We start from the raw sequence: 71,822 nt of genomic DNA, 5'->3' as shown, positions 1-71,822 counted from the left end.
TCCTTGTGACAAAACCAAAGTTTACACTTCTAATGGAAACACGAATAAGCATGTTATAATTTTAAAACATTGATCTCAATCTAGTGCCCTTCATGAAGTAAAAATAGAGAATAAAAAAGACAAAACAGCACCCCGATCAATAAGAAGAGAAGAAAATGGAGCTCTTCACTTTCAAGTTTGTGCCACTCTCTGTTCCCATAAGGACTAAGCTCAATCGTAGAGCTATAGAGAAGTAGCTTACATTCCAATTACCACGCAAACCAGCAGTGAACACTGAGTCCTGAACCTTGACATCAGCCCCAATTGAGAGAGGCACCAGAACACTGCCAGGACATCACACATTTTCACCCATTATGGGGCCATTGTGCTGCACTGACCTGCAATCTTGACCTCGAGTTGTGTTTCTCTCCATCACAAAACACTTCACTGCAAATAAACGAGGGCTGTTGATACCTCTCCACATCTGAGTCCGTATAGACCCAAGTACTAATAATAACATTATTTCCGATGTATATTAAAAAAACAACAAAAAACAACGCTTCACCCAAGTTGAATGCTGATTATTCAAAGTGATAAATCTGATCATTTTGCATTCTTTTAAAGGATGTTCACAATGGTAGTTCACACTGTACTCTGTCTTAAGGTTTTGACTTACAGTGGAAACACACGGAATATATTCGACAGATAAAGGAGTGTAGAAAATGTAGTTGCCATGGAAATCTACTTATATTTGATTGGCGGCCTTTCCTGCGGTGTAACAATGCCCCCTAGTGATACCTTAGATGGCTCTGCACACCAGGGAAGCAGAGGCACAATCCGAAGTCGTCTTATTCAGTAAGTTCGGAAAGCTTTGAAATCGTTTAACCAGACCTCTTTGTGCATGCGTGTTTCTGTGTGTCTGTGTGCGGGATACAAGCATTACTCCTTGATGCCATCTGCGGCAACGGGCAGGGAGACGCAAACTGGTTAATTAAGCTGAAATCTGAATGATATCTAAATGAGATTTAACGCTCTTTCACAGGCTCGCTGCACCTCACTGGGTGGACTTTATGTTAGTAGAAAACCATGTTTTCCAGAAGCTGCAAAAGCCCTTCCGTTCCCGCTGTTTTAGCCTTTGATAGCTGGGAAATTCTGGGTTTCGTTCTGTTTCCACTGGTCTGCTATGGAAATATTTTATGTATTAACACCAGAGGGAGCTCCTGAGTTCTTTTTTCTTTGCCACACTGCTCTGTGTGTAGTCACAGCACAGACATCCAGGTGTTAAAGCAGCTCTCCAAACTACTCTTCTTATCATTAATTACTAATAAGGAAGATATTTTGCTGCTCATCCATCTATTTAAAGAGGTGGACTCAAAGATAAGGAATTTAGAGATATATAAAATATATACAATGTTATCAAAAAGCAAAAAATAAACAAATAATAAAATAAAAAAAAGATGTTGGTGCAGTAAAATCACAGACACTACAGCTGCAAACACACTGGCTAGTCCTTTGGGCAGGCTGTCATACAGACTGGGAATAATAACAGTGTTTCAGTGGTTATTCAAACCAAAGCGGTATTGTTGCATACATTATAAACTCTTCAGGTTATTAATTTCTTTGTGTTGCAGATCACGCTGACCTGCAGATGTCAGGGATTTTTCTGATATACTATAATGCAGAAGCCGAGGGGTTCCAACGTGTCAGGTGACTGAGAAAAGAGAGCCACAGTGGAAGACAAAGGTGTCGGAAAAAAGAGAGATGTGTCTCATACCTACAAAGAATGCCTGCGCTGTGTGGGTATTTTAATGACTGCTCCTTTTGTATACTACACTGTGAGCATCATGCACAGAAAAAAAGAAAGAAATTGAGATAACAACCATGCAGTGGGAGCTACATGGAGACGGACCGGGAATAAATGTTGACTGATAAGTGCAGTCAGAGGCAGCTGCCTTCATTTATTGACTCAATACCCAGGAGTGTGAATGTGTGCGAGAGTGCTGTAATATCAGTGTTGCTGTGCAATACGAGAACTTACATCATCACCACTTAACAATATTACAGGCAGTTCATAAGATTATTGGTCCCCAGGGGAAAAATTAAATTTGATACGTTTATCAATATGAACTAATACAACAGAACGGCATTTATACGTTGTTTTCATATATATTTATAACTAGCGTGTTGTCAGTGCACCAGAGTTTAATCCTAATACTCGTTCAGCACAGACCTTACACTTATTATCCAGCATGTTAGCATCATCGTACCCTTTATGTTAATTAAGACGCTTGAATAATTCATGGGTTTGACACCAAGATGTCAAGCTAGACAAAAGCATCAGGAAACAGATGTGTTCACCCTTAACCGGCTAATGGCTGTCCATAAAAATTGGAGAGCCAAGCAGAAATGCCATTCACAGTGGCTGTAATGATCAAACTTTGCAAGTTTTTTTTAACCTATTTCTGGCTCATTTGTCTCCAATGTGCAACTTAACACTTGAGAATTGCATCGTAGTCACTTGTTACCAGCTGTTTGAGGTTAATTGTAACTCCTCATTTTCTCGAGCATGCTGAAGAGACTGTTTCGAGCGCCACATGTTGTGTGTCGATGTTGGTGTTTAATTGCGACCAAAGTACATCTCTGAAAAACTTGGTTTTATGCTCAAGCTGTTAATGCTCCCAGCTTCTTAAATGTGCTAAATGCAGGGGATCATCGTGTCGCTGGGAAGTACCGAGTGAAAACACGCGCTGAGAAGAGACTATTGAAAATCCATGAAGCTGCCTGCTGCATGGATCTTTACATATCTGAATCTCAGTCACCCGGGGTAGATCTTTTCATTGAACACTTGAGAGCAATGTGTGAAGGCAAACAGCGGGAGCGTATGGGTGTGTGTTAGGTGAACACTCGTGATGTGTGTTTCTGTGTCGGAGATCTCTCCAAAGAGGAAATGGATGGTATAGATACCTCGCTTCCCACTGTTTGCTCCATTATATAGCGGGGTTCACATACATATAAGCCCGTAATGCTCTCAAAATGAAAGCAAACACAACTCCAAACTGCCTTGTTTTCTCATGAAGGAGGCAAACATTTCATTTAAGGAGGCACGCTACGGGACCAAGGCAGCACATGCTCGGTTAAGCAAGTTGGATGAAGCTGGAGACAAAAATCTTGTAACATTACATTGCCTGCAAATAGGTCTTGCTTCATTTTCATAGCACTGAGCCTTCTTCTCTGTGGATCCAAAAATAAACAATTTGCTTGTAAGTTTTATGTAAGTACAAAACAATAAATATTAATGCATCAATTTGCTCTTTTCATTGACCTCGTTGCATGAGCGAAGTAAATATTGACTCTCTACATAAATGTAAACATGCACACAACCAAAGAACGTGTAATTGTGCGCAATTTTTTTTCTTTGTGAGAGGAAACCTGACAGCATCATGTGAGGAAGCCTTACTTTACTGATTGCAGATATCAGGCAGCACAAAGTGAACACTGAAAACATCATCTTCATAGGTATTAACACATACACGCATGCGAACACACCCATATAAGATGAGTCAATGGAAAGCTGGTGAAATGAGAGCTAAAATATTTATAGGTCATGAATATTCAGCTGAGACTGCTTGCGTATAATGCCTTCACAACAGAATACATTTTAAAATATTTATGGCTGCCTAAATAAATGGGACTGCCGTACAACCTAAGCGCTGAGGATGTATACATGAGTATATACATGCGGTTTATGAGACTTGTCAATCGCTATGGATACAAAGAGTTTCATTGTCTTAAAAAAATTTGTTAGATCTGTATATCCCATTCTTAATGTCACATAAAGTCGGAAAGTAGAACAGACTGCCTCTCTGAAAATTCCTAACACGTGGCGAGTTGTCCCATTTAACAATTTTCTCTTCTCACCCGTTACCACACTTAACACCTCCCTTCTCGTCCCCTCCCCTCTCTCAACTGAAACGAAAGCATTAAGGCAATTTTGACACGGCTATCACTTCATGTGTTGCCATTGGCAGAGTTTATATCTAAATCAGCTGCACTGGAAATGCCTGTTCAGACTAGCATGAGGACGTGGGCAGTGATGTCTCCTGCCACCTGCTCTTTTCCCAGTGTTGCTGCACAGCAGTGAGAGGCTACAGGCGTTAAGTCTAACTCCGTCTGCACCATGAGTTTAGGATTTAGGGACCTCTTACCAGGATCGTAAAGATACCAAGAGATGACGATAATGATGTCAGTGCAGTTTAATCTTGTCAAAACTTCAAGGTTGGCGTAGAGATAGAGATACTGACTATCAATAAACTACTGTAAGATACTGTGCTGGCTTCATCTCTGGCACTGGGAAAGGAGTGTAGGCTATTAACTGTGCAAGCTATCAACTGCAAGGTGTCAGTTGTTACAGACCACAAACACTGCGAAAGGGCCCTTGAGTAAGGCACTAAACCCCAAATTACTGCAGGGGTAATGTACTGCTTAAGAGACTTTTCGGCGTCTTTGTGCCTCTTTAAGCTGCCTTATGCTGATTGAAAACTTACTATAAAAACTGAGATTATCAGAACACTGTTACACTACACCAGGCAACACTCTTGCTTGGTTGGTATTCAGCTTAAAAATGACTCACTTGTGTGAAGCTGGCTTTTTTTTTTTTGTTTTGTTTTAGCAGTTGTCACTGCTAAAATTTCTGGGGCATCATTCGAGCCGTGAAATTATATAATACACCAAATGGAACGTCACAATAAACATATTGAACGCTATAGTAAGGTGCACCAGCAGTCACAAGTACACCCTCAGCAACAACCGACTGAAAACACTTAACAGGACAGTTGCTTAATGACACTACAAACCGTATCCTCTGAATGACCATTGAGCTGAAACAACACCTCCCATGGTCTCTGGCACATCTAATCATTATGAATTTTCCCAAATTTGTCTTTACTCTGCCTTTGGTGTGTAAAAGGAAAATAAATGTCATCTAGAGCTGCAACTAAACAGCAGTGGTATCGATATTGAATATAGTTATACTTCATACACTTACCTTGACATCTTTAACGAGGCAGTGTTATGTACAATAGTAGCAATTTATGGTACAAAACAGTATCTCTTCTAAGTGGTGCAAAATGTCTGTCTATGTGATTATCCCTTTTCTATAAGCCGTATTTCTTCTTGCTGTTTACCATAAGATATTAAATTTATTTCTGCTGCCTTGTAATAAATGAATTGCCTTCATATGCATTTCCATAGATAAACAGATGCATTGCCTTTTTTTCTCGGTACACCCCGTGTCAGACCTCACAAGCTGGTTTCTAATTGCAGGTGTCTTCTGTAGGCAAGTGAATTTCTTATTGAATAAAAGGCGGATTTATCTCAAAGTGGATCTTTCCCTTCTTGATCCTCCACAGCCGTGGAACTGCTGTATGCAATAAAAGGTATGCTGGCCAATTAGTCTTCTATGTAAGGCTCTTGAAAGGAGCCTAGCTAGCTAATGAACTAAAGCTACCAGAAATGCTAAAAAAAAGAAAGAAAAAAAATCTTGTGTTAGTTGATAGCAGAGAGAGAAAGAGCGAGCCCTCCCTCCCACAAAGTGGCTGTGTGATATACGTTTAAGTGATGTGAAGAAAACACCCAAGTTGCTTTAGATTGACTGCTGTAAAGGCGAGAGATGTTTTTTGTGTCTGGATGTATTACCACACAGAACAAATGGATGAAAAAAAAAGAAAACAGGAGAGGATTTATGTTTTTTGTGAAAAATGATTACATAAAAAAGGTGAAGATGATATAGGTTTACATATTTGCAGCAATAGCTGTTAAATTTTTCATGAAATAATAAAGTATGCTATAGTGTTGCCTCCACTCCCGACAAATGACAAATTGTCCATTTACGAGTGACAAATTGCCTTCCTTTCTACCTCTATCTATGTGTGTGTGTGTGTGTGTGTGTGTGTGTCCCATTCATGCAAGAGCCTTTACTTCCCAATCTTTGAATGCATGCATTTTCCCCCTCACTGCCTTAAGAGATTCTGTCAGGTGTGCAGTCAGGATTTGAGCAATGTTCTATGATCAAGAAACATCATAATTAACATCTTAAATCCCATTTCAAGTGTGTGCGTGCATGCGCCGGTGTGTGTGTGTGCATTTGAGATTTCCTGCTCTACTTTGTGGGAAATTGCTGTGTTTCGCTGTCTGTTAACCAACCTGCAGAGTGAGCAAATTAAGCAGTGATGTTTTTCCTCCGCAAAAACTGGGTTAAACATGGGGGTCGCTGCATTGTGCGATAAGCGCACATCTTGCAACCGTTTGCTCTTTTCTTTATGCTCTCGCGCAAAATTAGACAAGACAGGAGTTATAAGAGAGAATTTACTGAGTCTCCTGAATGGTTGAGAAATAAGACCTAATGACTTTTTGCAGCTTAACATACGCATTCAAGGCACAATCCTCATTGCCATCATACGCACACACACACACGCACGCATACAGACAGAGAAGAAAGTAATACCTTTAGGGGTTTGCTATTAAGATGGTTAATCCACGAGCCTCCAGAGGAGCAGGATAAAATATTCCTCAAGGAAGCTTTTCACAACAAGCTCCTAGGATCAAGTGCATGAATAAATTACAGGCCTAATTAAAGGAAATGTCAAATGGCTGCTGTATGGAACATTATTAACGATGTTCTGGACATGTTAAAGAAACCTGGGCCTGGAATGAGGATGATCAATGTAAGTTTAATGGGGTTCCTATTAGACTGAGGGTCTATGAGACTTAAATAATATAGTTAGACTTCACTGAAGTTCAGCGAAGATATTGACCCATGTGTTTGTGTTTTGGAGGAAGATTGGTAACGTCCAAAAGGGTAACCTGATTACAGTAGTATAAGGAAGAGGGCGTTCAGTGTTTTTGTCTGAGAGAAAGACACAGACAGATAGAAAAGAAGAGACTGACAGAGGCAGGGAAGTTGTTTATCTGTAAGAGCGGGAGAATGTGACTAGAAAGAGAAGCCGAGAGAGCTGGAACTGGAAGAGAAAGCAGTTTTCCTGCAGTCTTTGTCATGGGAAATGCATCCTTTCACAATGAACCAAAGCTGTCAGCGGATGCTTATCAAGAACACTCAAACATCAGCCTTCTGCAACTCAGTACCTACAACAGGCCTTTTCAGTCGGTGAAACAAACTTGAATCATAGTCTAATAAGTTTTCTTTCTGCAGCTCGAAATTTCTTTCAGACGACTTTAGAATCAGTGCAGTTTAAACTTTCATTTTATCCATAGATTTGGATAAAGCAAAGAGAAAAAATAATGAGTGGAAAAAGTAAAACCTACTAAGGAGCAGTGAGCAATAAATCCTGTTTTAGAGGTTGGCCAGTTTTAAAACTAGTAGCAAAGGCTGCTGGGAGTTAACCAGTGCCTGAGTGCAATTATATGTTAAAACCTACAGACTGTTTAAATCAGCAGAGCTGCAATTGAATTTTGTATTCTCTACCACGAACTATGAATTATCTCTGTTTTTCTGTGTTCTGTTATATTAAATTTATATATGCAGGTCAGAGTTTAACTCTCTGTGGGTCGGCACTTGTGAGAGTTGGGCAGTGAGAGCACAGGTTTTTCCTGGTGCTAGAATTCAGTGAGAAAGACAATAAACCGCTAAGTCACAATGACAGTATTAAGTAAATTAAGTAAAATAAACATGAGTAAATTTTTTTTGTCCCATGTGACCATAATGTCTTTTATTCGTGGGTGAAAGGATCGGTTGAGTTTTTCCTCCTGTGTGTCTGAGGAATAGACTATATTTAAAGGATAGACATAGCCTTGGGCGCTGTTGAAAGATAAATAAATAAGTCAATGCAGTCCATGAACAAGTGCCAGCAGGGGATGACTCCTATGATTGCAAAATCAAGTGTGATCGTATAGAGGTCTATGAGGCCATTTATTCTACTTTTTAGTTGATTTTAATGCCTCATTTAACATCTTACTAAGAAGCTTATAGTCTGAGTTGATACGTTCAAGTACTCTTCAATACAGCATGATGTTCATCCTGGAAATTATGTTCATATTTACAGTATGAACAGGGTTGGTTTTCTTTGGTAGGGTGACCATATTTTGATTTCCAGAAAAGAGGACACTTGCCCCAGTCATGAAGAACTTTAATAATACTGTTTGCTTAAAGAAAATTTTAACATATTTAAACGCTGCCTTCTCTGTGCGGTTAACGAATGGTGAAATACAAAATGTCATAAAGGCTTTTACAAGTTAACAAGTGCAAAAAATAACTTATAACCCTCTGGAATTAAATAATGATACAGAAATAATGCCTCATCTGTATTAAAAAAATTACCAGTACTGGGATGGTACGAGGGAAATTTCTTTTGTAGTTCATCTGAAAAGATGTACTTGCGCTTTGGCATCTTTTAAACATCATCAGGCGCGTTGCTTCATGCTGTCTGTCCCATCTGTGAGCACAGAACCACTCACAAAGCAGCAACTACGGGATAACGCCTTCGACGCTTATTCCCTTCCGATGCTGACGGTGGATCAAGGAGACCAGCGCACAGGCTGCAGGCCCGGATGTATTGTCTAAATCGGCTGTCTCTCACCCTTTACCCACCCCTGTTGCTTGTCATGTGTTTCTTTGGTGTATTAAGAGTTTTTTCATGTGCTATGTGCAGAGGTGTTTTTTTTCTCCTTATCTTTCCTCATGTGGTGCATTTTCCATTGTTATACCTGTCTGACCTGTCTTCCCCATGTGATGTTTTGTGTAATGTATGTATGGTCGGAGGGTAAGATGGCGCCGCCATTGCGTGCAATAGATCGGCAGCCTTATGAAATTTCCCCTTGTGGGACTAATAAAGGTATATCAAATCAAATCAAATAACGTCACACATATAGGTCCTCTTTAGGCCTATAGGAAAACCCAGACATTTCCATCAATCTTGAAAATCCCCCTGGACACACGGACAGAATGTTTTTAGACATACTTTGAAACACATTTAGTTGTCGACCTTCTCCTCCGGAGAAAAGAGGACGGTTAGTCACCCTATCTTTGCGTCATACTCAGCATGTCTCTTCCTCCAAACACAGTGGTTCAAGTTGATGCCAAAGAGCATTTTTTTGTTTCATCTGACACTGAGCACTGTCTCTGAGGCCTTCTCTGAATCATTTAGATGTTCACTGGGAAACCTAAAAGAGATCTGTACGTGTGCCATCTTGAGCAGGGGGACTTTGTGGATGTTGTACGATTACTGCCCACTACAGCATAGTGTGCTACCAGTGCTGTTGTTAGTGACTTTGGTAGTTTTGAACAAATCCACAACCTTTCTCATGATCATCATCATTACCCCATTGGGCAAGATGCTGTATAGAGCTCCAGACCGAAGGTCAAGGTCAATTTATGTTTCTTCCACCAACAGTTAGCAGGTTCTCACCAAGCTTCTTGCTGCTAATCTTTTAGCCCATTCCACCATTGTGCAAGTCTACAGTCTTGTCCCTGACGTCCTTTGACAGCTCTTAGGTGGTGAATATTAAAATGGAAATTGATTACATGGAGAGGTGTGTAGTTTAGTCAATATCTATAATTGATTGATTGATTGATTGATTGGAATCTCTGTGCCACATGGGCACACAGCCAATCTGCCAGAGCCAGAATTCTGGCTGGGTTGCAGTGAACCAAAAGCTTATTTCATTCAATGAGATGCAAATCAATTTATAACTTTTGTCGTGTGTTTTTTCTCTATTTTTGGTTGATATTATGTCTCTCTGCATTAAAATAAAACTACCATAAATAGAGAGCTCATTTCTTGAGCAAACTTTAAAAAGTCAGCAGGGGATCAAATAATTACTTTGGCCAACTTTGCAGCTTTTAGTTTATGGAGTCTGTCTTCCATCCAGATCTTCAGAGTGTAGTGGAAGTTGCATGTCTGAGGGTGTGGAAGATTCGCTGTCTCTATATTTTATCTATGCTGTCCATACTGTATCTCCACAAAAGCTCAGGTGAACTATCATATTGTTTTTAATAGCTTTTAACCACGGGTTAGGGCTCCATTACATTTCCATGACAACCAGGTGCTTTTTCTGTACCGTGATTGGTACTGTGGGAAAAAGAGAGGTTCAGTTGTACCCACACCACTCCAATCTCATCCCATCAGAAACTAGTTTGAGGGATGTCACTCGGCCTCCATGCATGCCCCAACTGCACACAAAGGAGAAGCCACATCGACATATTTTGGAGTAATTTGAACACCCCACTCTGCCATGTTTTCAGCCACTTACAGCTCATTACATTGGTTTTCTGGTACATGTATACTTGAGTCCTAATGGCTCTCACCAACCCCACATATTATGACAGGTAGCCACTCCTATCTCAAAAGCTTGCACAAGTCCACCCACCTTTATGCCGCCTGTTTAGCGTAAAATGGAGGCTTGTTGAAATAAACAAGTAAATGATAAAGAAAGTTAAAAACAAGGCAGAGCAGAACTAATTTTCTTTTTCTTCTTTAACACTTTGTGACCCCTGGTGGTAGAAAATCTGTTCTTCCTTAAAGAAAATAAATATCAAGAACAAAGAAAAACAAATAAGTCATAAATAGAAGTAATAAATAGCATAAGTTTGGTCCTATTAGGGTCTTTGAACATTTGAAGTTTGCTGAAAATAGGACAAGTAAAGTCAATTATTAGGCAGGCTAATAGCACAAATTTGCTTGAAAGACATTTAATTCACTGTCTTCTCCCTGCAGACCTTGATTTGGAAGTGAAATCGCTCCTCCTCAGAGAAAGAAAGGAAACAGACCCGAGGAAAGGCAACTGACGAGTAATTCCTATTAGACAAACACGCAATGTTACAGAGCAAAAGAGCAAAATTGCAGATTATCCCCTGATGTTTGACAAAGTAATTATTCTCTTTAACAGAGGGTCTCTGGGGTATTATATACTGTTTCTATATTTAGATGCATTAAGCTTTTCTTTTTATATTAACCTATAAAAATCAAATGACAGAGAGAGCACAGGTGGAACTAATAACATTACCAAGTGCTACTGCAATAAATCACTCCAACATGATGCAAAGTAACTACACAAATGAAATCAACCATTTTTTTTATAACTGCACCTGTGCGCTACCTATTACAACATGTCAAAATATCTGTTCTGAGACAAAGGTGGACATATATTTTCACTACTGGTGTGAGAACAAAAATTCTGTTTTGGACATTGTTAAGTGAATAGTTCGGCACGGTTTTCAAAAACTCTTTCAGAAAAGATGTGAATACTGGATGAATGAGTAGAGAGAGCCAGCAGCTTTTAAGCTCGTTTAACACAAAAACAGAAGTGACATGTTTAAAGCTCAGTAATTAACACTTTGTCGTCTCCTTTGTTTAATCTGCACAAAAACGGCAGTGTAAAAAAACACAAGTTGCTGCTCCTGCCTCGTTTCAATCTCATTGTGGTTTAGGAGGTTTGGTGCACTGTGTTACCCCGAACCAGAGGCTCTCTGCCTCCTCACTGTAGCTTCATTGTTAATGGATAGATATGTTTCAGAACCTTCTTATCTATCTATCTATCTATCTATCTATCTATCTATCTATCTATCTATCTATCTATCTATCTATCTATCTATCTATCATTTTTGGCTTTTTGTATTTGTACACTTTTACACATTTTTTCCTTATTTATTTGTCTAATATGTCTCTAATTCACTCTTTCTTGCAGACCCCTGTGCTTCTGTAACATGTGAATTTCTCCCATTGGAATTAATAACGTCTGTTTTGTGTCTTTATCTATCATTCTCAAATTAAAGTTTTCCTATGCAGCGGTATAAATTAAAGAAGTCTGGCCCAAAATAAAATAAACTTCCTGATACTTGTACAAAGCTACTTGTCATTTTAACTGTTTATCCAAGTTTTGTGTTTGTTTTCTGATTAATGTTTTCTGTCATTTCTAAACACTACACAAACAGGCACTGTGGGAGAATTAGCTTAATTTAAACTAATGTCTGTAGGCTGCACGTGTGCCAGGAGGACTGTACCAAATGAAGACGCAGGGGGGCGCAGTTCCCCGCCAGGTGCGCCTTCTTCCCTGCCTCCCTCCCCGCACCACCTTCCCATCCCATCGCTGCACGTTCTGGCTGCTTTATCGACCTTCTCCCCGCCGTGCAGCCCACTCCTCCTTCCTTCGCGGGGAGAGCGGGACTCTGACGCGCACAATAAATCATCCTCGCGAGGTTCCTTTTTCAAGCCCCATTTCATACTTACTCGCACTGGAGCGCAGACACGGGCGAGAGTCAAGCCTCGTAACTGTGGATGTAGCAAATGTGATTCAGCACAGCAAACAACGTGGGTGTTGTGCGTGCGAGCGCGCGCGCGCGCGTGTGTGCTTTTTCTTTTTTTCTTTTCTTTTCTTTTTTTGGTGGGGAGTGGAGGAAACGGAGGAGGAGGTGGGTGAGAGGGGCGATATGAAACGCGTGTGTTTATGTCTCCTTCGTTACCCGTTATCTGTGACTGACCACCGGCTCAGTTTCACCTGTACGAACGACCTTGCAATTGCGACCGAAATTCTTCTAACGAGGTTTCCATGGAGGAGCAGTTTGTCGTTTTATCCGTGAGGGCTGAATTTGGTTCCTATTGGTGTCAAGATATTTCGGGATAACAGGTAAGACTGTGTAATTTATATAAATAGCGACGGGCATGCTGTTGCCACCACGTCGGCCTGTTTTTATGCTGTTCCCGACAGCACCGTCCGCTCCTAATGCCTTTTATTTGAGAATAATTGTTTGTTTTAGACTCGAGCAACGTGACGTGACCTCCCAACTGCGGCCAATTCCTGCACACTGAGCAGGCTGATTTTTTTTTTTTTTTTTTTAAAGAGGCAATCTAGAAAGAGGAGACTTCTTTTTCTTTTCTTTTTTTTTTTATTAAGGAGTTGGCTCCAACATGCCTGCCTTTCTTTGTCAAAGTGATGTAAGGGGTGCAGTTAGTCACAGCCTGGCATTTCAGCCCCCTAACTGCTCCTGTGGTACTTACCTGGTGTGGTGCCACACTGCAGCTCACCCCGTGAAATAGAGCTAACCTACAGGCCAAAGACCAGTACATTTTTTAAGGGCTGAATGGGGCTTGGGTGGACTTGCATGCACTAAAACATAGAAGAAAGAAAAGTAAGAAACGTGTAATTACGGTTCTTTTGGCTGTATTTTAAGTAAAAAAAAACAAACAGAAAAACTTCAGAAGTAGCAGTAATTATGGGCTTTATCCTTTATGCGATCCACTGAGTGCAAAGGTGTACACACACACACACACACACAGTTTCTACCTTGCAGCGTTCACAAGGTAATTGCATACTTTAATGCCACAATGTCAGCTGAACAATCTGTGATGAATGCAGCTCAGGCCTTCAAACTAAGTACACTCCTACTCTTTCCAGCTGGGCTGTTTGTTCAGTCAGCATGTTACTTGGATGCAGGCAGAGTGTGATGTAGGTGGTAGATATGTGTTTATACATTTATTCTTTTTTTAAGTGTCAGTTAAGCCAGTGGTGTATTGGTTCCAGAAAGTACCCTTCTTGATTGAGACCGATCCCCCCCCAAAGCTTTCTCACCACCTTCTGTCACCATCCTGTTAGCACCATTATTGCAAGCAGTGTGAATGTGTGCTTATGTGTGTGTGTGTGTGTGTGTGTGTGTGTGTGTGTGTGTGTGTGTCTGTGTGAGTGGGTGGGTCAGCTTGCATCTGTGTGTGGACAGCTCTATACAGCATGTGTTACGCTGGTGTAATTCTCTAATCCTCCAATTTGCATTTTTAAACGATTTATTGGATGTGTAGGGGGAAAAAAGGAACACATGTAACTCAGAGCCATCCCTGTAAAACCCCGCTGCAAATGCAAACCATGCAACATGCGAAGTTGACTGTACTGTAATACCCTCCATACCTTTTACACACACCAATTTTCAGTCTTGAGATGCCAGCACTTTACACTGTGGGCCTATTACTGAGGTAAGGCATGCAGGAGTCTTCTAGAGAGGAGGCATACCAATCCAATTTAGCAGACTTTGGGAAGGGGGGGGGGGGACATGAAAGGTAGGAAATAAAATCTTGGCTGAGACCCCAACGTGTCTGATTTGACATCCAGGCAGCTAACAAACAATTAGACCCTCCATAAGTAGCACTCTGAACCAGACTCGCCTTGGGATTAGACCACAAATGAGCCGCACGTCACAGTTTATGTCTTCTAAATGGAAAGTGAGGGTGTGTGTGTGTGTGTGTGTGTGTGTGTGTGTGTGTGTGTGTGTGTGTGTGTGTGTGTGTGTGTGTGTAAGCTGGCTGGCTGTTACATGTGTTTCGTACATGGTGAGAAAGCAACTTCAGTGTGTAGGTGTGTGTGGGCTGTGTGACATTTAGCAGATTGATGTTATTATCTGCCCCTGCCCTTAATACGGCCGCAACACCTCTTGAAGAAACTTGTATTTTCAGACCCGACTTATTCATATACGCTTCCCTTTTATGCGTGCGCAGAGTAATGTACACAAATCTTCGTAATATGTGTATGTGTGTGTGTATGAGACCGTTCCCTTATTTGCTGTGTTATTGCCTGCTCTTCATTGTGTGCATGTTTGACATTTTGTAATTGCATCATTACGCGCTCAGTCCCCTCCTGCAAGAAGCGCGCGCATCGCAATTTGCAACACATGCTACAAGCAGTCAGACTCTTGCCCTTGATTACGGACCTGGGTGGAATGGCTTCCTCATCAGGCTGTCTTGATTCACCCCAGCATGTGGGAAGACACATGCTGCTGTGGGTGAATCTAATTGATTGGATGGCACCCAATTCCCAGGTCCAAGTCTCCTCAGGCAGCCAGAGAGTGAATCTGTCCAAGTGAAGGATGAGCCTAGGCGTTGGTTGCTCCCCTAATAGATTGGCATGGACTTCCTCCCATATGCCTCTGGTATCACCCTCAGACATCTCCGGGTTCAAGTTGGCCACACTACAGGGCGCAAAGTGACATTGCCTGGATCATTGCTGATTAGAGATGTGAGGGCTATCCGGCACCAAACTGTTCCTCCAGTTTTACAGTGATTATGTTTCCGCTGACAGAAAAATTCTGACACTTCCCCTGTCTTAGCTTGATAGGTGATTAAAAGATGTTACGCTGTCAGTGGTGGAGTTTTTGGTATTTTACAAGGAGATTCTCGTTTCAACAGGTCAAGCTCCTCTCTCTCTCGGAGAACACAAGTGCCATTTCAAAGCTTATTGGATGAAAGTCTCATTTATCCCTGGCCAAATATGACGTTGCCATGGAAACAGCTTCTACTGTTATCAATCATCGACTGTTTGACAGGTAAACTACCTTTTTTTTTTTTTTTACGAGTGATGGATTTTTGGGGGGGTTTCTGGTGCGTGCGCACGTGTGTGTGTGTGTGTGTGTGTGTGTGTGTGTGTGTGTGTGTGTGTGTGTGTGTGTGTGTGCGTGTGTGTCTTCACGTTTGGACATTTACAGCTGTGGAATGAGACAAAAATAGTGTCAGAGAGGATGATGGCTCAGGTTTATAGGAGCACTCTGCAGTATTGGCTTCCACTCACAATCCAGACACAATACTCTCAATCTTCGTCATCACTTTCACCTGATGATGAGGCGTTTTACTTTTCTTTTCCTTTTTCACTTAGACAAAAACACTTAAGTAACATAAAAAGAGAGTAAAGATTTCCCCTTCTGCTGGGAATGATTTTCTTTGAATAATAATCATGTAATGTTTGTATTTACCAAGCATAGACAAAAAGTTTGCTAGTAAATGATTAAAAAAGTTTTCTTGTGAATTTGTTAAACTAGAGGTGTGTATTTTATTTTTTTTAATGCTGGAGCAGTGACACTTTTAAAATGACAGAAATGGCTTCCTGGTACCGGGGAACGCTGTGAGAAGTTCATTTTTTAAAAATCTATTTGTTTGCAAGAACACTTTGCAACACCCGCAAAGATATGAGACTCGCTTCCCTGTTTTAAAAGCCTCTTTATGACACTTTTCCATCTAAGAAAAATCAGGTAATAATGGAGTCCCGACTCCATTACAGTGATTTCTATTCTGTCTTCATGCTCACGCTGGAACTGTGTCTCTGTCAGATTGCCTGGACAGTGGATCATTCCATGGTCCGAGATGGAGAATGGAGCCGGGTGATTTGTTCATTCCCATTGACTCCATAGAAGAGGAAGCTACTCTGACTTGTGACGCAAAGGGAACACCATCTCCTCAGTACAGGTAGGAGCACATTCACGTTTAGGTTTTTATTCTTCAGGTTTTCAAAAATGTTAGTTTGGGGTTATTAAAATGGGTGAAAGACTGATTTAGAAATCATTATTTGCAAGATTTCGTTGGGTTTAACGTAGCAGTCATTTATAAGAAGTCGAGCTCAGCAGAATCCCAGCAGCTCAGCTGATCTCAACGTTCGCCAACATCAGCTGACAGCCTTGCCGATGCTCTTCCATACATTTAACTGGCAAATCTCACTTAGGACACACTATTAAAGCTGCTTTAGCCAGCCCACGTTTGCCTCATTCCCCAATGTTTGCACCTGCAAGGCGCTTTGCAACCCACCTGCACCCCATCACTTCGTCTTGTGCTGTACCTGACTTATTAAATGTCCCATCTATAGTCACTGATGCATGACTCTGTGTTGGGTCCCGCTTGTGCTCACTTCCAGATTAGTACATTCATTCACTCATGGGAGTGAGATGCCAGAACACAGCTTTCAAATATAAACGTTCATCACCGACGGTATTTTCTCAACTGTCAACGTCAAAAGAGGAGCTTGTTTAAAGTAAATGATTAGTTGAGCAAACATAAAAGCTGCATTGAGACATGATCGCAATCTAAATGGGAAAAGAAGATGAGGGAAAGGAAGAAGTGATGTACTCATCTGGATATTCTCAGTGACTTTTTACCCCAGAAAAGAAAAGTAATACAGATGCAGACACCTTTTTATACTCCTGGCTGCTCCCAGCTTGCCATTCTTGCAAAGCCAATTTAGATTATAGTTTTCATGTGGAAAAGCAAGCCGCTTTCCTTTCTATTAATTTTCTTCAAATTAGACTGAAATGCACATAGACACTCTGTGCAGCAGTGTCATTATGGCTTTACTAATTCATATTGACTAACACACCACCAACCTGCCTCTTGTCTTACCAGATAGTATCTTAGTGACACATGTGTAGCATCTTAATGATCGTCTCCTCTTATAAAACACAATGAGGCCGATGCAGGTTGCTAGACACCAACAGACATTGATTACAAGTGTCTTTGGCGTTCGACGTTGGAATTACTGCAGCACAGCCGGCGCAGATGAAATGAATGACAGTGGTGTGGAGTATGTACATTCATTATTTCAGGCTCTTCACATTCCCCATCTAAGACCAGGTATTTCCATGTACTGATTAAAGGTGAGATGAGCATGTTTAACGGGGTGTCTTGTCACGCTGGCTGTGCTAGGCTCTGTATGCCCTCAGCACCTCTCTGGCTCCTCTCTTGAAGTGTAAATGGGCTCACACTGCTCTCTCCCATCCCCCTTCTTCTCTTTTCCCCCTTTTCCCTTTCCTCTGCCACTCCTGTCACTCACAGAGATATGAGACTTTCATACTATGCGCACAGCACTGATTTAAAAACTCGTGGGAGAAAATCAGATCTTCTATAGAAAAGCATCGTTGCTGCTGCAGGCTATAAAAGTTACACTGTGTGAGTGTCTTAAACGTAAACAGAAGGTGACTTGTCTACCCTTTACTTGACCTGAGGTTTGAAGTCTGTGGCTCTAGACCGGTAGATCATCCAGAATACTCGGATTTCTCTGTGGTCAGACAACATGTGTTCACAAAATGAGTTTCAAGCGGAGTAATTCAGTTTTCCAGTTGCCATTCAATCACCTGCCCTATGTTCGTGGCACCACTGAACAGCAGAGGCACTTCAGAGCAGGTCAAAAAGAGGTGAAAACGGTGGCTAAGGGATTAAGAGCTGAATGCAAGAGTGGACATGGACACCTACACAAACATGCAGGCATGTACTAGTCATTCCAGCCCTTTAGGTGTTCATCGTAAGCCACAAGAGTAATAGGGTTAACCTCATTGCATACAGTGACCAAGCTGCATGTGTATTGATCGGCCACAACATTAAAACCACCTGCCTGATCTTGTGTAGGTCTGCCTCGTGGCGTCAAAGCAACACGGTCCCCTCAGAGCATGGACGTGGGATTTCTGGGGAAGTCCTGGCATCAGGACGTTTGTAGTCGAGTCTTTCTTCGCCTTTCCGTCTCCAGCGACTTCATCATCTTGTTTATGTCTGTCTTTTCGCACAAATGTTTCTGTTATGCTTCCCTTTCTTGGCAAAGGAGATATTTTGCTTTATTTTTCAAAGTTATTTGATGTTTCTGAAACCAGTGGGCAGTTTTGCCTGCCACTTCAAGTTTCTGCCCTTTTTATTGCTTTGTTTCTGCAGCACAGACGGTTCATGAAGAGTCATATTTCATTAGTTTAAAAAACAAAGGTGTTATCGAGCTTTTTTTTTGCTCAAGTTGGTGGGAAAGCTGTCAATCAGGCTGTGGTGTCAAATAAACAACCACTCTCTCCTTTCCAGGATGTCCACATACACATATACCATAGATGTGAGAGCAAATTGATCTGCCAGTCTGCATTCTGTGTAAGCAATCTATGTGCAGCGCTGTGGAAAGATTTCAGGCAGAGAGGCATTGGTTAAGTCACAAACTCCTTGTGCAGCATGATAAACGTGCACTGATCAGCCATTAAAACCTCCTCTATTGTTTAGATGCATCAAAACAGCACTGACCTTTTTGGGCATGGATTCAGGACCTCTGAGTCTAGCTCATTGGTAGCAGATCCTCGAGGTCCGCTGGGTTAAGAGCTCTTATTGGATTGGGCATCCCACAGATGCTTGAACAGATTGGGATATGAGCCCTCAACTTTTCGAAATATTACCTGACGGAGGTGCATGTGAGAATGCAAATGTCCCACGCAGTGGGTTCTGGTTTGCACAGATTGTGAGAACAGCACAGATAATACCCTGGTGAATGCACAGCTAGCGAGCCCTATGTGCTGCTTTGTGGACGCTCTGCACAGGAAGATCTCTACTGTAAACCAAACTGAATATTTCCAGCATCGAGAACATGGCTGGCACGAGCGATCTCCATGTGTACTGCATGTGAGAGAAGACGGCATCTTCCCAAGTACTGCCAACTTTTTCCAGAGTTAATGTGTGAAAACGATTTTTGTAATACTCCCAAAATGTTCCCACCACCTTTTTTTTTAAATGCAGTGGAGCGCATTGCTCTACTGAGGCTGGAGGAAGCCACTGCAATTGTCATGAGTCTGCAACCATGTAAAGCATTAAAGTAAAATCCACATGAATTCAGTGGTGCATTTTAATGACCAGTGTTATTCCAATGTTGATATTGTTGCACCTGATCGCTAATTATTCTTTAAGAATGTTTTCTTTTTCTTCTCTCTTTTACTGGGAAGCGAAACATATATGCTTTTGAAAAGTCATCCATTGTGTTTCCCACATGTCTGTTGCCACTTGTTGCCACTTAAGTAAAGCAAGAAAGGAAGTGTTTTGCTAAGTGAAAGAAAGGGTTATGTTTTTTTCTTAAACACAAACAATGGAACATTCTTGAAAAGTGCTCTGTCCTTGAACCCATCAATGCTCAGCTTTTGAATAGCATTTAAAAGGAGATAGAGTTTTTGCGGTGGCGGGGAATGAAAATGAATAATGAGACTTGCTTGAATCAATGAATTAACCTTAAGTTTTTAAGAGTTCTTTTAGGTGCTTCATTTATTTGATAGCACCGTCGTAACCTGCTTCACAGAGCTTCTTCTTTTTTTAATTCTTCCTCCTGCTAAGTGTTGGAAAGATATAATAAAAGGTGAAAAGGAGTTTAAAAGGCCTCCTTTGATACATTGAGCCATTGTTACCTCTTGCCAGGTGGTAATGTTTAGTCCTGATGGGGAGTCAAAGGTGGAATAATATCACATTATGTAAATCTAATGTGACAGAGACGAGGTGATTATGGTTAGACTGATGATCATTGTCCAGAATGGCTTCTAAAACCTTTGTCCTCCGCTCCCCTTAAATAGCGAAGGACAGCTTTGTGTATGATACCCCTAGATTAAACTTTAATGATCCCTGTGGGGAAAATGGGATAACTGCAGCAGCAAGTAGTAGCAGAGCTAAATAAAGAAAAATGGAAAAAATACAACACCGTAAAGAAATTTGCACTTCAAGGTTTATACAGACACAAAGGACATCTGTTAGGTGAGTAAATTAATGATATATAGACATGGCAGCATGATTACGGTACTGTTAGACTGCAGGTACAAAAAAATATGATTCGCTCAAGCAGCATACAGTCTCGAAAAACAAAGTACACTCTCTTTTAATCCTAAGGTGGTAAATTTCAGCAGATAATAAACTCATCGGGTCCTTATCAGCTTCGAAAGTTACTTAAATACAACCTCAGATGTAGAACAATATATGATATATTGTTTATTTATTTTAACAAAAATAAGCTAAAATGCAGAAACATTTTGGTTTCTGCAAAATGTTTCTGCATTTTGGTAATAACTATAACCACAATAACATGAATGAATAGTTTTTTGCGTGACTTTATCAGTCTCTCACATTGTTGTGGAGGAATTTTGATTCACTCTTCTTTACAGCATTGATTCAGTTCATCAAAGTTTGTAGACTGTTGTTTATGCACAGCTCTCTTAAGGTCCCACCACAGGGTTTCAGTCAGCTTGAAGTCTGGAAGAGTTCATTGTCGACTCACTGACAGCTGGTTTGAGGTGTTTGTGCTGATATTCGGCGTTTGGTTTTCTCCAAATGTGGCACAGTGCAATGTGGCCAAACAACGGTCTTGCCTGTCCACAGGACATTGTTTCAGAAGTCTTCTGGTTTCTGCAGATGCAGCTTTGCAAACTTTAGCTGAGCAGCCGTGTTATTTTTAGAGAGAAGAGGGTTTTCTCCTGGCAGCTCTTCCAACCAAGCCATACTTGCCTTTTTCTAATTGAGTTGTCATGAACTTTAAATTTTAATGCTAACTCAGATGTTGCTTTGAGGTTTTTGCAGGTCACCTGTCTGACCTTGGGTGAATTTGCTGGCATTCCCACTCCTGGGAAGACTAGCAGCTGTCTTGAGTTTTTTCCACTTGTGAATAATCATTCTTACTGTAGAATGATGGACTTAAAATTGTGGGGGAATGTCCTTTAGACCCTTCCTAGTTTAATGGTCAGCAGCTTCTCCCAGATCACTGCTGATGTCTTTCCTCCTTGGCATTTTGCTAACACACACCTGAACTTTACAGACCAACAGACTGCCAAAAATCTTTCTTTTATAGAGGTGCTTACACTTGCTGATCATCACTTAATCAAGTGGACTGGATTAGCAGCACTTGGCTGTTTCTCATCCTCTTAATTCCTGGGGAATCAGTAAGGGTGTACTTAGTTTTTTCATGCTTCTGCATTTTGCTGGGGTGGGGATTTGTTTGTTTTTTTCAATATATAATGGCATGGCATAATATGTCGTCATCTGTTTGTCTGAGCCTGTAGTAACCTTGTATCAACTTTGAATCAATTAATTTTCATTGTTTCCTGATGCACGAGCCTTAGAATTTAAAGAGGGTGTACTTTCTTTTCAAATGACTGCAAGCATAGTTTATCAAGTTGATGCACAGAACTGTCCATAATTTGCTGGCAGTCACACATGTATCAACTCCATTGTCCTTAACCCTGAACACAACACAGTTGTGTTTGCAGATTTGTTTGTTTTTAAGGAAGTTTAATCACAGCCGAAAAGAATCGTTGGCCAAAGTCCTAACCACAAGAGTTCATTTCAACTAGCAACCTTTTAAAATCCTCGGCACCATCGCAAATCACACCACATAAAGTGTATTATTCTTATTCCAAGTGAGTTACCACAGTGAATTGTGTTTTCCACTCACCTCCTGTCAGACCACCTTGGTTCGTTTTGCCAGGGACTGATGGTGTCTTTGCCCTCACAGATGGTCACTGAATGGGACTCTCATAAATCTGGGTCTGGATCGTCGGCGGCGTCTGTCTGGGGGCAACCTCATTATAAGCAGCCTGGACCGATACCAGGATGTAGGGATGTACCAGTGTATGGCCTACAACACAGTAGGAGCTATCCTCAGCAGAAGAGCAAGTCTTCAGTTTGCCTGTAAGTTACAGTCAGAGTTTTAACTACAAAAAACCAAGGGTGTGTAAATGCTCTTAACTACAAATAATGCAGACGTACACTAAAATGGAAGCGCTTTATTTGCAGTATTTATCAGCACGCAGCAAGTTCAGTGGGGAGCCGCATTAAATGTTAACGTAACATGGGAAGAATCTGAGTGCGATGACGCTTCCTTACTTATGGTCATGCAGACTAAGAGTTGCTATTTCACTTTGTGTTGTTTGCTTCAATCAGAAGTCATTCCAGTTTCGTTGGATGCACTCTGGGGTAAAGTAGTCTACCAAATTGCACAAGTAGTGTTTGAAGAATAACGTAATAAGGACTGGAGCCAGAAAAAAAAAAAAAAAGAACAGAACACAGCATACCTGCACTTTTATGAAAAAGGAAGAACAAAGCAAATGAATATAAGCTGCAGTGCAAACTATACTACAATGCATTGCTACAAAAATAATAATTTAGGCAGTAAAAAAAATGTACTTTCACATCACGTTCCTGCTGGTGAAGCAGGTAAACAACTCAAATGAATAACCAAATGAATACTTATTACTTCTATACTATTCATTAAGGCTTCCTTTCATGCAGATCGCAACAAAGCGCCTTTTCACACCTTCACTCGGTGGTGGTATCTTGCCGTGCAGATGTTTTGGGTCTTTTTTGACAAGCTTTTAAGATATGGGATGGTCAGAAAAAATGGAATAATGACATTTTAATAACTTAACAACAATGACTTGAGAATAATGACCGGATAATGGATAATCTAACCTCTCTGAAAAAAGTTTGAGTCATTTTATTAACCTTCAAAGGAGTCTCCAATGAAAAACTATAGTTCTTTTTCTTTTTCAGATTCTCTTAGCAATATTTGGATGCAACACGAAAGAATAATAACAAGAAAAAAATATTACTAGGTACATATACCTTAAGGTGTAGCTCAATGAAAAAAGTTTTCAGTCGTTTCAACTTTTTTCTTATAGTGTTATGAGCTCTTGCAGCATATCTCGTCATGGTATATTAATGTCTTGGTCCCCCTCAGGCAGTTTTGGGCAGCTATTTTGAAACCACTATAAAATGAATAGAGCGAGATCCAAAAGTTTATTCTTACAATGGACAAACTCTACCTTGTAAAGCACTGATTTAAGAAAAAACTGTAAAGGTTGAAGTATGAAGTTTATAATGCCTCAAATTGTAATTCTGCTTGGCACATGCAAAGTTGCACAGCCTTACAGACTTCATCACGACTCAATTCAGAATGCAGATGTAGCGAATGGCTCTCGCTCCTCCCACCAGAGCCTTGAACATATGCCAGGCTAATTTACACGATTCATACAGAGGCTATGAACCGTCATGAACCTCTTCTGTGCACGAGCCGCAGTTCAGCAACACGATTGGCTCGTGTGTTTACCTGTTCGGCCATCTCTGCTGCTGCGGGATAGATTTCTATTTGAGATTCTGTGCTAAGTCAAGTCTTGTGATTTCAGCGCTTACACAAACATGTACATAAATTAAGTTAGTGGCGGGTTTTCACATCCAAGTTCCTTTTTTTCACAAAATGGCATATCGCTCATATCTCATTCAGGCCCTGGGTTCAGCAGTCTGTCTAAACTCTTCTGTTTCAGAGCCTCACTTGTCTCAGTTGCTTTTGTTCTCCCTCAGGCCTTGCAGAAGTGCAATTTTCATTACAGCTTTCTTATGGGTTTGTGTCAGTGTCTTGCAGAAAGCTTTTACTCAGCCTCTTTTCCACTCCCCTGATATGTGACATCCTACAGTAAGCTTCCTTTTCATTTTTTCCCCCCCTGTCAGACTTAGATCATTTCAAAGTTCACACCAGAAGCGCAGTGTCCGTCCGAGAGGGACAAGGAGTGGTGTTGCTTTGTGGATCGCCCACTTCCTCAGGAGGTAAACTCTGCTGTTGTTTTGAGTCCTGCTGAAGTGTGATTAAAACATAATCTTGCTGCCACTGATTAGCCCCTTTTCTAATCACAGTTAATTCTCTTAATCACATTTAATATCAGAGAGCATCCAGGATCGTCTCATGCGCTTCCTTGTTTGCCTTCCAGACCTTACTTATGCATGGATCTTCAATGAGTACCCGTACTTCGTTCAGCAAGACAATCGGCGCTTCGTCTCCCAGCAGACGGGAAACCTTTACATTGCCAAGGTGGAGCCCTCTGATGTGGGCAACTACACGTGTGTAGTGATGAACAGCATCACAAAGGGCAAGGTTCAGAGCTCCCCCACGTCTCTGATCCTCAGGACAGATGGTAAGACACAGCTTGTGCCTTTGACGTGACAAGTATTGCCTTTCAGCCTCGCATTATGGGCCTTTCATTTTAAGGTGGCTTTAATCATTACCCCAGCGAGAGTGCTCTTTATCTCGTTGTACCTCACTGAAGTTGAGTCACAGAGGGCTAATGCCTGTAAGTAAATAGTTGCTCCTCAATGTAGGCCAGCAAACAAAGCACCCAAATCTCTTCTTTGCTGACTTAGCTTCTCTTATAATTCGCAGTCCCTTTAAAAGCTTTCTCTTTGCTTTCACATGAATTCTCGGGCCTGTTCTCAGCGGCGTGTTGTTCTGTTCTCTGTTATGCTTTCATAGAACGAGTGAATAAAGATTGCCTTGGGAATGAATTAAACATAAGTCATACGTCAGTGGACCATTACATTGAGTGTTCTGGTGGTTCAGCCAGTTTCTACTCAGTGTACTGTACATGTAACTGCATAAATTTAAATCCCCTTGCATCACTTTCTGGTCGCGATCTTGAGTGCCTTTCCTGAATGCTGATATTAACAATGAAACACAACAGAGGTTAGGAACTGCCTACTCAAGCTTTGAAATAGCAGATTAAAAAAAAATCTCTAGATGAAAAATAATGCTCGGTGTATTTAAATTATTCCTCGCTGGGTTTTGGCTACACTCTGGTGACTGTACTCTTAAGCGATGCACGATTTTGAGTTTAGTTTACCCATGAGAGAGCGTTTGCTCATGTGCATTTCATTTTTTCCTCTGTTAGCTTTCCAGTGCTATTGTTTGGTCCATAATGCCAGCCGTAATGCTTGTAACTCATGCATAATGGAATACTGAGCAAGTTCTTGTGCTTGGTCCTCATAGGAGTGATGGGTGAATACGAGCCGAAAATAGAAGTTAATTTCCCAGACAATGTACCCGCCGCGAAAGGATCAACAGTTACGCTGGAATGTTTCGCCCTTGGGAAGTAAGCTGGATTTCCTCAAGCATGTTTTTAATCTTTCACTGTCTTTTCTTTCCATACAAGGAACATCTGGATTTCTAAGCAATTATGGTTCTTAGAGCGTGGCATCAAGCCACGATTGGTCTGAAAGCAACGTGTCGTTGGAATGGGTTAAGTCCAGACCAGGGATGTCAAACTCATTTTATATCCTGGGGGCACATACAGCCCACAGGAAATCTGTCAACATGACTCTTTGGGCTTAAATTGTAAGAAATAGTTGTGTAAAATTATCATAAATTATAAAACAAAGGTTTTGTCAAGAGAATGTCTTTTTTTTCTACTCACCCATTGTAAATAAAGACATTTCTGTAGTAGATAAGATCATTTAATTGTTTATCTGTTACTTCATTACTTGTTTTAGTATGAATGACAGTGGGGGAGGTCTTCATCAGTGGGAAAAGCTGTAAAATGTATAAAAATAAAGTTAAAGGTCCCCAAAAGTTATTTTCCAAAACCACTCAGTGGGCCAGATTGGAGTCTTTGCTGAGCCAATCTGTTTTGACACCCGTGGTCTTGACCATTTATCAGCAAAACGAAAAAAATAAGTACTGCAGTCCATCTGACGCTTTATTGCTACAGATTGTTACAGACACCTGCACCTGATTCCCCGCTGAGCTCTTCCTTCGCATGTGTCTCACAGCCCCGTCCCAGAAATCACCTGGAGGAGGGCCAACGGCGTTCCCTTCCCCAGCAAAGTCAAAATGAAGTACTCGAACGCCGTGCTGGAGATTCCCAGCTTTCAGCAGGACGACACGGGCGGTTACGAGTGCGTGGCCGAGAACAAGATGGGGAAGAACACAGTCACCGGTCGGCTGGCTTTTTATGGTACTGCGACTTTTGTTTGAGTTTTGAGACGACGCCACAGACAATTGAGTTAGACAATCAATATCTCTGCTTCTTTCAGCAACGTCGACAATTGTCACGTCGTTAGACTTTGTAAATGGCAACAATTGTAATGTGATCGTTTAAAAGCTATAAGTAATTTTATAATAGCAAGAGCTCATTGTTATACACGCTACTTTAATGCACACACAAATCTCTGCCTTCTTCCTGCATTTTAAGCGTTTCACTGCAGCTATTACATTTTGGGTTCTTGGCTTGCTTCAGCCGCTGTGTTTTCCTGTGAATCTGTGAAAGAGGGAAAAATGACACTTGTGAAATTGGAAGTGACAGTATGTACAGTGCCACCGAAGTGAGCTGTGCTTATTATGAGCATTGCACTCATGAAACCCATGAAATTTCCTGAAAGCTGTAAATATATGAGAGACTTAGGGGGGGTTGTGTGCTGGATGGGAAACAAGCAGGACCTGACATTTATTATACGCAGAATTAAGGTGACAGTTTGGGGGGGTGAGTGCTGGTATCGGGTGCTGTTCGCCGGTCATGAGAGCTTCTTCCTTTGTGGTTCGGGGTTTTAATGTTAATCTTTGGGTTGCCTCGGGCTGCTGACACATTTAAGAGATGTAACTGATAGACTGAATTCAATTTTCTCTCCTCTAGCCTCTTAAAGGAAAACCCATTGACGACCCCCCCCCCCCCCTTAATTTGGGCTGCCAATCTGCACACGCTTTCCTTTGAACTTATTTAGATGCAGCTTATTTAATACGATAATGCTCCTTCCTCGAAATCTGCCCTCTGGTTCTTGTCAGATAATTCACTCGAGGATAATTCTGTGTCCTCAGCAAAGCCTCAGTGGGTCCAGACAATGAAAGACACGGCTCTAGCCATTGAGGAGAGACTTTACTGGGAGTGTCGAGCCAACGGCAGGCCCAAACCCTCCTACACGTGGCTGAAGAACGGCCAACAGCTCCTCTCAGAGGTAAATTACCGGCTGTCTTCTGCCACCTACAAGTGTTTCATTTTAAAGACTTAATCTTCAGCTTCAGCTCTTCCTTTCATTTCCGAGAGCCTGGCATAAAACACACTGCTGTTTTCCCGAGTGTAATTCAGAGTGCGATGAGAGGAGAGGGTAAACATCTTACTAAGGTGTGCCAGTGATGAGACATGGATGTAACTGTCTCGTATTCTGCTTTACCTTGGCAGATTACAGAGTCTTAGAAAGTGGATGTGCACGGCTCCCGAGAGATTGCTCTATTTTATCTGAATGGAGTCAGTGCTTGTTTTTCATTATTCATGGTGCATGTTTAAGCTCCTTCATATTGAGGGACAATGGGTTTAATCTTCTGTGAAATATACTGTATATAGCACTACACCTAACTCTAGACCACCAGAGAAATACATGTGGTCTTGCATATTTTGAGATTTTTAAATTTGGCTGACCTCGATATGCCTCTGACACTTAATTTCTTACCTCTTACATGCATTATACTGTAGCAATAACCATCCTTATATTGTTCAAAACTAATGTTTAAATATCCTTATTTTATTTGAGGTTTATTGTTTTTACTGTTGTACGATTCAGAATATGATTTTCACCATGAAAGTTGCATTTTTATCTAATTTGTTTCATATTTATAGTACAGAATATAGCTAATGATAAAAAAAAACACTAGTAGGTGCTGTACTGTATATGGTTAATACTGAGAAAATAAATTAAAAAGTGCAGATATAATACAAAAAGCTCAAATATTGCATAGACTGGACCAAAAGTGCACAGGATAGGGAAAAAAAATGAATGTTCCATACTTAGAAAACAAAATTGTGCTTTGTGCTCATAGCGATAAATTATTTTGCAACAGCATCCTGATTTGATCCGCGTCCATTGACAGCACCTCTAAACAAATCCAGCACTTGCCAGAGCGCGCCGCAGAAAGCAAAAGCTACCTGTAAGTGTAAGGAGAATAATTGCTTTCTTTCAACCTTTTCTTCACAGGACAGGATCCATGTGGAGGACGGAGTCCTGTCAGTGTCTGCGCTGACCCTGTCTGACGCTGGCATGTACCAGTGTGTGGCCGAGAATAAACACGGTGTCATATATCTTGCTGCTGAACTAATGGTTTTAGGTAGGATGGCATTTATCTCTCTTCTAAATCCTCAAATCTTTGTTGCCAAAAGGATCTTAAAGGTCATCTTTCTGTCATTCTTAAAGGTTGTCTGGATTAGCAGATAATGGGGTCAATGTGGATGTTTTTGTGGGGTCAGACACATTTAGATATATATATATTTTTCCCCCTTTACTTTGATGTGGGGATGAAGATGGTGTAATAGATGCCAAACTCATAGCTGAATAGTAAACATGAACTTTTACTGCAAAACCAATTAAAAGTTATAACAATATTTTCTGCTTCTTCTTTTATTAATACATAAAACTGGCTAAAAAACACCGTTACAGCGTCGATTTTTATGCCGGTTTGATTCGTCAGTTTTAAAAAACGATGTGTTTCAATTACTGTAAGATTTGAAAACTGGTGCTTGAAATGCTCAGTGAGATTTGCTGCAGTCTTGCACTAACGCCAGTTTGCTGTTTCCCACCAGCTTCTCCTCCAGACTTCACAGGGAACCTCCTCAGAGCTTTGCTCAAAGCCAAGACAGGAACTACAGTGACTTTAGAATGTAAACCCCAGGCCTATCCCATCGCTAGCATTTTATGGAAGAAAGGCAACCTGCCAATCCACACAAATGACAGGTAGTAACAGGGTTAACGTTATTCTGAAAAAGTCAATGTACACAGTTTTATAGGCTTGTTTTTTCCGTATATAAGCCAGTTATCTATCCCAGCTACATTCCTCTTTAGCCATCTTTGGTCTAATCAATATTCACCACACACACACACATGCTGCCTAACTGGAAGATGTCCATTATGTAGAATGCTGAAAAATCCAGAAGTCGGTGTTTATCTGATGGTAAAATGAGTCTTTGTTCTTGGCAGTCGGATTGTAAACTGCTCTCACTGTTTGTGTACTCCTATAGGATCACACTGTCCCCAGATGGAACGCTGAGGCTTGCCAACGTGAGCAAGTCTGATGCAGGCAGCTATACGTGCTTTGCTAGGAATAGATTTGGCATGTCAAGTACAACTGGAAGGCTCCTTGTTACCGGTAAGCTCTCCTGTTAAATAGCAGATTGTTTGTGCGCTCCACTTAGTAAGCAGAATTTTATGCACACTATGGATTAACACACGAGAGCTAGCGTACTGCAAGGACCCGAGTCAATAACTTGTAGTTAAATTTAAAAAAAGTAATAAATAAACTTTGAGGTTTTGTGCTGAGGTGTGTGTCTATACTTTGTAAGGTCTCTAGTCTTGCGATTAAGTAGACTAAATATTTCAGATAATCATTTGATTGTTTTGTTTTTATTTGAAGGGATGTAATAAAAACAAAAAAACTTTACGCGTGCATTATTGAGTCGTTTTGTCCGGACGCATTTTGCAGCGGCTGCAGTAATGCGCTTGGAAGGCGTTTGAGGAAACACTCGATCATTGTTTTCCTCAAAGCAGTTGAGGCAACCAATTTAGTGCAATAAATGAAAGTGCCCTGAGTGGAAGCGGTGAGCACATTAGTGAGGTGGTGTTACAGATGCTGTTATTGTTGAGCGTGTTGTTGTTTTTTTCATTGGAGTTGAATGTTCTGTGAGTTTGTTATTGGTTTTTATTAATGTGCTGAATGATATTGTCTGCCGCTGTAACTGCCAAGGCCAGTTATTTTTTTTGAAATTACCAGAGTATTTTTTCACAGCCGTAAAGCATTCGGAGGCACAGAGCCATGACCCACACATTGATTATTAGTAGCTTGAGAACTGAGGAGACGCTTTTTTTATCCCTTGACAGCTTCTCCAAGGTAAGATATGAGAGTACAAATCCACTTGCTTTGTGTTGTATCTTCTTGATTTGATTCCTGCCGTTCATTATCTTGACTTTTTGAAGCACAGGAGGCCAAATGATTGCTATAGCAGACTTTAAAGCAGCGCTCTCCATTTTTTATTTTTTTTCGTTGTTGTACTGGTTGTGCAGAGCAGCTCATTACATGAAGTTTTATCTGATCCATGGTGTATTGTAATTGCTATCAGGATTTCTGAAGATTATGTGAGCCATTTTAGTGGTGGCAAGGCTGCATGTTATCACACATTATTTGACTGAGTTTTTCATGAGACCTTCCTTTATATACACAGACTGCTCTGCCTGTGACTCACTGTATTGCGGAGCATGATTTTTGTGTCTCGGGAAGTGTTGTGTCACTACTCTGCTCCTATTTCCTGAAAATCAACAAAAGGGCTGCTCATCTGCTGGAAGTGAAAAGTCTCATGTCTCACATAAGATTGCCACCCTCCCCTTTAGAAATGGCTGGCTCTCACGTTTTTATTTTTCCTGGGTAGATCCAACCAGAATCATCCAGGGGCCAGTGGACACAGAGATCATTGTGGGCGAGAGCATTGTGTTACCCTGCCAGGTCACCAGCGATCCCGTCCTTGATGTTTCTTTCTCCTGGGCCTTCAATGGACAGCTCATCGCCAAGGGAGACGGTCACTTTGAATTTGTGGGTGGGGTGAGTGACCCACAGCCGTAGTTTTTTTGTTTTTGTTTTTTCTTATGTGCGAATGGGCACTTGGCACCTCTCCCCATCTTGCTTCACTTCATCCCTGCCATTAGTTTAAAGGGACAGCTTGTGGTTTGACACCCTGGTATTTCTTGGAGAGATAGAGCATGGCAAGTTTTGCTGCACTTGCTGTTATACCATCCTTTTTCTTTTGCTATTTTAAATTTCTCTCTGGTGGCAAAGAAGGCTGGGGAAAAGTCTTTGGCATGAAGCGTTATTAGATCATTTAAGACCTCTTAGCTTCTAATTGTATTCTTGTGAATGGAAACATGGCAGCCGTCGTGTCAAAATACACTTCCTACATAGCGCTAGTTGCTCAGCCATTGTGACAGGTTGTCTTCTATTTGAGCACACTTCTCTTACTCTTGCTCAGTCTTCTGAAGTCATCTATTTTTTAATACGTTGGCTGGTCTCTTCAAATTCTGCTTTGACATGGCCTGCTGCACAGCCTCTTCATAACGGGAAGGAATACGTATTATTAGAGGTGCCTTGTAAAGGAATCAAAGCATGGCAGAGACCCAAACGACAAAACACTTTGAGAACATCCTCGCACCCTTTGAGATTAACCATTCTTCTTGGGTGTGTGTGTGTATGCGTTTGACTGACAATGTTCTTATCTGAAAAGAGACTCCTTCCCCAGAAATGCTCAAATGTCCCCAGTCCAAAGAGATTATCAACTTAACTTTGCTGCTTCAGGGAATTTAATTTCCATAATTAAACCACATTGGCTGTGCTGCCACGTTTTCCTGCCAAAGCCAAGAGAACGATTTCACCACTAATTTACCATTTTCTGCTTACGGGTGTCCTCTTAGATGAGAGCCTTTTCTTTTCTTTTTTTTGTTTTCTTCTCCAAATGAGCAAAAGCTGCCTGCTGTACTCAGTAGTAAAAGCTTATTTATGTAGTTGCTTGCAACAGGTCTTGAAGGTCACAGCACTGACCTCTGCAAAAGGCGGGTAAAGCAGTCGAGACCTTGTCAGACACAAAAACTCAATTTACTCTCTGTTGTTTTTGTGAATTTTGGCCTTTTTCTTTTCCATTCGAGCTCATGTTGAACAGCTGTTTGTGACCTGATACTGTATATACACAGAATTTCTCCCAGAAACACTGTGCAGCCACTTTTCCTCAGCAATTTCCAAGCTAAGTACTGTAACTAAAGGATATGCAAACGGTTTTTAGAGCTGCTATTTACTGTGTCTTTATATATGCTTTGCTACCTTTTTTAATAAGCTGTCACGAGGTCCATTATCTTTCATGCTACATAAAGCTCTCTTTCCTCCTTCGATAGAGAACAGCAGGAGATCTTATGATCAGGAACATTCAGCTTTACCATGCTGGCAAATACATCTGTGTGGTGGACACGGACGTGGAGAGTCTATCAGCCGTGGCTGTATTGATTGTGAAAGGTAAGAAAAGCTCGTCTCTGCTCTGCAGTTACCAATTAAAATAGGGCTTACAGCCAGGGATGTTTAATGGGTAAAAAAAAAAGGGAGAGAGAGAAATTAAAAAAAGTAGACTCAACGTAAAGTGGATGATGGATGCAGCCTCAGTAAAAAGAAGTCAGTAGTCTTTAAGTGTTACTGAGCAGAGCAGTGTTAAAGAGATTTCAGAGCGATTACATCGCTATGCTTTGCTGAGAATTAAAATAAAAAATCTTTTGAGGCGTGCAGTTTTCGATAGGGTTTTTAAACTCAAATAGGTTTGTTTTAGATTGAGATTGCAGTGCAACCAAAGTGTCCATATTCTCATCAGAATCACCCTGGATATCATCAGAGTGTTTATTTCTACTACAAGGCGCTTCATTACATCAAACAGAGGAAGGCGCTTTCCTTTTCTCTGGCGCTCAGAGATGTTTTTGGAAGAAAACTTCACAAAACTGTGAAATTCTAAGAGTACGAGCCATACATTTTTTAGGATGTGTTCCTTTTTCTCCCTCTCCCTGTCTTTTAATGACCAGTTTTCAATATTGTTGCAGTGTACTTGACAGCAGAATGCTTACATGCCTGTCTGCGCTCACTCATGCAGTATGTATAGCTCCTGAGAGACATTATTGTCGAGAGCTACATTTGGCAGAACAAAATAACTTTTGTTATTTATTTCAGGGAGGGGTGTGTTTGTGTTGCTCGTGGAATTGGAGGAGGGATGTTTCGGGGTGGAATCAATACACCAAATAGCCCAGCAAATTGACACCACCCAAATATGCTAAATGTCAGATGAGGTGAGGGATGATTTTAGTGTCAGGATTTGAAAAGGTTGAATCCATAGCTTTATCTTGCAAGGATAACAAGTTGCTATTTGTTAATACACCTCCTGTGTATTTAAGTCCTCTGTTTTCAGTGTGTGATTGTCAGGTCGTCTGTTGTCCACGCCATGTTTCCGATGCCATGCCATGCTTCCAAGTTTCTTGTCTAGGTTTTTCTTATTGTTTGTTTAGATTCCCCAGTTTAGGTTTGTGTTAATTTTGCTTCAGTTTGCCTTGCCCTTTGTTTGTACCTTTTCTACCAGCCATATTAAACGGCTCGCCTTTTGTTAACATTTCAAGTTCTGTTCCCTGTTCCTTGGAGTCTGCGTTTTGGGTCCTTTTCTCAATTCATACAGTCTGCCCTCGCCAGATTGTGACACTGTTTGCAGAAAGGTTACCTCCTATCAGGCAACCTGTGCAATCACTTTGCAATCAAAATGTGTAGTGAGTGTGCAACATTGCTCTGTGCAACCATTTAGTCACCGGAAGCTGAAATCAGTCCCAGAATGTGAAGAAAATTCAAAACAAACAGCTGGCGGCTGCTTTTGTTAATTTTTAGATGTAAGCATGACTAACTCAAGATTTTAGTGCATGAAATTAGCCCTTTTGTATATAGTATTCACAGAATATTCAGATTTATGTAATAAAATATTGATATTTAGTGTCCCTGTATCGATAGAGTATCATAATACATGTCTATGCTAGTACTTGAGATTTTTTCTAGTCTTTGTTTTTTGGGGGGAAATATAGGATAACATGCCTTTCTGGATGTCCTGCAGTTTAGGTGTTTGTCTTCAAACTGTTGTAGCTTGTAGCTACGTGTTATTAAATGAAAAGAGGTCATTTGGAAGGAAAGGAAATGTAGCTCACAGGTGTAAGTATTTACAGTTTGATCAAATCTAATAAGAACTTTAGAGCGGAGGCTCAGATGAAAGTAGAAGATAGTCACAGGACTAAACCCTGATGATGGTGGAGCAGAGTAATCAGATGAGTTCAGTTAAGATACCCTGGACAACTTGTGGAAATGGAAGAAGCATTTGTGATAGACAGGCTGCTGACAGGCAGAGTGAGAACAGTGTCTCCGGGCTAATTGGGCAAAAGTAGTGAGTTGAAATTGAGAAAGAGCTGAGTTTGACAGCGTGGGAAAATGAAAGTGACAAAAAAAATAGTAGTAATAGTCCAAATCAGTAAGGAGGAGCAGAGGCTCCCTTATTGATCTTATAAAAAAGATTATTTCGCATTACATTTGAAATGTAGCACAGTTCTTTTTTTTTTTTTAATCATTCAAAGAGGCAATTAAAGAATAAGAACCTCATTATTTAAATAAAATTCACAACTAAATGCACTGTCTGCCACCTCTCATCTTCCCAGAGAAATTGTCCTTGTCTGTCCCTGATTTTAATTGAACTAATTTGTCTAAAGACACTGTCCCATGTTGTGAGCAATATTTAAAGCAAAGACTGAATCTGCTGTTTGGTTTCGTTTTTATGTTTTTTTAAAGAGTTTTTTCTTCCAATTTAAATTCACTCCCCTTTCTTTTGCGAAGGGTGCCGAAATGTTAGAGATAAATAGCTCAAAACCTTGACAAATAAGATCAAACCATTCTGCGTGGCTGTATAATTTAAGAGGAAGGTGAGGAAACATGAAAGCACAGCCAGCTTCCCCCAGTGGCTGCATTTGCATGTTCTTAAAAAAAAAAAGAAAAATCTATTTTAATGTTAAGACAAACAACAGCAAGACGTCTCCTTTCACCGGGATTCTGCAGCAGCACGTTTACGATCGTGGTAACAGTGATCGTTGGCGTTACTGGCATCAAACATATTGTTACAATCATGTATATTAGTCAGCTCAATAATTTTGCAGGGTGTTATTTACAATGGGGTTTCGCTCCTTTCCTCTCACAGCGCTGAAGGTCAATGATAATCGCTCCTGACACAAAGACTCTTGAGTGATCATCTGGGTTCTTGTTTTTCACAATGGGTGTGGAAAAAAAACCCGTTTTAGATGCCTCACAAACACTCCACTGGGTGGTGATGGTGGCTCTGGAGAAGGTCACAATATAAGGATAATATCACAGTCATTAGCATTCGAACCACTTGGGGAACACTTGTGCTTGTTTGACAGCTGCACCACCACCATCATCATCATTATCCCGAGAGATAGTTTTTAGGGAAATACAACTCATGACAGTCAATGTAACACTTCAGAACGATGTGTTTTCACACTGGTATTTCGACCCGCTTATGATATGCTCTTGTTTAGTTCTGGCACGTGTTGCAGCACATTTTGAGAATTTGGGAAATATTTGGTTGAGATCGGAATAATATCGCCAGTGTCAGTAAATACAGCCGGTTATTAATTTTCCCTCAGACAAGTTCACAATGAAAGCTCAGATAGTCTGTCCATATTAATAACAGATTATTTGAACACCCTCGAGACACTGACAGGAGCCTCTTGCCTCAGCCAATGAAATGTAATTAAGAGGATAAGGAATTGATCTTTGATTGTGTGTCCTATTAATATGTATTAATGAGGCCAGTGTATTAAAGTTGCTTTTTTTTCATCAATAGCCACTAATGAGTTTTACAGAGATCAATATCTCTAAAGCCACGGTTTTAAGGCCAAATGTATGAGGGCAGTAACGTCCAAGGCTTCAGTAAACAAAAGGATGTCGCTCAGCAGTTACTTGCTCAGCTTAATCCAATATATCCTTGCATGCATACATAGACATATACATACATGCTGCAGGAGATATGAAAACAAAAGGATTTGTGCTTCCAGACAATTGATTGTTTACTAAAATAATCATGCTACACTTTAATAATTAGTATATTTTGCTTCAGATTAGAAACCACTTCAGAGCTGGTGGGGAGTGCGAGAAGAGCAAGGGGCGTTATTATTCTGCGGTCTATCTCACAGCTCTCTAGTGGTCTATTATTTCTGATGAGCTGACACCTTCATTAGAATAGGAACCCACAGATGAAACTAAAGTAAAACATCACACCGCTTAATTGGTGGGATAATAAAAATAAATGATAAAACTCTGTTTCCTTGGGGCTGTGAGGCCCCTTTTTCATCTTTTACCTTTTAATTTGACTCCCTGCATCCACTTAGGTCTGCTGTTTCATCGATCAATTACCGGGAGGATTACGGGGAAAGGGAAGGATTACAAGTTGGGTGAATATTGGAGAATAAATCTTGAATTAACTTTTAATACTTTGTGAAGGGCATTACATCTTCTCAGCTGAAAGCTTTTTTCAGAATGTTCTCTCGCTGATGTTGATTGAAAGATATGAAGGCTATATAGCGATATCATTTTGGCCGACGCATGTGTGTGTGTGCTTTTCCTTTATATGCCACTAAATGTCATGTTTTCCTTGCAAAACGTGCGAGTATACTATTCTGTAGCGTCGTCTGTGCCTCTGCATGTGCGAATACCTCACAATATCTGTTCTTGTGATTGAGCCAGGCCCTCCCAGCCCTCCAGACTCAGTGACGGTGGAGGAGGTGACAGACAGTACAGCCCAGCTGGCGTGGAGCCCCGGCAGAGACAACGGCAGCCCCATCACCAATTACCTCATTCAAACCCGAACTCCCTTCACTGTGGGCTGGCAGAGGGTTAACACAGGTGACGCAGTACTTGACGATAAATTTTCATCTTATAGCACATGAGATATTATTCAGATAATTCACAGATGTCCACAGGGAAATGCTGTTATTTCTCTTCCCCAGTTGGCAGGTGGGTCAGTGTATGGGGTCAGCTAGAAAAAAGGGTAGAGATTCATGTTCTTACTCAAGACAGTGAAAGGTCCTTCTTGCTGCTGTACTGTGCAAAAGTGTTGAGCGATCACTGATTCTTTCATATGTTGTTGAGAAAATTGGAAACATAAAATATAAGTGTCATATTTCGGCTGTGTGCAGGCAGGAGAAGGACCCAAACGCAAAACTCACCACACAGGAATTAAACCCAAAAAGCTGCTTTATTGCAGAATGGCACAAAAACTATAACAAAACTAAACAGGGACATGGATGACAAAAATACAGCCATGAGGAAGACTACAACACTGACAAAGACACAGGGCTTAAATATACTGAGGGATAACGAGGGAATGAGACACAGAAGGAGAGCACAGCTGGGAGTAATCAGGCTGGACGAGACAAGGGAAGCAAAACTAGAAACACTGACATGAGACACGGACCTTCAAAGTAAAACAGGAAACACACTGACTGAACTCTAGACATGTAAACTTAACAGCAACTGGGGAGACAGAACATAGGAACCTGAAACATGGTACAGAAAGGCACAGTAGACACAACATGGAACACAGGGAAGCCATATTACAAAACCTAAGAAATAAACTATGATAACCATAACTGAAACCTGGGGAAATAACAAACACAGTACAACAAAGGACTCAAAACATAAACCATAATATAAAAACACAAGAACTCAAAAAGCTGGGTCAGAACAACCCAGAACCGTGACAATAAAACAGTTTGTACAACTCTAATGAGCTTAAAAGTTGATATCTGGTATGATCGCCTCTCATAGGCAAACCTTCTTGTCATTTCTTTAAGTAGTCTCCAGGAATAGCTCTTCCGGCTTCTTGAAGGACATTCAAAGCTCTTCTTTGCATGTTAGATACCTTTAGATGATCCCACACTTGCTTCACTGTTGGGGTTCTGAGGAGACCAGTCCATAAATGATATTGTTTCATTGTGTGTTTTTCAATCCAGGTATGATTTTTCCTGCAATGGCAACTGCAAAAAGCCAATCAGCTTTCCAAGTGGTATTACATGGTGACTCAAAATTTTACTTTTCTCTGTTCATAATTCAATTAATTTTTGACAAGATCGCCAACCCCACTGGCTAAAATAAAGCCCCAAACCGTGACAGAGCCTCTGCTGTGTTTTGCAGATGGCTATAGACACTCACTGTTGACCTCCTTCTTACCCATCGATGACAATTTGAACCTAAAATGTCAAATTTGGACCTGCAGAGTCTCAATAATACCTGTAGGGACGCCTCCAGATTTTTTTCATAGGAGTGGCCATATGGGAGCCATTAAAAATATTGGGGTGGCACACCAAAAACAAAATTTCCAGTTTTATTATGCTGTTGTCAAATATAGAGAAAGGAAGAATTATATACCTGGTTAGTTTCCTGCTGTTAAAGTTGATATCACTGAAAATAGGTACATAAGAAACCCATATAAGATTTTGAAGTCCATAATAATCTGTTTTAACTGATTGATTGATTTACTGACTAGAAGTCCCAACCACTGCTTTAATGATTCTCAACAGAGCTGAGCAGATGCAGATTAAGATTCACACTCCAAGAATGGAGTTAAGTTTAGGAGCAAACTTGTTCAGGAAAGACAAATAAGTATTAGATCACGTAAGAGTGTGAACTGTTGTTGATGTACCAGTGATCTGTGCAGGGATTGGCACCAGCTTTGCTGCAACCTGATATCATCATCATCATCATAGTTTATTTATATAGCACTTTAAAAACACACAAGGCTGACCAAAGTGCTGAACAGTAGAAATATAAGAGATACAATAAGAATAATATCTCAATGAATCAAATACCTGCAAATATTATTTTAAACAATTACTATTATACTATTACTATCACACAGTCACTTAGGTCACTAGTTCTTTCTCTAGAAATAAGACTTTCAAACACCACACAGAGACCTTCATGTGTTTGAAAACCAACTATTTACTGGTACAAAACAAAATCATCTGGACTAATCAGATGGATCAGCTGAGGGCAGGATGCATCTCTCAGGTCTATCAGCTGGTGGATTTTTTTTCCTATTTCTTAAGGGCATGATTTTCAGATACTGTTCGTCTGCTGTAGATAGTTTCTTAGGCCTGTCACTTCTTCTGTCTTCCACCTGTCCTTTTAAGGACATTGCACACCACGTTGAGATATGTCAAGTTTTCAGCTAATAGCACTTTGGGAATCACCTTGTTGCTGCAAAAAATATGATTTGATGCCTGTCAAACTGTTATCTTTGGCATTTTTTGGAGATTCAACTAAAGAAATGAGAACAACTTATGTGTTCTTATGACAGTTTGTTGGTAACAAACTATCTAACGATAAAAAATTTCCAATTTGTCTGTAGAACACTGGTTCATCCCCTGATTTAGGTGGCTTTTTATGCTAGTGATAAGTGTCTTAACAAACAAAAAAACATATATATGGTCAGGTGCAAGGTCTGAACTAAAAAAGAGTGAAAAATCTGTCAGTGTCCAGTGGAGAACTGTTGTTCAAGGCCACTTTAAAAATGACAAGAAAATCTGGCTACTTAGGAAATATATAAAGAGATGAGGCTTGTTTTGGTGGCTCCATATTTTTTTTCATTATTACTTTTTCATTTTAGCCACTTCGATGACCTTCTGTGTACTCATGCTAAGTCAACACCAGCGTCCTTTTCATCTTTTCAAGTCAAGTCTGTTTTTGTCACAGCTTGGTCCTGAAGCATCTACACAAGCCTAATTTCTACTCCCATCCACAGCCATGAATGGATGAAAACATCATTTGCATATAAAATTGCCATTTCCACCAGAAGTTATTGGACATAGCAAAGAAACAAAACAGCAAACAAGCAATTTCACTGAATGTGAAACTGAGACACTCATCTGAGAAGTGGAGAAAAGGGAATGTGTTTTATTTGGTACCCTCAGCTTTGGAAATACAAACAGAATCAAACCCACTGAATGGGAAAAAAGAACTGAAGCTATCAACTCTGTTAAGTTCAGAGTAAAAGAACCCTAGCAGAAAATAAACAAAGAAAGAAAAGGACCAGAGGCAAGAGGAGTTTGGAGAAAGACAGACAGTCATTACGCACAGCTGCAGCTTTTTCCTAAGGTTTTCAAAATGTAACACTCAAAAAATGTTCTTCACCCTCAGTAGACATGAAGCAATAATTTTGATTAAAATGCAACTGAGATGCACAAAACGAAAGGTTTATTCATTCAAGTAATTAATCATTAAGGTATAAACTCAATGCATTGCAATCAAGTAAATTTCATTAATCCATTAAATGAAACATTTTACATTGTACTTATGTGGGAAAACTTAAACATAGGTGCACATGCTGTCATTTTTTATTCGTCTCTTATAAATGTGAGTTTATATGAAAAAGGCAAATACCAGGCTTTTTCTGCATTCTTAATGATCTGGGTCCAGGTGTCTAGAAAAGGTTGAATGCATATACTGCAGTTGTTTTTATTAGTTTACTTAAAAAGGGTAAGGCTTATAATAATAAACAGTATAAATAATAACAGTTATAATAACAATAAATCAGCTGGGGTGAGCATAAAGGCAGATTTTTACCAGTCATGGCAGATGGCCGGCCCTTCCTGCGCCTGGGTCGGCTGGAGGTTTCTTCCTGTTAAAAGGCAGTTCTTCCTTCCCACTGTCAACTAGTGCTTGCTCATAGGGGATCGTCGCATGTGTGAGGCTTTTTTTGAGACAATTGAGTTTAACTTAAAAGTATATTGTACAGATTTTATATAGAAAAGTTTGACCTAAATGAGAAAGTAGGAGTTGCTTCACGGTAAAATTCCTGTAATCAAATTTTTACCAATCCTGCAACTGTTTGTAACAAAAAAGGGGCATGATGAATTGACAAAGTCAAATGCTGATCACAGAACTTTCTGAGCACTACAGAGCTTGTTCTGGTTTTCTGGACTGCACCTGTTTTGCTTCCCTGTTATTGGTTTTATCCAATCTCATTATGGCTAAAACAGTCCTGTATTTTAAGTAAAAACGGTGTAAAGGCTGCATTTCACAAAAAAACAACTGCTTGGTTAATTCGGTGGGGGAAAAAAATCACATCTAAAAAGCTTAGATGTTTCCCTCCGGAATTAGCTGAGAGCAAAGCAAAGCTGAAAGGAGAGAAAACACTGGAGATCAACACAACTGAGAAATCACTTATGATATCTAACATTGGCCTGTATGTGCTGGAGGTGTACATTGGCAGCTGTTTGCTGAGAAGCTGCGTCAGGCTGGCGACCTGTCCAGAATGTACCCCGCCTCTCGCCCTAGCGTAGCTCAGATAGGCTCCAGACCCCTGACAAGGATAAGACGAAGAGAATGAATGGATAGATGGACATTTGAGAACACCACAACGAGTCAGCTTTTTCACTGTAGCTGTTTGTGCTGTACCGAAGTAGCGAACAAATGTCATTGCACGTTTCAAGCCAATGGCTGTAGGTTTTTTATTGGCATTTCATTGGATCCCTCAGTGTTACTATCAAGGAAGACGCCGCTGTGCACAGCAGGGCTGACAGTTAAACCATTTACTGTCCTTTGTCCGAAATCCGCTATCCTCCAGCCACCTTCTACAGTCATGACTCAAAACCAGCTTGCATTCAACACTTTATTGACCAGGCTACGCTGCTTAAACAGTGTATGTGTGCATAATTGTTCTCTTGCTTTAGTTGTAGCTGTTCACTTGTATACATGTAGGCTCTTGCAAAGACCTTCCGTCTGCAATGTTTTCTTTTATTCTTAGTCCCGGAGATAATCGATGGGAGCACACTGACAGCCACCGTGGTGGACCTCAATGCCTGGGTTGAATATGACTTTCGGGTACTGGCAAAAAACAGCGTTGGTGTCGGAGAACCCAGCCCAGTGTCCGTGAAGACCAGGACAGAGGATGCAGGTACTGCGTATTGATTTCCCTTTTTGTGCTATAACTTGCCTTTATGCGGCTTTATATATATGTGTTTTTATACTGAAATGTGATCATGGTCTGTGTTTTGTAGTTCCAGATGCAGTGCCAGGTGATGTGGGTGGAGGTGGTGGAAGCAGATATGAACTGGTTATCACGTGGGAGGTAAATCATCAGTCTTATGCTCTAGTCTGTTATTCAAAGTGCCCGGAGTCAGTGTCGTTTTCATCTTAAACGAGGTTCTAAATATTCCTCGCTAAACCAAAGCACCTGCTCTGTTTTGCTTGTGGGTGTCATAAATTTGGGGTCAATGGGAGTCTGTCGTTGCTGTAATTTCTCAAATTGCTTGCATGTAAGGCAGCAGCAGCGTATACAACAGAGAAGTAAATCTGACAGATATTCTCATTTGTGAGTCTCGGATCTGTGATGAATTACTGTTCAGACTAATCTACAATGCTCAAATATAGCAGTAAGGAGTCGAATGGAAGAATAACAGTGCTGGCATTGTACAAGTCATTACTTTCTGTGTTATCTCATCATTGGAGATTTCCCATTTCATTATATACAGAATAACTTTTCATTTTAAAAGCTGCACGGATGCTCGGTAATGAGCGCAGGTTTTTAAAATGGCATTTTTACTGCTCCTTTTATTTCATCAGGTGGGTTGCAAAAGCAATTTGTGGGTCATGCACTTTTTTTGACATTATGAGAGACGGTGGTGACTGCGTGAGCCCGGCGGTGGTGTGAACGTGAGTGGTTTGTATATGTTTTAATATCACTATAGTTTTGTGTTTCACTCTCAGCCTGTTCCCGAAGAACTACAGAATGGTGAGAGCTTTGGTTACATCATCGCTTTCCGCGCCTTCGGAGAAGCTAGCTGGACTCACGTGGCCACCTCCGCCCCTGGCGCGTCGCGCTACGTGTACCGCAACGACAGCATCGCGCCCTTCTCTCCGTTTCACGTTAAGGTTGGCACTTACAACAGCAAAGGACAGGGTCCCTTCAGTCCCGTGGTCACCATCTACTCTGCGGAGACAGGTAAAAGGGTGGACGTGAGTGGAATCTGAGCAAAGCCCCCAAAGTAGATTTTTTTGTTTTTTTATCGGATTGGATTAAAACTGCTCGGTAGATAAAAACACACGCAGAAAAATAAATCTGCAGAAATATCTTTATATGGACGAGGTACAAAATCATGGGAACACATTTATGTACGAACCAGCAGATTGCCTTCAAATATCACCGCTGTATTAAAATGCTGCGCCACAGTAAAAACTGGTTGGCATTTAGATCTGTGCTACCTCTCAGTATGCTGAAGGGTGTGGGGTGGGGGGGGGGGTGTCTCTGTGTGTAGTGTAGTGTTAGTCAATTTACCAGCAGCACCTGTGTGTGATGATTCATCTGAGTAGAGATCAAAAGAATGCGCACAGTTATAAATGTAAAAATTGAAGAGATTTGTTCTGCTCGTTTCTGTGCTTTTGGAAGACGGCGGCACAGCTCAGTCTCCCGTTGTCTGTTTTCAGAGCCAAGTGAGAAGCCAGCGGGAGTTAGGGCCAGAAGTGTCTCAGCCTCTGAGATTGAGGTGAATTGGCAGGCTCTCTCCTTCATCCCTGAAAGGGTTCTGGGCTATGAGGTACATTTTACTCTTTTAAATGGAAATAGAAATCACACACCCATTCTCACAAGCAACACGATTCAAATGCTCACCATCAACCCCTGTTGTACCTCAAAACCATCACTTCCAAACTCTGCGTCGCCATGGAAATGGCTGTTTCACTTGGCCGACTGTTATTGCCAAAATTATACAGCTCTTTGTGGCAACACAACAGGAAAACATGTCAGAGCGTTTTCAAGAGAACAAAAGAAAATTGCCTGGCCACATGCCTTTTCATGTTGCTGTCATTCATGGGATATCATGATAGCAATATTGGGCCTTGTGTCACGGCACTGGGAAATGCTACACTGGAAATGCATGGAGCACAGCACAGCAGCAACACGGGTCTAGATGTGATGTGTTTTTACTTTCCTCTGAGTAAAACATTAAACTGTTACACTTCAAACCAGGAACTGCTGATTTCATCCCTTCTTACCTTTAAAAACTAGGACACCCTGATTGCCTCGTCCACATACCTCTGATGGAATAATCAGGATGATCAAAGGGCTTTAATGAAAGATGTTGTTATTCTTTTGCTCAATAAAGTCAAAGTTGTTTCCATAACTCCATCTGTGAAAGTAGATTTCTTTTTTTACTCTTTTTTTTTGTTTTGTTGCTGTTTATATCTGAGCTGCTTCTATGATATTAGACACTGAATAATGATGACGGAAAAGTGAATGACTGCTTAAAAAGGATTTCATTTGGGATCATTTATTTCCAGGCTAATGGTTTGGATAATAACAAAAATCTCTTACGTTTATTTTAAATACATTTTGCTGGCACTCGATCTGTAGCATAACTGTTTAAAAGCCATTTTTAATCAGGCAGCTTTCCATTAAAGAAAAAAATATTGCCACATTACAAAGCCATGAGGTATTGTTGAAACAATTAGATAGTCAAGCAACAATCAAAAGAATTGATTGGCAATTTAATATCAATGAATAGTTTCAGTCATTAAGTACAGAGGCTTTATAGTTCCCTGCTCCACACTTGGGAGTATTTGCTGCTTTTCTCTTTCTAGTGTTTGTTGGAAAAACACTTTTACACTGAATATTTTTATTATTTTTTGGCAATTAATATATGTTAATTAATCAGCGAGGAGACTAATCATTCATCTATGTTCGAATGTATGTACATTTTAAACCATTTCTAGGACCTGTAAGGATTTGTAATGTGAGATATCAAATATCCAGCTGGAAAGGTAAAAGAAAACCGTGATCTTTCTTCAGAGAATACAATCAAAGCCTTTTATTTAAAATTCCACAGTTCTTTCAAGACATCAAATGTAGCGTATTTGCAAGCATCCTTTTATGCCACATGGGCTAGAAAGCACATAAAGAATAGATGTACACATTTTGCTCCAATCCAAAGCCTTCTATCCCGAATGACGTGCTCTCTTTCTGAAAATAGGTGGCTTACTGGGAAGATGACACTAAACCAGAGACCATGGGGAAAGTTAGAGTGCCTTGGAACCAAACCTCGGCCACAGTGAGTGGCTTGGCAGGAAATACACAGTATTTCCTAACAGTCAGCGCCTTCAATACAGCAGGCACTAGCCCATTCCTCCCTGCAATCAATGTCACCACAAAAAAGCCACGTAAGTTGCAGCACACAATACTGCTGCTCAAGGGTTTGATTTTTGTGACTACACTGCTTAGAATTCAGAGGTGGAAACAGTTAGTGGTTTAATTGAAGTCTATTCTTAGCTTTTCCAATAACGCTGGGGAAATCTAGCATGTGTTGAAACGTGTCTGCATCCAAGTCCAGTAATGCAGTGCAGCGTTACAAAAACAGAATGCATGTAAAGGATAACTATGCAAATATAATAGGCTAAATCTGAGAGATTGTATTGTTGTGAAAAAATATGGTCTTTTTCACAGGAACACATGCCAAAAAAGTTAGATCAAAAAAATATAAAAGGAAAGTCCCAGAGAGGATGTAAAGATAGGGAGGGTTTTATCACTCTGTGTAAAATTGTAAAGCCTTTGGGGATTTTATCATCGACAGGACAAAATATTAAAAGATTAAGAGAACCCAGAGAAATCTTTGTGTGCAGGGGAAGAGGGCTGAAAACCAGTTTGGATAGCACCATGCTCTGCAGGCCCTCGGGTATCACTGCATTCAAAATAGACATGGTTCTTCACTGCATGCAAAAAATGCATGTCCACGTACATAGCGTGAGTAGCTTGTACTTCTCTATGAGCACTTAAATTCATCATGTAAATATTCCAGATTTAGCCACATAGACTAATTTTAATATGTGGTGCCTCCCAGGTTGATGGCATATTTTATCACATAGCAAATAATCGAGGCGCAGAGCTGTCGAGCAGTTGATTTCTATTTAATGCAAAAAATATAAAAAATATATCTTTCTTAGGACTGCCGCTTCCCTTTATTCCCAAATGCTTGCAAAGTCTTCTTAAAAGGAGATGAAGTAGCAAACGTTTCCCTGTTGCGAACCTTTAAAAACACATTAAGTTCATAATGATCGCATATTATTCAAAAACATTAAGTCATCTCATTTACCACATTTGACATAGTAGTTTCAATTTAAAGCGGAGTATGAAGATTTGTTGAGCAGTGGTTAGAGACGTGCTGGAACACAGACTAGCAACAGTTCATGTAACAAACACAGAGTCTTCATCTCAATGCCGACAATTTCAAGTCAGCAGCAGGAGGCAGATTAGCGTGCTTAACCCGAATAAAGCTGTTTTATACACCATTAGTTTGCTTTGTACAAGAGCTGAAGCAGGTCTGATTTAATGCCCTGTGAGCAAAAGTTGCCTCCAAAAACCCCCCGAAGGAATAGCCAACATGGTTTTGTTAGCCTTTAGCTTAGTCATCAGCCTGACCCGCTTATATCTTTTCTGCTTCCAAGCACACTGCTTCCACTTGACTCTGTGCAACCGGACCTTGATCTGTCAGTCCCCTGACGAGGGCCTTGTGTCCTCAGTAGTCACAATCTGCAGGGCTTTGCCTTTATTATCCTTGGCAACTTGCATTTCCCAGGAGGTGTTACCCTCTCACTGAATTTACTAACTGCCAAAATGGGCAATGTAGTCGGGGAGTGGGGATTAAACAGATGCCACCTGCCATTTAACAGATCAGTGTAGCATCAAAATGATTTTGAAGCTGCAAAGCAAATCACCTTAAAGTGAACGGGTTCCATTCTGCTTTTATCCACACTTTATTTGTACTTCCAAACTGGGCAAAGATTAGTGTCATATAATAATAGTATTTAATTCAATCTTTTTAAAGTTGTGTTATCCTTTAAGTGAAATAAAATCTTTCTTGTTCAATCTCACCAAGTTGGGGTGCTGTGTAAAATGCAAATAAAAGCAGAATGCAATGGTTAGCTAATTCCAATAAACTCATATTTAGTACAAAGCAGAACATAGAAGTCATTTCAAAAGTTTAAACTGAAAAAATATTAGCTCATTTTGAAGCAGAAATAAGTCTCAAAAAAGTTGTAACAGGGCCATGTTTACTACTGTGTAGCATCCAGTCTTCTTTTAACAGCAGTCCATAAATTTTTTGGGAGCTGAGGAGAGAAGCTGCTGGACTGATGTTGTCCTATTCTTGTCTGATATAAGATTCGTGGTGCTCAACACTTCTGGGTCTTGTTTGTCGCATATTTCATTTCCGGTTGTACTAGATGGGCACTAAACACAGCTCCATACCATCACTGATCATGCTTCTCCTTTTTAATCTGGGGACGTAGTGTCCGTGTTTTGCAGAAAGATTTTTGGGTTTCAATTTGTCTCACCACAGAACAGTTTTCCAGGGAAGATGCTTCTGGATCGTGTTCACATACAGCTTCTTTGCACGATAAAGCTTTAACCTGCACAGCAAACTGTGCTCACAGACAATTTCTGGAAGTGTTCCTGAGCCCATGCTGTGATTTCCATGACTAAATCATGCCTGATTTTAGTGCAGCGTTGCCTGAGGGCACGAAGATCACGTGCATGCAGCGTTGATTTTTGTCCTTATCCTTTGCGCACAGAGATTTCTTCAGATTCCCCGAATCTTTCATGACATCATGTACTGCAGATGATGAGATTTTCAAAGTCCTAACAATTTGACAAACATCATTCTGAAATTGTTCCACAATTTGCAGACACACTTTTTTCCCAGATCAATGAACCTCTGTCCATCTTTACTTTAGAGGAGCTCTGCCTCTTTAAAATGCTCCTTTTATACCCGGTCATGTCACTGACCTGTTGCTCATAAACCTGTTTAGTAGTTTCTTTTTAATATCACTTACTTTCCCAACTTTGATGTGATGTGTTGTTGCCATCAAATTCAAAATGAGCTATTATATTTTATGAAATATTAAAATGTCTCAGTTTAATTATCTGTTATGTTTTCCTTGTTTTATTGTGAATACACTATTGGTTTTTATTTATATTTTACACAGTGTCCCAAATTTTTGAAATTGGGATTATACACCAATGTGACACTAATGTTTCTGCAGTGATATAAAATTGTTAATAATTTTTATATCACGCAGCACCTTCCCAGCCGCCAATGAATGTGGGATGGAACCTAATGGGCTCTCAGCTGTCTGTTTACTGGGAACCTGTGGTGGCAATGGAATCAGAATCAGAAGTTTTGGGCTATCAAGTGAGTTTTACTTTCTCAGTTGCTTTCACGGGAACTTGGTACTAGGGCTGGGCCATATTATACCGTTCACGGTAATACCGGTATAATGTTAGGCAACGATAGGAAAATGAAATATCGGGATAGAATATGAGTAAAACGCGCATGCGCAGTGCCTTTGTTTTCATACGCACATGGCCGATTGTTGAGTGAAACAGATGAACCAGAATTGGTTTGTAAAAATGGTGCAACTTCAGTGATGTGGAACTGGTTTGGTGTTTGTCCGTCAGATACACAACAAAGCACATTTTTTTGCAGAACATGCAAGTGGCCGTCGTTATTGTTGTATTTGTCGGACTAAGATGCTCTTAAATCTGGGAGTAATCTGGGTCCTAAACTCCGTATGCTTCAGGTCAAACAAACACTGCAGCATCACTGAGAGTTAACTGTCTAAATTCTTTCATCTTTAATAAAACGATCAGCATTGCTGCTTTACCAGGTGTAACAATTCAGTTTAACTTCCAGGCATCCATGAAAACAAAATTTATTACATTTAACGGAGTTAGAAGTTAGCAGGAAGCTAGCGGAAGTTAGCTCGCTAGTTTCGCTAGTTACCTAAGCATGATATAGCACGTTCTGACTGAGAGATTTCTGAAAAAATTCAAACGTACAGCTCTGCTATCACTTCCAACATAAATGAAGGCAGGAAACTAAACAGCAGTGACGTTTGTAGGGTTACTGAAGTTGGGCTAGCTGGTATATAATGATGTGCTACGTGATCGCTAGCGACACAGCTATGTTAGCATAACATAAACAGTGAAGCTGGAGGATGAACACTAAGGTTCCTCATGGTTAGAGACAAATGCAATCGCATGGCAGGATGCTGTAAACGGACCAAACGTCAGTCAGGAGAACAACTGAGATAATCCATCCACAATACAAGGCTAGTCATTAATATACTGCAACAACATGGGAATAGAGCAGCTGCCAGAGAATTCAACATCAATGAATCAATGGTACAGAAGTGGAGGAAGCAAGAAGAATGAGTTTAATAAAGTTTGATTTATCTAACTGCTTTGTTTAGCTCAATGTGCCTTATGGTCCAAAAAATACGTACTGCACACTACAGTTTAATGTTGCAAAGCACCTCTTTTTAACTTCAGTGGATATTATATATGGTTATGCTCAGGATATGTCAGCCCATTTCTACTGGAAATGCCTTTTGGTTAAACTTTCAGCAAGGAATTTGCATTTGCACTGTTACATTTTTATAAAGCTTTAATGTACATAAAAACCAGCTTCTTGTTTAAGTGAAAATTAATGGAAGGTTGTCTTTTTGCGCTAGTAATGTTGTGGAGTATTTTGTCTCGCATCAATTATATCGTCAGTTATATCGTTATCGCAAATTTTCAAATGTATATCGTGATAAATATTTTTGGCCATATCGCCCTGCTCTACTTGGTACACTAGGTAACCACGAAGCTTATGCATTTGAAGTTGTTATGGTGTTAGAAAACATATTTGCAACCTTGTTTGTGTTCCCCTTTCAGCTGTCATACCATAGGCAGCGACACAAAGAGGTAATCACACTCACAACGGTCAATGCAACAGCAGAGCTGACCCTCCCTGAGGACGATGAGGAGTACATCATCTTTGTGCAGACACTGAGTGAAGGAGGATTAGGGCCGGCATCAGATCCCATACGAATCCACCAGCTAAGTAAGCTCGGTGTTCATGTTTTGTGAAGTTGCAGTGGTTAAATGGTCAAAAACGGAAGGCTGGAAGAATAATTTGAGTTTTCCCCGTGCCCTTCCCTTTAAAATATGCTGCTCTCATACTCCAGAGGAACATAGACAAATGCCAAAATTTGACATATGAATTCACTGGGACCTTTTTCTTTCTTTTTTGCCCATTTTTGTAAATAAAGTCACTTAACACTGTAAATCTGACAGGGACATTTTGTCCTCCCCTGACCCACCCTTAGTCAAGGCCCCATCCCACCTCCCCTGCGCTCTTCTGCGCTTATAGTTTGCTGAAATATGCAACACAATCCATCTCTGTCACAGACTCGCTTTGGCTAGATGCTATTGGTGTCCTGTGGGACTCCAGCGGGGGCTATTCCCCTGCCCTAAATGCTACTTTGCATTGTTGAACTTTTGTGTCGTATCCCTGAAAACAGAAAGAGGTAGAATTCAACATGGGTTTTTTTGTTAAATGGGCTCATCATTCCCGGAGGAGCAGGAAACGCGCTGTCTGGCAGAGTCATTTTTATCAAGTATATTATGTAGTGAGAAAGCAGCGATTGAAGCAAACTGCATCAGTGTTCTGGGTCCTTTACACTCACTTCCTCTAATACATTTTTTACCCATGCACTTAAAAGCCAGCACACAAATGAGTTTGCACCACATTTTAAGTAACCCCATGAAACGTCAGCATGCATATTTTATGTTTTGACAACCTAAGCGTGTTATTCTCAGCAGCTGACAGAGCAGAGAATTGAAACTTTGGGTTAGAAATGTGTGTTTCAGACGGATGTCAGCCACGGTGCTTTTACCTTGTTTTTCTTGTTTCCCAGGTATGAGCGCCCATGGCTCCAGAGCCTGGAGTGTGGAGATCTCCCCCCTCTCCCTGTTCCTCACCATCGCAATATCCTCATTCAGGTCATCGTTGTGACACAAACAGACTCTGCTCTGTTTTTCAGCATTCACTATTGGCTCTTGTTTTGTTTTGTTTTCTTTAATTTGTGAAAGTGGTCAAGGTTTTTTCTTTTCTTGCATTTTTTTAAGGTACCGCATATTTTTCTCCCAGTGTTATTTTGCAAGTATGCAGCAGCACAAGAGAAGAGTGTGCTGTCAGACACTTAATTAACAGTAAACGCTTGCTTTTTTTTTCTTACATAAGTCTGTTTTGACATTTTTGCTGGTTGGGAACAATGCTCCATTTCTACTCTTTTTTGACTCTAGAATGATACAGATGCCTTACTTCCATTCATGTGCCAAAGTAGTTGCAGCCTTCTCGTTGTTATTGCTAAGATAGCTACATGCTTTCCTCAACATTTTATTCCTCACTTTTCTTATCACGAAGGTCTCAGTGAACCTTGCAGAAAGCCCTGCAGAGAAGTTTATGATTGTTTGTTTGTTTCCTTGTATTTCTGAGTTTTCAGTTCTCCTCTCCAAAATCAGAAAGTAGAGACATGTTCATTCACCTGTGCCCGTGCCTTGGAGATTCTTGTATCGGCGTCACTTATAGACACTGGTTAGTGGTACTTAGCGTTTCAGAACATACTGCAGCCATCTCCATCTTTACGTGATCCTTTAAAAGTCGGTTGTGTCCCAGATGAAACTCATAAAACACCTCATAGTGCCGTTGTCCTCCATTTACCTTTTATCTTTTGATTGTGCGGAGCTGAATGTACCATGAAAGCTCCTAAAAATTTTAATGCCTCACGCTAGTTATAGTTATAGCCTGCCGAATGATGGATTTGACTTTGCTCTGCGTTCACAAATTTTACATTTGCTTGTATACAGTAGTACCGGCAGAGGTGTGTAACTGCCAATGTAATTCCGTTTTTTTGCAGCACCAGTGCTTCAGCGAACTTAAACAGCAGTCATTGAAGTCATTTATCAAAGGAAAATGACAAATGTTCACCGGCTTCAGCTTCTCAGATGTGAGACTTTGTTGTTTAAGATGTAAAACACAGCAAGGTGTACCTTTTATTATATTTCCCTCCACAGTATTCAACTTTGAATGGGATTGCAATGATCTGCCAACAAACCACTATATGAAATCAAAATTAGAGGGTGATCTAGTTACTTTTGTATCGATTTTCTAATCTCACTTTCCTGTTTTCACATTAATTTTTGAAATATGCAGTATTTCCTTTATCTCGCTAGGCTAAAGGTTTTGCCTGGACCCTGTACTACAAAGTGAGTTCAGCATACTCCGGGTATTTCTCCAGTATCAGAATTCAGCTACCCTTACGCTTGGTAAGCTGGTCATCAACTTGATAAGTCAACCCAGGGTTTGACCGGCACGTTCTCGCAAAATGTTCTGCACATTTGACCAATCACAGAGAAAAGAAGATAAAACTATGCAATGGGATAAAATGAAGAGGTTAAAAATGAAACAGTCTGAAACCAACACAGCTGCTGCAGCGTGAGGAAAAGCGCTGTACAGTCGTTTAGTATTAAACGCGCTGTATGAAAGCGTGAGCGTTTAGCCTGTTTGAAGCCAGGAGTGAAAAAATGCCCCCTGTGTAACTTTACTGAATTATCGATATCACAGCTCTATCGTTAAAACACAGGAGAATCTGATGGATTATAATCGAATATTCCCTTTAATTAATGTTTAAAAGACAGTTTTAGGTTTTATTCTTTCTGCTGCAGGGCTGGTGGTGTTTAACGGTCTGAGAGTTAAGAATAAATATAAAAAATAGTCAAGTAGCTCCTCTGTTTTAGGATTTTAGGATTACATATTAATGCTTTCAGAACAATAAAATTGTTGTTCAATTTATTCCTGATGCTGATCAGGGAAATTCAAAGATTTCCCTTTAGACCCTCCTGCTATCCACAGATGTGAGGGATGTTTCAGGAATCATGATGCTGTTTTTGGAGAATTGATCAATCAGTAGGAGGTGACTTCATACCTGTTGGTTGCTAAAATGGAACAAAAGCTTCTTTAGCTTCACAGCATGAGTTACTGTGACGATAAAAAGCGAACCACCTTCATAGTAAAGAAAACTCAGGGTTAACCTGAAGTTACCTGGATAGAAATCCCCTGCTTTGTAGTACAGGCCGCTGGTTACTGACCTTTGATAGCACGGAGCAAAGCAAAATGTCATTGAGTCTAATGTCACATTCAAATTGATATTTCCACGGTTGGTTAAAAGAGAAGACTGATACCACTCTCATGTTAGCACATTGACAATGGGACCAGTGCGTAAGCATAGCTTAGCAAACCGTCAGCTTGACTTTGTCTAGTATTCACAGCCAGCACCTCTAAAGCTTACTTATTTGTTTACTTCATCAGATGGGGCACGTCAGATAGTCGAAACAAACAAATTTCTCTATCTGACTAAACTGACAATATCAACAATCTCTTCACACCCACTTCACACTGATTTGCCAGCCGTGTGGAGGTGAGAAAGTAAGCTGGGTTTGAACTTCTCTGTCGCATTTTTTATTTGTTAAACACCTGGTTTTTACTCTGAAACATTACCAGTACTTTCAGTTAAAGACTCAAAGTCTCTCTTGGACAATTATTGCATTTTACACCTCACTGCGGTGTCAAAGACAAATTCTTATGCTTCCGACATGGTTGAATTTGCTCTTTCCTAACAGAGCCTGGCACTGGTTCTGTTGTGAATGCACGCACAAGGGTGGTATAGCATCTCTATGATAGAGTTATATAGGTAAGGCAATACAGTTTAAAGAAATGACACAAATAATCTGAACTAAGGAGTCTCTTTGCTTGTTTGGAAGATTTCAGCTGTATTTCTCTCCTCATGTCGACTGAAAGCTCCATAGGTGAAGCTTATTTTGTCAAACCAGTTTAATGCTGATGAGCTAATTTAAAATAAAGCAGCTGCCTGGTTACCAGACACGAAGACACACCTAGTGGCCAATCACAATCCAGAACTCTCATGTCTTTAATGTATGGCATGAAAAAGAAAATCCAATATGTTTGAGCTTTGAAACAAACAAAATGAGCAATCTTTGGATGTTGCCTCGAGCTCTGAGTAAGAGGGATATACATTGTTCACAGTTTTCTGAGTGATTAATGGGAAATACAACTAACTGATTAATCAATAGCGAAAATAATCATCAGTTGCAGCCCCAGTCTACATCCATCTGGGACCACACAGCCAGTGCCAGTCAGCGTATATTCACAGCCATTGCCGTCGGGACGAGAGGTTTAAAGCGCTGCCAATTGTGCCAGTCTGATAATTGAAATCTAGCCACCAGCTTAGACATTATTTGGCTAAATGTGTGGTCAGCTGTGTTTTTAATACTCTGTGAATTTGTTCTTTGTTGTCAGTCGTATTGGTTGTTTGTTTTTTTTTATGTGGTCCGTGTTGTCATTGTTTATTTATGTATTTCAGCGAAACCCCGCAGCTCAGGTATTCAGACCTGCTTCACTTCATCTTTCAATAGCTCTGAGATGGCAGAAGCGGATAGATCTGAAATGTGTCAGCGCAGGACACAGGGGTCTATTTAACAGTCTGACTTGATGAACGGAAAGCCTGATGTGTGCCAAGATTTAGCAGACATTAAAACATCTTAATAAATTAGAGCAGCCCTGCGGGGTTTCTGTGGGGAAAGGGCATAGGAGTAATGGTACTAATGACACTCACAGAAGGCGAATATATCAGGATTTAGGGAAGACTAAATCAGGACAATCTCATCAAGATGACACGATGAAAGGTGCGTGCGTAAATGTGTACGAGCATGATTGTGCACGGTTATTACCTTAGTCTGCCACATCATGGACAAGTGCTTTCAGACAACCATTTATCTATTTGGAGGGAGGAGGGGGGTTAAACTCATTTCTTGTGCTATGGTTCAAAGCTTTGTGCGACTGAAGCATTGCGGACATTGAACGAGAGCAAAACAAGGTCAATGTGGGAGGTAGAGATTTTTAAAAAGTGAGTTTGACTCAGGGAGGAGTTGAAATGTCTGTCCACTTAACGCAGATTCCTGGAGCGAAGGACTAAGTAAGATTTAAAAACCAGAAAGGGACCCAAATCCAAGGTCACATCAGGTGCATGTGGCAGGTAAAGCTCACATTAAATGTAAAGGTTTACTTCCCCGATGAGTGTTGAAGCTGTCTTTGAATCGTGTTTCGTTGTTTTTGTGGCTCTACGTGTGGTTAATCTGTATACATTCTTTCATCGCAGAATGACATTGTTAGACTAACAGATGTTTACACAGGAAATGCATTATTCTGGCTAATTTATTGATTATATGAACTGGAAAAAAAAGAACTTGTGTCTTTGGGTACATAGAAGCATTGCCAACCTCTGTTTTGTAACGTATCAGTACTGTGGAGATGTTTTGAGTTTGACTTTGATCTTCTTCTTCTTTTTTTTAATGTTTGATATGGTTACTGATTGGGTTTTTTCCCCCTAAAGATTCTGCACAAAGGTCAAGTGTTGTTTTTAAGAGAACAATTGAGAGCCAGAGATTTCTAAATCAAAAGTTGGTGCGCTGAGATCTCCCTTGCCTTCATAAATGATGCTGTACATAGTGTATGTATTTCGTTTGGCTTTTTTAGCAACGTCCCCGCCCTCCCCCAACCGGGAAACCAAACAGTGCTGCTTCCAATTGTAATTCTCAGTCAAGCCCTGAATCTGAAAAATACATGAGCAGAGAGTAACATTTCCTAGCAGCTGCTATCACACACAGCCTTTTGGTGCAGTGACACAAACACCTACCTGTTACAAGGTAGCCGGCCAGTGCACAGTGGATAATACGAGTGGTATTATTCACGAGTACTTTTTGTCTTTTTATACCAATACAGCTTTACGGTTTTCAGAAAAGGCTAATTTGATCCTAAAATAAGTGCGAGTAGTTTCATTGGATTTCTAAGTGCGGACAGACTTTACGATTACAGCTCTGGGTTACAACGCTTGGCCTTTCTGTCGTGACTCCTCAAAATGTTCATGTCGAGGTGATCTCCGTGAGATCGTGGCAGCAGCGTTTTCACATTGAAAAGTCATCAGCTGATCTTGATATGCTGAAGCTGTGCATGTATGATATCGTTTGGTGCATTTGTGTTTTCTAAATGAGGGAGTTAATAAAAACAATTCATTGAGGGTTCCTGTCTTGGATTTTTTTTTCTGAATTATATGTGTGCTGCTGTCATTTACAGCATCAGCAGTTTTAGTGTGTTTTACTGCAGGAAGACTTTGAGTGGTGCCTTGGGGCACCGTCAAAGCTATAAAATGCATAATATTATGAAAAAGCGTATAAATGGAAGTAAATGTCAGCGGTAATGTCCTTTTCGGTGGCTAAAGAACACATCTAAAGGGTTTTTTTGTTGGTTTTTTTGCTGCATATACTAATTGTATTCTTACACTGTGTAATAACGACTGCCCTCACAGATATGAAATGCTTTGAATACTAACGTCACGCTGTATCAAAAAAATACACAGTCTACAGCACACATCAAGCAGATGGCTTTTTTACTGTAGCCTTCACAAAGAGTACTGCCGAATTTCTTCTGGATTATTAGAGCATATATTTGCTGAACTTCAGATACCTTCCACTAAAACAACAGAATGACAGGGAAAGCTGCTGTGAAATATTGATTGAGCCCAGTGTTGCAGAGATGCTTTTAAGATAATAAGAGGGAGAGGACCCTGTGAAGAGATCAATATGAAGGGGAAGTGAAGAAAAGATAGGTTTCTCCCTACATACCACAGATCATCCGTAATGAGCTAGTGTGTCAATACTTTGGCCGGGGCTCCTCGCATACCACTGGCCACTAAAGAGCATCAGGCCACTGTAACTTGTCTGCAATTAGTGGAATTTTACACCAGACTAAGGGGAATGTATTTATGTCCGATTAGTATACTCATGGTGGTCACCTTAGCTCGAAAACTGCAAAGTGCTTCGCATTCAAATATCCCTTAGAGAGATATTGGCTGAGACATGATTGGTGTATATTGCCTCCCAATGCAGCAGATGCTGTGGCACGGTTGCTACGGATTGCAAGTGTCAATACTGCCCCCTAATGGTCCCACCATCCCAGTGCATCTGTCCAGTGTGAGGCAGTAAACTGGACATGAGGCAGTGCCTGCAGTATGACTGCACCGAACAGGTACACTGAGAACCAGAGACGGAACAGGCAGTCATATTCTGATTCATACCCAATGTTGAGTCGGTTCACAGTTTTAGAGGTAGAGGTTAACCTAGAAAATCAGTAGAATAATCCTTTAATTGTCCCACAAGGGGAAATTTGGGTGTAACAGCACCAAGAAAGACACATATACAAACAAACAGTACACAAGACACAGAACAGAAACACACAATTTTTACATATTTTACATATATGTACATAATTTTTACATATTTAAAGTATTATTGAAATAGAATTGAAGAATTAAAGTGAAGGTTATATCACAACACCAGTGTCTTCAAGGGGCTTCATATTGTAAGGTAAAGAGTCTACAATAACAGACGACCCCCTATGTTAAAGCACTTGGTGATGGTGGGAAGGAAAAACTCCCTTTCAACAGAAAGAAGCCAGCAGCAAAACCAGGCTCAGGGAGAGGCAATCATGGGGGTGATGGGAGGAAGACAGTTCAGTTTAATTTAATTCATACAGTGCCAAATCACAATAACAGTCTCTTTAAGGCTCTTTATATTGTAAGATGATGACCCTACAATAATAGAGCGAAAATCCCCAAAACAGACAATCCTTTGTGAGCAAGCACTTGGCAACGGTGGGGAGGAAAAACCACCTTATAACAAGACGAAACCTCTGGCAGAATCAGGCTCGGGTAGGGGCAGGCATCTGCCACGATTTGTTTGGGGTGATGGGAGGAAGTCAGGAGAAAAGACACACTGTGGAGGAGAGCCAGACATTATTAATAGCTGTGGTGTATAAACACAGAGTGTGAAAATAGATGAATGAAAAAGAAACGCTTCCCAGTGCATCGTGGGAAGCCCTCAGCAGTCTAAGCCTAGTGCAGCATAATTAAAGTAAAAATATGTGTGATCGTTTGCTTCGGCTGATGGTCTGTGATACGATCCGCCTGGTAGTGGCCCTTCCACCCCACACCGTTAGGTGGTGCTGTTTGTCCCTCGGCATTCCCAGTGGCCCAGAAGAATCATCGAAGAAACGAGTTGTTTCCTGCGTTACACATGTACATAGCACCAAATTAAATGATGGCTTCTTCAAAGAAGAAAGGTTTAAAGAGCAGTGGCCCTAAGGACAGTAATTTGGACACCAACGACGAGGACAAAACCGAATTGTGCCCCGGTTTCAGAGACGTGGACGCTTTTGTTAAAGTAAGTAAACAAATCCGGAGTTCATGCTAGCAGGCAAGAAAGCAACGTGGATGCCTGATAGCTGGTTGAAAACATCCACAGCTAGCTGTTGAGACGAGGTGACTTTTATACAGGTGATTGTAAAGGTAAAGGTCGACGTTACGAGTCTGGAGTGTCTTTGCTAAATCGTTAGAAATGTGGAAGTCTGTAGTTAACAGTTATTATCATGCAGTGTTGCAAGTAACGGACGAAAAGTGATAGAAATCCAGTCCTAAAGTATCTCCTGGGACCAACCACATACTCTATTAAAGTCTTTGGTTAAATAGCCTCTGTTTATATAAAGTCAGCAGAGCCAGCAATGACAAAGTAAGAGCATTTTAAATTATTCAATAAGCACTATATCCATGCTGCTTTTCCCTGTGGATAAACCTTATTGTTCCCTCAATATGATGTAATAACAGTAACTAATAGGGAACAGCAGTGTTTCCGTGCCCTTTATTTTTAATTATAATCAATTTCAATATATTGAAAATGGCTTTAAACAGTAACTAACAGCTCAATCTTTTTCTCTACAGCATGGGTTTGGTGCTGTATTATCAGCCACCAAAGCATCTGCCGGCCTGCCTCAAGCTGGGGATGAATATGATTTCTATCGGAGCTTCCCAGGATTCCAGGAGTTCTGTGAAAGTCAAGGAGATAAGCTCCTGCACTGGTGAGAATATAGTGTGTTGTTGCATTATTTTATTTTTTAAATTCACAGATTCAACAATGCATTCAGTGAGTTGATCAGAATCACAATACTTTATGGATCCCTGGGGGAAATTATGTTGATTACAGTGCTCCAGTACAAACAGTAACAAAAACAGACAATACAAGAAGTAAGACATAGCACAATATATTCATATGTATATATTGTGTAGTCCTGACAAACTATGTTGTTGAGGTTTGAGGCAACACTACAGTTTTGCAGCAGCACACTCCACTTATAATGAAAACTGAGCTTAATGATAATCAGACCACATGAATCTCTTAAACCATATCTGTATACCAAACATATATTAACTCATTTTAAAAAGTAATTTCCATCTATACTCACTTGCCTGTAAATGTATATTACATTTCCATCATTATTTTTAAAGTGTATTTTGCAAAAGTCTCAAGCCACCCGTCATTTCATGTCAGTGCAGAAATTTACTGAAATATGCAAATGTAGATACAAATACAGTATAGAAGACAGAGACAGTTGGTACATTTCTAATGAGTTTGAAAGTCAACATTTGGTATGATCGTTTTTATCCTTCAACACAGCCTGAAATCTGTTAGGTAAGCTCTGTTATCATTTCTTTAAGTAGTCTTCGGAAATGGTTCTCCAGGCTTCTTGGAAAACATTCAGGGCTCGTCTTTGGCTGCCCTCTGTTTCATGACAGAGGATCCACCATGTTTTTCAGGTGGCTGTAGACACTCAAGGTGTAAGACCTGTTGCCACTGATTTTCAATCCAGTTCTTGTGTAATTTGTCATATCTCACCCTTACCTCCCTGTTTTCCTTAACAATGGCTTCCTGACAACCACCCTTCCACTGAGACAGTTTCTGATTACTTTAATACTCTTTACCTGTTGTACATAGTTTTTAATGCCTACCACTATTTCCTTGGGCCTCCATTTTTCCACTTTCATTTTTTTTTTAAACAACATACTCCACACCATGCCAGGGTATGCCAAATTTTCAGCTAATAGCTCAGTGGGAATCACATTGTTGGCGCAAAAATGCTATTTTTATGTCAGACATTTCGTTTCACGGGCATAAACTAGCGTTTTTCATAGATTCATCTAAAGAAATGAGACCAAAAGGATGTTTTTTAAGCAGGCTTCTAGTAGCAAAATGCCTAAAGATACAGTTGGCTGTTTGCCAAGCTATGTGTAGGCACAGCACTGGTTCATCGTTTCAGTTGGGTTTCAGCTTGCATGATTCATAGGTCAGTGTTAAGTGGCTTAAAAAATATTTCTCTGAACATGATCAGATACAAGTACTGGATTAAAAATCAGTAAAAAAAGCAACCAGTGTCCAAAAGCCTTTGAAATACTTCGAGAAAGCCTGGAGAGCTGTTGCTCAAGAGAAAAGCACTTTAAAAAAAATAGCAAGAAGATCTGGCATCTTGGAAACGAAATACAAAAAAATGAACTCAAGACTTTTGCTCATACTCTACATGTACGTGTGATGCTTCTAGCAAACAAGATCGGTGATCGTTTGCTTCGGCTGATGGTGGGTTATAAACGTAACTGAAAGTAACACACCAGTATTAAGTTGTTATGTGTTGGGTTTGATATGTGTTTGGGATTAGTAGGATCTGTAGTATTTTACTGACTGATAGTTATTGCTTAGTCGCTCGCACTAATTAGAAATCTGCTGACATCTCAGTGTAAAAGAATGCACGAGGGCAGCTGTAGACACGATAACTGGCGCCTGATATCGGTCACGGCCACCTCAGTTCCTGCAAAACAAGCAGCTCTCCCCACCTGTTTTAACCAATCAGACAGATGCACATTCTCAGATAAGACTTTGTGTAATGCCTAGATATCTCCTCTTTTTTTGGGAAATTGGCTGCTGCTAACTGCTTGCAGACTGTTTTCTGAACAGAACAGATCCATAATCATCCAGTGCTTTAATAAATACACCAAAAGATGAAGTGTATCGACTGGTGATTCCTAAAAGTGGATAAACAATTGTGCGACATATGGCACTGGGACTTCTTACACAAGTAGAGCGAAAACACAGTGATAATTATAAATAATGTGGCATAACAAAAGATCTATCAGCCTTAGTAAGCGATCAGACCCATCCAGGATGCATACGTGGCTGGCTGCCTTGTTATTAGAAACTCGTAATTGCTGGACTTCTAGATTAAAACACAAGGTAGCAGTTTTCAAACTAAACAGGGGTCAGCAAAGGTTTCCAGACGTCTCCCACGAGGCTTTAGTGCAGACGTACCCTTTGACACGCATGCAGATGAGTTGTTTTATTGAATAACTAACCTGTCACTAGCTGTGCATCAGTAATCAAAATGTAATCTTTTCACTGTGCCTCTGTGTTAGTATGAGTCAGATAATGCAGCACCATGGATGCAGATCTCACATGAGAGACCGGAACAAGCTGACAGGGCTGGAGGAGAGGTTCGACTTGGTCGTGGACTCAAATGACGTTATCCTCGAAAGAGTGGTATGACCCGCAGCTTTGGTGTCGAATGAGTTTCTACACGAAAAAGTCTTTGCAAAGTAACCCTGAGCTCTCATGTCTGATTTCCAGGGGATTCTTCTTGATGAAGCTGATGGGGTGAACAGGAGCCAGCAGCCTGTCATGCCTGCAGGGTTCCAGCCTCCAAAAGTTGTCGTTTCCAGCTGGAATCGCAAGGTTGGCTAATTAACCTCTCCGCTATTACACTGCAGATGCCAGTGTCTGCTCTGGGCCGAATTCAAGAAGAAACAATATGTGCCAGACCTGGCAGTCGTTTCTTAAATCTCACGCACACACAAAAAAAAGTTTTTTGAAAGTAGTACGTTTGTTCTACACTTTTTCTAAACAATGCTTTTATGGATCAGGGTTCCAGTCCTAGCAGTCGTTCCGAGACATTTCGACTGCTCCATGCCAAGAACATCACACGACCTCAGCTGAAATTCAAGGAAAAAGTTGACAACAGCAACACGCCTTTTATACCCAAGATCTTCATCAAGCCAAATGCAGTAAAGCCACTTCCATCTTGTAAGACATGCTTTTTACTCTCATATTCTTCCTCATCCTATTGTTTTCTCGTGTTAGCTTTTGATTGCAATATAAACGCGTTGACGCAGGGATGTCAAACTCATTTTATACCACTGAAGCTCTAATTTCTGTCAGTGAAAAGAAGTCTAACTATAAATGTAATGTCTTGATGCATGCTCCTAAAGGAAAAAAAAGTCTAATTTTCCAAAGCTGTCCTGTGGGTGAGCTGATTCTCACCCCCAGGCCTTATGTTTGACACTCCTGCTTTAGCGTGTCAAACTTATTACCTTTCCTGTTCTCCATCCATAGATTTTACCAACAAACAAATGCGTAAAGAGAGGCCTGAGGACCTTGATGTCCCAGCTGCCCTGGCTGACTTCATCCACCAGCAAAGAACTCAGGAACATGTTGATGACATGTAAGCATTCTACCTTGTTTAATATACACATCATATCTTGTTCCATTTTTTATTTTTATTGTGCAACTATACTTGGGATTTTGATCCATGCAGGTTTGCACACCCATACCAATATGAACTGGACCATCTTACAATACCAGAAAATCTTCTGTCTAAGCCAGAACCTCAGGTAATACACTCATGTGTAATGTGTGATTCCTGTAATATGATGCTGTCACTGTTGGTTAGGCCTCTGTCTAATCTGTGGTTTCTTTTCAGATGCACAAACCAGTAGCTGAGACAAAGTTGTCATTTGTTGATACACTGGAGGATTTGGTAGCTCTAAATGAAAAGCTGTGCAAATTGTCTGAATTTGCAGTGGACCTGGAGGTACAGAGCTCATATTCATAGTGTTGTAATGTAATGTAAAAATTTTGCATCACAAATTCATTTATTTGGACATTTTCAGACAAATTTCACTGCTCACTTTCTTCTTTGTTCTTCATCGCAGCATCATTCCTACAGAAGTTTCCTCGGCCTCACCTGTCTGATGCAGATCTCCACCAGAGAGGAGGACTTCATCATCGACACCTTGGAGCTCCGCAGCGAGATGTACATCCTGAATGAGGCATTCACTGACCCCTCCATTGTCAAGGTAATGGAGACACTCCCCAATCATTTTCCCTCTGTATCCTGCTCTGCTCTATCAACAGCAGATGAGATTACATGTCTGGTTAGATTTGGTTTGAGGTGGGCAGGTGCACAGTCGGCAGCTGTTTTTAAAATTTTAATCTCAGTTCTGAATTCGTTACAGTGCAGTGGACAGGCATGACCTGTTGTTCTGGTACATGATCAGTGCAGCAGATAACTGGGGGAAAAATCTGTCTAAAGTGTGAAAATGTACTTTTTTTTGTGCCAATTTATTCCTGTGCAACTCAGTGAATTTCATGCATTCTGTTCATGAAGACTCTCTTACCCTTTGCTCAGCTCTTGTTATCAGTTTCTTTGTCTTTAAGTGTTTTTTCTTTTTAAACAGGCCCACACAAAGAGGCAGAAAAATAATGTACTGTCACACCAGCAGGCACCTTATGATCACCAGTTTGTTTGTAAAGCACCTTGAGGTGACTGCTGTAGGGACTCGGCGCTATATAAATAAAATTGAATTGACCTGATATGACTTTTGATTGGTTAAAAGTGCATGATTTGACACTAAGGTCATTCAAAAAGCCAAGTCCAGTTTACTGTATCTTGGGAAGAAATCATTTACCCTGTTGGGATTTATAAATAGCTTATGAGCTCTATCAATAAAGTAATCATAAATGGGTTTACATACCAGTTTTTGGTGTTTGTACCTACATGTGAATGATTTCCCTGTAATGTGGAATACATATTTAAAGAGAAGCAGTCTGGTGGTCTAACTACTTGTCTTTCTGTTTTTTAAAGCCATTACTTTCCCACATCTCAGAACTGAAAATGCACTTAAAATAGCCCCAAGGGAGTATATCTTCCTTGGGGCTATATCTCATCATCTCCTTTTTGATATTACATGGAGGCCTTTTGGGAAAAAAAGAATCTTCACCAGTGTAATGATTATAAGTTTGTAAAGTTAAAACCCCCCTGAGCCGGAATTTGTTTGAGGTGTCCTTATTATTTTCAAACACATCCGATAAAGTTGGCAAGCGTCCCGCGGTGTGTGTGGGAGCAGACATGACTCACTCACTGTAGGACACCTGTGAAAAAAGTGTGGTGCGTAGGCTTTAAACCACTGAAAGATTTGCGAAAATGATCCAAATGTTACATAGCATGTCTCCACTTTTTTTCAAAAGAAAATATATAGATATAAAATGAGTCTTAATTGTTTTTCTTTATTAAATAAGCTGGTTCTGCACCGGTGAGGTTTCAACACTTCATGTTTTTTGTTCGTAGGTTTTTCACGGTGCAGATTCTGACATTGAATGGCTCCAGAGGGACTTTGGCTTGTATGTTGTCAACCTTTTTGACACACATCAGGCAAGCCGGGCTCTCAACCTGGCCAGGCATTCCCTCGACCACTTGCTAAAACACTTCTGCAACGTGGACTCTGACAAACGTTACCAGCTGGCTGACTGGAGGGTTCGGTATGGTGACTCCTGGTTATTGAATGCATAGTTTTATACTTTTCACTTAGCTTCAAGCGTTGTATGGTTGTTTTGGGGGAATTAAATATAGTCCACATTTGTCCACATAGCCCCTTGCCAGATGAGATGGTGCAGTATGCCCGGACAGACACCCACTACCTTCTTTATATCTACGACTGCGTGAGGGTACAGCTTCTCGACTTCAACCACGGACAGCCTGGTTTGCTGCAGAGTGTCTGGAACAAGAGCAGCAGCATTTCCCTCAAGGTGTGCACTTCATACACCATGAAGATTAAAGTGACACTTCCTTAATAGTCTTGTTCAATTCTAATAGTTCCATTGGAGTCTTTAATGCTTCCATAATTTTTACATTTCCACACCATGACCTCTCAAGATTTTCTGACATTTGTCACGATTCGCCATGTGCCCCCCCTCTCTTCCCAAACAGAAATATGTGAAGCCTATCTACACAGAAGAGTCATATTTGGAGCTGCAGAGGAAGCAGAAAAAGTCTTTTAACACCCAGCAGCTCACTGCCTTCAGACTGCTGTTTGCCTGGAGGGACAAACTGGCCAGGCAGGAAGATGAAAGCACCGGGTAGGCTGCCTGGAAATGGATGGACTTCTTGTTCTGGAAATTTGCTGGAGCTTTTTTTTCCTCTCTCTAGCTTATCCTTCCTGTCCAGCTACATATTACAGTCCAAATGATTTAGGGTTTGGAAGTCGTAACATGTTTTAATCCAGTGTTACCTGTGTGTTTAGATACGTCCTGCCCACTCACATGATGATCAAAATATCTGAGGAGTTGCCAAGGTAAGTTGACTATATTTCTCTTCTTTCCTCTTTTTTTTCTCCTTTTTCTTTTTTCCGGTTCTTGTTGTTTTCACTGTGGAGTAGATCAATTTAATGTTTTTATTCATAACCTCCAGCTCAGTATTTTGTCTTTACCTACTCAGGGAGCCTCAGGGCATCATTGCCTGCTGTAACCCCGTGCCCCCACTGGTGAGGCAGTACAACAATGAGCTCCATTTGTTAGTGCAGCAGGCCAGGGAAATGCCCCTCCTTAAGGTGAGGAAAGATGAGTGGCAGCAGGGGGGGATGTTTTGGGGGTTTTTTCTCCCCTCTTGGTATTATAGGTTCAATGTTTGAGATGTCACTGATGATTTGAGGGACCAGGATCAGTCAAATATTGCAATATCTTTTGCATTTCACACAGGCTGAGATTGCTGCGCAGAAGAAGAAAGGACTCACGCCCATTAAAAAGGTTTGCTTAAATTCCAGTTGATTTTGGAGGTTGAATGACTGCAGGGGAAATGAATGTGGTTTTATATCATTTTCCAGCCTGAGGTCCCGTTGTTTGGTCCCCATGATACATCCAGGGTTTCCGAGAGCGACCCCCCTCAAATTTCTGCTGATGGTAAGCTTCATGCTCGTGTGTGCTTTGCATCGCTCAAACGATAGCAGATTTCAGCCCATTAGGCTTTGTATTGATGCATCCATTAATTTATTTTTTCAGATCTGCCAGTTAAGCAGGGGATGCTGTTCTCAGAGGATGAGGACGTAGATGTACAGAAAGAAAGCGGTCTCGTGGCATCAGCTAAAATCACACTGTTTGAGGTGGAGATTAACATTTAGTTTATTCAGAGTGAGATGATTTGTGTGTAACTGTGGTGCGAAATGTGAGATCTCTGCTCTTTGTTAAAGGAGGTGGAAATAAAGGATGACCAGGAGTCAAGCTCAGCGGCTCAGATGAAAGCCAGACGTATTATTGAGTCCTTTGAAAACCCCTTTAGAATGGTAAGAGGCAGGCAGTGATTTACCCTCAGTGCTGGTTGTGTGCCACCGAACTTGAGGTTCAGTATTCATTTGTCTTCCTTTTGGGATTTCAGTATTTACCCTCCACTGATGTGCACGTCAACAAAAATGCCAAGTTTGACCCGTCTTCAAAAATATTCGAGGTAATCAAAGAGCTCTATTCACCGATCCATATCCTGTTTTTTTTTGTTTTTTTTTAGTTTTTTTTAGTTTTTTAGTTTTTCTTTTTTTCTTCTTCGTCTTTTTTTTCTGTTTAGTTTCTTTTTTTTCTTCATCTTTTTTTTTATTTTTTATTTTTTTTTAAACCTCGTCCCTGTTTGAACATTCACAGCTACAAACTTCTCACCTTGACAGATCAGTAAAAGGTGGAAACTACAGAGTGTTGAACAGCAACAGACTGAATTAGAGGCCAAGAAGAAAGCCAAGCAGGAAGCCAAAGAAATGGCAAAAAAGCAGACGGGTAACAGGGTTAATTTACTCTAAATTGATCATTTTCTTTCACCCATAATTCATGTTCCTCATTGTTTTTAATGTTGACTTCCATAGAGGAAAGGACAAAGGCTAAACAGAGTTATCAGGAGTCTCTCAAGAACGTCGCCACAGTTCGCCAGCAAGTAGCAGTGAGTCACTCACTTTCTGTTCCTGCCATTTTCTCTTTTCAACTTTAGATGGGCTTCGGTGTCCCTGTGGCGTGAGAGTTATACTCACTCAAGAACATGTTAAAGCCTCTACATTAATGGCCAGTTTAACCCTCTGCTCTGCCCCCCATTTTCTGATGATGCCTTTGGTTTTTCTGCACATAAATACAGTGACTCATAAGCGAGTAAAGCACTTTTACCAGTCTGCAGCACTGGCATTGAAGTGGCCTTTTAATATTTATGTCTGTCACATGATGTGTCTGGGGAAACAGAATCCGCAGCGGGGGACTAGAGCATTAAGAGACTCATCCTTTACTTATCACGTGATTTTTTTTTTTTTTTTTTTTTTTTCTCCCCTGGAGAGCGACAATAGCTCCTTTCTGCCCAAAAGCCCATCTACTGGGATTACTGCTTTACACCCACCTGGTTACTCATGCACAGTCTTTCCACCATAGTGCTTCCTTCTTCTTTTTTAAATACTCTGTCCCCTCTACCTTTCACCATCTGAGGCTTTGCCATCATTTGTTTGAGTGAACACTAATGGCGTGCACCAGACTAATCCTCTGTGTGATGACTGTTTCAGTGAAAACTTGGTTTTAAGGCACTCCCTGCTGAATTGGCACCCTCATATAAGCACGTTGGCACCATCTGGTGGCGTGCATCGTAGTCGGAGATGTTGGCAGCAACGCTTGAAAGTAACAGTCGTCAACTTGCCAACTTCAGCAGAACATTGGCAGTTTCGGCTAACTGTCAGTTTCAGCTGGCACTTGGGCAATGAAGTTTTCTTGTCTAATTACTAATTATTTGAAAGAAAGCTCAGTGATTTTTGGAAGCTCCTGCTGCTCTGATATAAATAGTATTACAAAAGGGTTGTGCAGTGATTTGGTTGTTCACCAACAGTGGCATGAGAAAAATACAACTTGCTAGTGAGCAAAATGAAATGAGCTGAATAGACTAATTTGCTTGGGAAATAAAATATGCAAATTAACAGTTTAGCTTAAGGAAGCACTGCTGTGGCATTTTCAATGTAAACAGAAATGTGTGTTTTAGGTTATAAGGTAATTATTCACAATAATGTTTTCACTTTGTAAGCTTTAAATCCAGGTGTCCTGCTTCTTTGGAGTGAAAACAACGTATAATCTTCGTTGTAACATTATGTAATTCTCCAATCTTGATACAGCTGACTCGTAACAAGCAAACTGTCAGAAGACAGATTCTATGTAGGCTTGTATACACCATAAATATATACATTCACCAGGTACTACATTATGTACACCTTCCTAGCCCCCTTTTGCCTTCAGAACTGCCTCAACTCTTTTGTTATCCACCTTTTATTCAACAAGGTGCTGGAAATATTCCTCTTAGATTTTGGTGGCACAGCATAAATGCAGCTCAGCAGAGCGTTTAGAGCATGTTGCACTGTGAAGCTCGTGTTCCACCACATCCCAAAAGGATGTCATGTTGAACATCTGAGCTTTGTGACGTGCTGTGTTGTCCTGCTGTAAGCAGAAGAGAGTACAGTACGGTGATAAAGAGGTGGAGATAGTCAGCAGCAGTACTCAGGCTGTGGCATTTCAACCATGCTCAGCTGGTACTCCTCGTTTTCTTTCAGCTCCTCCCTTTAGTGGTTGTCACAGAGGATCTTCTGCACAGCCTTATCCCTAGCACCGTATCACCTTATCCCTAGCATCTTCCTCTTTCACACAAAGAAGTGTACTCCATAGTGCCAATCCATGGTGGCAAATGGGGAGGGTTGTGTCAGGAAGCATCCAGAATAAAATCTTGGCCAAATTAAATATGCGGATCATCAAGACAAGTGTGCCAAGAAAATGTTCCTCACACCATTCCTCCATCAGAAGCCTGAAATGTTCATACAAAGGATGTGTGCTTTCATGTTGCTTACACCAAATTCTGACCCTACCATCTTAATGTCGAGGCAGAAATGAAGACCAGGCAGTCTTATTCTAATCTCCTGTTGTCCAGTTTTGGTGAGCCTCAGTGAATTGTAGCCAGTTTGCTGGTCTTCTGCTACTGAAGACCATCTGCCTAAAGATTCAACATACTGTGCTTTCAGAGATGCTCTTCTTTTGGTTGTAGCAAGTGGGGTTTTTTTTTTTTGTTTCTTTGGACTTTCTGTCAGCTCAAAGCAGTCTGGTCATTGGATATTTTTGCATAATTTGACCGTTCTCTGTGAAATGTTTAAACAGCAAAACATTGAACTAAAAATCATCAGATATAGAATAAGGGGTCACATGCATTCAAGACTGGGGATAAACTCGAACTTGACAGTGTCTACATTTACAGAGGTGCTCATTAAAGTGATCATTCTTTGTATTTTACTGAATGCAGTGTTACTGACCTATTTAATTAGGAATCCTCAAACGCCGGCGGAAAGAAAAGAGAGCGAGTCGACAGTGAGGTTGGAGACTTGACTCCCAAACCAAGCAAGAAGTTAATGAAATCTGCAGAGAAACCCCAGAAGACAGAAATAACTCCTCAAGACAGCTTCAAGCCCTTTGACTACAGTCAGTCAGACCTCAAAGTCTTTGCTGGTACGCATATCATTTTTTTATTACACTGGGTGAAACCACGGCTTATTTTTCATTCATTTGCAGTTGTTTTAAAATCTAAAAAAAACCCATTTAAATTCTGTGCACTCTCTTTTCTTCTACAGGTAACACATCAAAGGATAACACACAGTTTGATCCAAACCGGCAAGCCCACGATTTTAAGAGAAAAGTATGGCTCTGTTAAAATAATTTATTAACCGAACCACATGCAAATATATTCATGTTTAATAATGAATTGCTACATTTTGTGTAACAGAAAACTCCTAAGGGACAGAAAAACAACACTGGTGCTGGCAACCGAAGTATGTCGTACCTGCCTGGAAAATCGGATCGGTAAATATATTCAGCGTACAGAGGTTTTTCTGGCCTTGCTAATTCAAACTCACAGAATATTAACCACTCTGTCCTTTTCTTCCCCCTTACAGAGGATTCCGGCATAACTGGCCCAAAAGATAGGCTGTCTTTGATGCCATTTTCTGTCTCCATTTTAAAACCTTTTCACCCTGCAGAAACAGTGTTTGTCTTTTTTTGTCCTTGTTGTGCAGCCAAGTAAAATCCAGGATTTCAGAATTTTGAATCAAAAAGTGTCTTTTTCTATCTGCGCACACTTCCTAAATAAAGATTGTTTTAGAAGTAAACCCTGCCTTATTTTTTTATTTGTGCAACAGTATTATGTAGAATTATCACTACCAACTCAGATATTAAAATAATAGTTAATAAATAGTTAATAAAATTGGTCATTATCCTTCTTAGCTTGTGTGAACTATGCTGCATGTGTTCTTTGAAGCACTAGTGTCAGCATCAATCTAGAGCTTTACTTCAAAAGTTCCCGAGCTTAGCTTCTTTATTAGATTTGATTTTACAAGTGTACAGTCTGCTGCAGTGATGCGGACGCTGCACCAGTCCATCATGGTGAAGAGGGAGCTGAGTGTAAAAGCAAAGCTCTCAATTTACCGGTCGATCTACATCCCTACCCTCACCTATGGCCACGAGCTGTGGGTAGTGACCGAAAGAACGAGATCGCGGATACAAGCGGCAGAAATGAGCTTCCTCCGAAGGGTGGCTGGCCTCTCTCTTAGAGATAGGGTGAGAAGTTCGGCCATCCGGGAGGGGCTCAGAGTAGAGCCGCTGCTGCTCCACATCAAAAGGAGCCAGCTGAGGTGGTTCGGGCATCTGACAAGGATGCGCCTCCTGGGTGAGGTGTTCCGGGCATGTCCCACCGGGAGGAGGCCCTGGGGCAGTCCCAGGACACGCTGGAGAGATTATATCTCTCGGCTGGCCTGGGAACACCTTGGTGTTCCCCCGGATAAGCTGGAGGAGGTGGCTGGGGAGAGGGAGGTCTGGGCCTCTCTGCTTAGGCTGCTGCCCCCGCGACCCGGCCTCGGATAAAGCGGAAGAAGATGGATGGATGGATGGATGGATGGAAGTGTGCAGTCATTTGTTAAGAATGAACTAAAAATGGTGGACACTAGTGTGCGAAAGTCTAGAGTCACACTTCATTTCTTCCTATTTTGCTTCCAAGTAGCCAAACTTTCTTGGTTTGTTTGTTTGATTTTTTTTTAAGTTTTTATGTTCAATAGTTCCCCAAGGTCTCTGAAGAGGGCAGCACAGTGATTAGTACTGTTGCACCACAGCAAGAAAGCCTTGAGTTCAGCTAATTTCACTCAGCTGAAGCCTTTCTGTGTGGAGTTTGCATGTTCACCCTGTGTTTTGGGGGTTCTCTCCAGGTATTCTGGCTTCCTCTGGCAGTCCAAAGACATGCAGGTTGTGGAGTCCACATGGTTGTTTGTCTCTCTCTGTTAGCCCTGCTGCATCAGGCTGGCGACCTGTCCAGGGTATACCCTCCTCTTGCCCTATCGTAGCCCCGCTGCGACGCTGATAAGGTTAAGTGAATGGATCGTTCAATCTCTGAATGACTTTCTACGTTTTTCATTGGCTGTCATTGTCCATTTACAGTTCAGTCTTTGTACCTGACGGTTAAAGGAATATGTTTTATTTCTGGCTGTAAATCCACTTAACACTGGCCTATGACACATTCAAGCTTTAAAAAGTCACCCGTATATACATAACAGACAACTGACAAGAAACCTGACAAGTGAAACATGAAAGAAATTTCAGGCCTAAAAAAAAGAACTGTCTACAGCAGATGATGAGTATCTGAATGGCAGGTCCTTAAGAAATAGGAAAACAATCCAGTAAAGACCTGAAACGGGACCTGAGATGCATCTGGACCTTCAGCTGATCCCTCTTCTCTTCACTGAACCCTCATCGAGAATGGTCTCAGTAGAAAGGTGACTGTCAAGAAGACGTCCTTAAGGGAAACCGTGAAAAAAGGCTGAGTTATGTCAAATTATGCAAGAACTGGCCTGAAATGATCAGTTGACAGGTTTTATGGAGTGATGAATAAATATTTGAGCTT

The 71,822-nt window shown here is 40.7% G+C and overlaps 2 protein-coding genes across 2 annotated transcripts; both read left to right on the top strand.

The window, feature by feature from the left end:
- Positions 1-12,127: 12,127 nt before the first annotated feature.
- Positions 12,128-55,934, top strand: cntn3a.2 (contactin 3a, tandem duplicate 2). Its single transcript, XM_085259096.1, has 23 exons — positions 12,128-12,615; positions 15,159-15,295; positions 16,073-16,208; positions 22,009-22,184; positions 24,000-24,095; positions 24,257-24,460; positions 25,309-25,411; positions 26,088-26,272; positions 27,130-27,266; positions 28,281-28,410; positions 28,883-29,033; positions 29,318-29,445; positions 30,719-30,888; positions 32,226-32,343; positions 36,649-36,807; positions 41,711-41,860; positions 41,964-42,034; positions 42,673-42,907; positions 43,390-43,499; positions 44,931-45,117; positions 48,031-48,143; positions 49,670-49,838; positions 50,695-55,934. Exons 2-23 carry the CDS (start codon positions 15,241-15,243, stop codon positions 50,790-50,792), a joined length of 3,081 nt encoding a protein of 1,026 aa, XP_085115222.1. The 5' UTR covers positions 12,128-12,615; positions 15,159-15,240; the 3' UTR covers positions 50,793-55,934.
- Positions 55,935-57,917: 1,983 nt separating this feature from the next.
- On the top strand, positions 57,918-70,041 carry exosc10 (exosome component 10). The gene is made up of 25 exons (XM_085260402.1): positions 57,918-58,132; positions 58,687-58,823; positions 61,204-61,327; positions 61,415-61,519; positions 61,708-61,867; positions 62,177-62,285; positions 62,379-62,454; positions 62,544-62,654; positions 62,776-62,919; positions 64,191-64,381; positions 64,492-64,648; positions 64,830-64,978; positions 65,143-65,193; positions 65,337-65,448; positions 65,597-65,644; positions 65,722-65,797; positions 65,897-65,997; positions 66,085-66,177; positions 66,270-66,338; positions 66,550-66,655; positions 66,742-66,815; positions 69,205-69,385; positions 69,508-69,572; positions 69,660-69,736; positions 69,829-70,041. Exons 1-25 carry the CDS (start codon positions 58,007-58,009, stop codon positions 69,857-69,859), a joined length of 2,673 nt encoding a protein of 890 aa, XP_085116528.1. The 5' UTR covers positions 57,918-58,006; the 3' UTR covers positions 69,860-70,041.
- The last annotated feature ends 1,781 nt before the right edge of the window (positions 70,042-71,822 follow it).

Source organism: Mchenga conophoros, linkage group LG20 (assembly GCF_057382185.1).
Source record: "Mchenga conophoros isolate Kocher_MC1m ecotype Shallow Benthic linkage group LG20, M_conophoros_male_GT1.1, whole genome shotgun sequence".
Lineage (NCBI taxonomy): Eukaryota > Metazoa > Chordata > Actinopteri > Cichliformes > Cichlidae > Mchenga > Mchenga conophoros.
This window is presented reverse-complemented; position numbering and strand designations above follow the sequence as displayed.

What these genes read in the sequence shown, in the direction of transcription:
- cntn3a.2 (XM_085259096.1), top strand. Translation starts at nt 15,241, where the DNA reads ATGACGTTGCCATGGAAACAGCTTCTACTGTTATCAATCATCGACTGT. An exon ending in AATCATCGACTGTTTGACAG is followed by an intron (nt 15,296 to 16,072) that starts GTAAACTACCTT and finishes TGTCTCTGTCAG; the next exon opens with ATTGCCTGGACAGTGGATCA. An exon ending in GCCAACAGCTCCTCTCAGAG is followed by an intron (nt 27,267 to 28,280) that starts GTAAATTACCGG and finishes TTTTCTTCACAG; the next exon opens with GACAGGATCCATGTGGAGGA.
- exosc10 (XM_085260402.1), top strand. Translation starts at nt 58,007, where the DNA reads ATGATGGCTTCTTCAAAGAAGAAAGGTTTAAAGAGCAGTGGCCCTAAG. An exon ending in CTGGCTGACTGGAGGGTTCG is followed by an intron (nt 64,382 to 64,491) that starts GTATGGTGACTC and finishes TTGTCCACATAG; the next exon opens with CCCCTTGCCAGATGAGATGG. An exon ending in CGTCTTCAAAAATATTCGAG is followed by an intron (nt 66,339 to 66,549) that starts GTAATCAAAGAG and finishes TCACCTTGACAG; the next exon opens with ATCAGTAAAAGGTGGAAACT.